The 60,948-nt window shown below is 34.4% G+C and overlaps 6 protein-coding genes across 6 annotated transcripts; 3 read left to right on the top strand and 3 right to left on the bottom strand.

Annotated features, from left to right (window-relative positions):
• Positions 1–369: 369 nt before the first annotated feature.
• LOC115454468 lies at positions 370–14,542 on the bottom strand. Its single transcript, XM_030183199.2, has 3 exons — positions 14,254–14,542; positions 3,675–3,884; positions 370–633 (listed from the first exon to the last, which is right to left on the bottom strand). Exons 1-3 carry the CDS (start codon positions 14,433–14,435, stop codon positions 423–425), a joined length of 603 nt encoding a protein of 200 aa, XP_030039059.1. The 5' UTR covers positions 14,436–14,542; the 3' UTR covers positions 370–422.
• A 1,291-nt stretch (positions 14,543–15,833) lies between these two features.
• LOC115454452 (PE-PGRS family protein PE_PGRS18-like) lies at positions 15,834–17,549 on the top strand. Its single transcript, XM_030183187.2, has one exon. The coding sequence runs from the start codon at positions 16,000–16,002 to the stop codon at positions 17,530–17,532; it is 1,533 nt and encodes a 510-aa protein (XP_030039047.1). The 5' UTR covers positions 15,834–15,999; the 3' UTR covers positions 17,533–17,549.
• Positions 17,550–27,892: 10,343 nt separating this feature from the next.
• Positions 27,893–33,469, top strand: LOC115454335 (G-protein coupled receptor 143). Its single transcript, XM_030183080.2, has 7 exons — positions 27,893–28,243; positions 28,504–28,603; positions 31,394–31,488; positions 31,568–31,746; positions 32,557–32,716; positions 32,931–33,098; positions 33,182–33,469. The coding sequence occupies exons 1-7, from the start codon at positions 28,091–28,093 to the stop codon at positions 33,389–33,391; spliced, it is 1,065 nt and encodes a 354-aa protein (XP_030038940.1). The 5' UTR covers positions 27,893–28,090; the 3' UTR covers positions 33,392–33,469.
• Positions 33,470–35,345: 1,876 nt separating this feature from the next.
• Positions 35,346–37,395, bottom strand: LOC115454326 (A-kinase anchor protein 10, mitochondrial). Its single transcript, XM_030183069.2, has 3 exons — positions 37,180–37,395; positions 37,002–37,103; positions 35,346–36,923 (listed from the first exon to the last, which is right to left on the bottom strand). The coding sequence occupies exons 1-3, from the start codon at positions 37,202–37,204 to the stop codon at positions 35,422–35,424; spliced, it is 1,629 nt and encodes a 542-aa protein (XP_030038929.1). The 5' UTR covers positions 37,205–37,395; the 3' UTR covers positions 35,346–35,421.
• Positions 37,396–41,336: 3,941 nt separating this feature from the next.
• LOC115454425 lies at positions 41,337–45,784 on the top strand. Its single transcript, XM_030183167.2, has 3 exons — positions 41,337–41,700; positions 43,962–44,386; positions 45,472–45,784. Exons 1-3 carry the CDS (start codon positions 41,542–41,544, stop codon positions 45,548–45,550), a joined length of 663 nt encoding a protein of 220 aa, XP_030039027.1. The 5' UTR covers positions 41,337–41,541; the 3' UTR covers positions 45,551–45,784.
• LOC115454416 (malectin-B) lies at positions 45,729–47,085 on the bottom strand. The gene has a single exon (XM_030183156.2). The coding sequence runs from the start codon at positions 46,878–46,880 to the stop codon at positions 46,077–46,079; it is 804 nt and encodes a 267-aa protein (XP_030039016.1). The 5' UTR covers positions 46,881–47,085; the 3' UTR covers positions 45,729–46,076.
• Positions 47,086–60,948: the final 13,863 nt, after the last annotated feature.

The raw sequence follows: 60,948 nt of genomic DNA, 5'->3' as shown, positions 1-60,948 counted from the left end.
AGAATCAATAATTACACTTATAGCATTAGGATCATTAATATCATATCAGCAATTGGCATTAGCATGCTAAGATATGAAAATTAGCATGCTAATGAAATTAATTCGAATTATCATTAATTCTCATCACTAATACATACATTCATACATCCATCCTCACAAAATTTCGCATTTATAATATTAGTAGGATTGATAACTTTTGGAGTGAAAATCTGGCCCTGATGTCCGATCTATAGACTATAACTAACTATAGTTAGGTAAAAGTAATAGGTATACGTACAAAGTTTAATGTCTTTGATATTTCAGCTGTCAAACTGCTTCAGGGCCGACATAGGTAGATATTATATTTTAGGGGTGAATGAAAAAGATAGATAAGCGATTATAATAATATTATATTTATTATTACGTTGATCAAATTTACACGTTTATACAACTTCACCAAAAATGGGACGGCAAAAACCTAAAGCGTCGGGCTTAAAACCCACAGGACAATGGTTTGGTATGTTTATAATATTTTTATTCAATGGTTCACCCAATAAATCGACAGCGTCAACCGACATTTCTTCGTCAATCTGCTTTTGTTCCTTTGGGACATCCAAATCGCTGACCATAAGCTTTTCTAATAGCACGGAGGGACTGTAAAAAATGAAACATTTTTGTTATTATTATAAAATCAGATGGGGAAAATTATACTTATCGCTACAGGCGACGCACATTTATTAACAATGTGTTTCGTTCCTATGCATATAATCTATTGACCTCGGTGATTTTATTATAACAAAGTACCTAGTATGTTATTTGTAGGTAAGTACCTAAGGAGCCGTTCAAGTATTACGTAACGCAATTTTTGAACACCCACCCCCTCCATGTAACGCGCCGTAACGTTTTCCTGTACAACCTAGATACGGAAAGCATAGAGCATTTTATATCTGTATAAATGCTCTTTGGAATATTATAAAACTACACGGGACGGATATAAATTATTATGATTGGGGTACTAGCATGAAATTAATTCAATAAAATATGAAAATTTGCGATCAATGTAAGCTTAGATAGGCAATAATTACAAAGTAAAATCTTCATCAACAAGTCGTTCTAAGAGCCCAGTTCTGAAAATAATTTATTCTAGGTGTTAGATCATAGATTAGTAGAATTATATGTAATGAAACTATTATAAAAAATAAATGTACTGACACTCTGGTCTGATATGTCGTGTATTGACAAGACGTATTTTATTTCGCATTACCTATATAAATTTCTGATTTCATCTATTTAAAGTAATATTTATCAGGTTATGGGCCATTATTACTCCGTAAAAGATTAAATCAGTTTTTTACCGAAATAGTCACGCGATTAAATGGGATAAAATTGATAGAGATTCACCGGTCAACCACGAGCGACATTTTGTTCTAGAATTTTTTCTGCGAACTGCAAAAATGAATTCACAAATATCCATTGGTACCATCGAGAAGTTAATTGGCAGAGAAAATTATCCAACGTGGAAATTCGCCGTAAAAAACTATTTGGAACATGAGGTGCTGTGAGACACTATTTAACCGGGTGCGGATTACAAACATGATGCCAAAAAGGATACAAAAGCAAGATCTAAACTAATATTACTAATTGATCCCATTAATTATGTCCACGTACAGGAGGCGACTACGGCGAAACAGGTATGGTCGAAATTAGAGCAAGTCTTTGATGACTCCGGGCTCAGCAGAAAAGTAGGTTTATTATATGTTGAGGATTATATTAATAAAGTGACGACAGCAGCACACAAGCTCAGAAATATAAACTTTGTAGTAGGAGACGAGTGGCTCGGTACATTGCTACTCGCTGACCTCCCTGAAGTCTACAAACCGATGATTATGGTAATAGAAAGCTCTGGTGTGCCCGTTAGTGCTGATTTTGTCAAAACGAAGATATTACAAGATGTCAAAGTGTCAGAATCCTCAGCCTATTATGTCAATGGGAAAGGAAATGAAACAGCAATTGAAAAGTAAATTTGAAATGAAAGAACTTGGTCCTGTGCATTATTTTATTGGTTGGAAAATTCAGCAAAACTTATCGAGAGATGAGATTTATATAGATCAGACTAATTATATAAAATTAATTTTAGAAAGATTCAAGATGAATGATTGTAATCCAGTTAATTTGCCATGTGAGTCTGGTGTTAAATTAATCAGTTCAGAAGATGAAAGAAATATTTTAACAAACATACCATATCAAGAGGCGATTGGAAGCTTGTTATATTTATCTCAGGGAACGAGGCCTGATATATGTTATATAGTTAATAAACTGAGCAGTTTCAATAATAAACCAGAACAGCAACACTGGCAAGCACTTAAAAGAGTATTACGCTATTTAAAAGGGACCATGGATTACAAGTTGATATTTAAACAAAATTAAGAAGAAAAATGTATATTTGGGTATTGTGATTCTGATTGGGCTGCAGACATTAATAGTCGGAGATCCTGCTCTGGCTACATTTTTTTGTTTCAGAGTGCTGCAATTTCATGGTGTTCGAGACGACAAAATACCGTTGCTTTATCAACCATGGAAGCAGAGTATATGTCACTCGCAACCGCCACTCAAGAAGCAATGTGGCTAAGAAATTTAGAACTTGAACTGCAGTCATGTCAACAACATGATGTCGGAATTTCGCCGTCCATTATTTATTGTGATAATCAAAGCACAATTAAATTTGCAGGTACAGAGTCGTACTGTGCCCGCAGCAAACATATTGACATAAGATATCATTTTCTGCGTGAAAAGGTTTCTAAAAAGGAAATAAAAATTATGTACATGGGTACCGAAAGAATGGTGGCTGACATACTTACTAAACCTACAACACGCATTAAATTCCAAGAATGTGTTCGAGAAATGGGACTACGTTTTGGGGAGGATGTTAGATCATAGATTAGTTCTTTTATATGTAATGTCACAATTATAAAAAATAAAATGTACTGACACTCTGGTCTGTTGTCTTGTATTGACAAGACGTATTTTATTTCGCATTACCTATATAAATTTCTGATTTCTTCTATTTAAAGTAATATTTATCACTAGGTACTTAAATCCATTTTTAATTATCAATTACTGAATAACATATTAGGTAGGTTCTTACTTAGTATAGGCATTTAATAAGTTTAATATGGTTCAACAATTAAAAAGTCTGATGCTCAAATGGGTAATCTATACTATTATAATATAAAGCTGAAGAGTTTGTTTGAACGCGCTAATCTCAGGAACTACCGGTTCAATTTGAAAAAATCTTTCAGTGTCGGATAGCCCATTTATCGAAGATGGCTACTTATAGGCTATATATCATCACGCTATAACCAATGGGCGCGGAACATCAATAAAAATGTTGCAAAAACAGGGGAAAATTATTCCTGTTGAGAGCTTCCGTAGCGTGCGCTGTAAACAGTTAAGTAACGAAAGAAATGCTGCATCTATATGCCTATCTGACGCGATTAACTCAAAAGCTACTCAACGAATTTCGATGGAAATTGGTATGAAGACAGTTTGAGACCCTGGAAAGAACATTGACAACTTTCTATACTGGGAAAATTTATAGCGTGACTTTTATAACAGAAAGCTTTAGCCCGGAAAAACTTTATCGCGCTGGCAGAGCCGCGGGCAAAAGCTTGTAAAAAATAAAATAGAACTTTTACCTTCTCCAGATTTCGCGGCATTCACCATTAACATATTCCTGTCCCTTTGGACAATTTGGCGGAACAGTAATAGTGTTCGAGGGCATTACACCGTTTTGCCTCCAAATGTCACGGCACTGTCCATTTACCCATTGCTGACCCGGTCTACAGTTGTTTGGCACTATTATCATATTATTAGGCTCCAAATCGTCATCATTTTCCTCGTCTTCACTAAAACATAAAAAAATAATTAAGTATTACAAAAAGAAAAATAAATACAATATACTATAATTAAACGATTAACATGAGGTTTCTAACATCATTTTACCCATATTTATAACTGTAGAGCTTTGTAACTTTAAAGTTCTGGAGAGTGTGCGATGTGAATGTTTTAACCCGTGATCTAATTGTACAAAAAACAGCAAAAGGCAGGACTTAGGTAAATGCCGACATTATCATAATATTGTCATAGGTCAAATTGATGTCGAAACTTTATTATTTATCCCCTCTGCTAAATTCCATATTCGTGTATGTGTAAACGATTCACATTATTATTACTCACTAGCTTCCGCCCGCAGCTTCGCCCGCGTGGATTTCGGACTTCAAAAATGCTATGCTGTCGTGGGATATTTTTTATATAATTTTAAGGAGAACATTTCCGACATACATGATTTCTGTGTAGCTTTAACCATTAAGGTTGCACACGCGACGGAAGCTTAAAAAATGGAGTAACTTCTCCCGTTTTCCCAACATTTCCCTTCACTGCTCTGCTCCTATTAATTGTAGCGTGATGAAAAGTATACTATAACCAGCTCAGGAGTATGAAAAATAATTGTACCAAGTTTCGTTAAAATCCGTCGAGTAGGGTTGTGTTTCTATAACGGTCATACAGACAGAAGACAAAAATTTTACCAATTGCATTTTTGGCATCAGTATCGATCCCTAATCACCCCCTGATAGTTATTTTGGAAATATATTTCATGTACAGAATTGACCTCTCTACAGATTTATTATACATACATACATAACATCACGCATTTATCCCCGAAGGGGTATGCTGAGGCGCAACTAGGGCACCCATTTTTCGCCAAGTATGTTCCGTCCCATGATGTGATAGGGGGCGAGCCTATCGCCATATCGGGCACAAATTCCAGACTCCGGGCTGATACTGAGTAGAAAAACCTAAATATCACTTTGCCCGACCTGGGATTCGAACCCAGGACCTCAGAGCGCTATTGTACCGGACATGCAATACAACTACGCCACCGAGGCAGTCAGATTTATTATAAGTATAGATATTTGCTGTCATGAATTGATATAACATGTAAATGTTTTATGACGTAATGTACTACATACCGTTCTAGTGTAGTTACGTATCTACCTACCACTGCGGGGATAAAAGGCGTGAGTATGGATGTATCTATATGAACTAAAAGTCTTAACTTTTCGTGGGCCGAGGCAGTGTATTCGTACCGGTAAGACATGTACTTGTAAGAGGTTATACTTCTTGGTAGTAATATCACATTGAGGCCCTTAGACGCCCACGTACACTTTCCCACACTATTCCCCTCTTCACGTCCTGGGAACCTTTCTTTCTTCCCATACCATTTTTTCCAATCCCCATTTCCTTTCCCGGGGCATGGCAGTCATAAAGCCGAAGGTGGCTTGTAAACCGTTACTAGGGTCGCTGGGTGAAATGGCAGCTGTTTAAAATGAAAACATAGCGCAATACCTTTATAATTTGCCTTTGATATTTAATCTCTTAACTTTTACGGACTTCATGTGGCTGTGATGATGATAATGATGATTTATATTATTATCTATTTAGTATATAAGCATGAAACTCTGTTGTGGAAATCGACTTGCACGAATTGTGCAAGTGCTTTGTTTATTATGTATGTACGTAATTTGTGATTTATAAACAATAATCTATTTAAATTTATTACGTATAGGTATCAAATCTATCATGATAATCTTTTGGGGTTAAACATTGCTAAGTCAATTAATTAGCACGCAATGCTGATACGTTTCTGAGGCCTCATGATTGCACTGATGCCAGATGGATGGCTTGCTTTCGCCATACCACACTCGCGAAAAAAAAACAAGATTGCTCCCATATTATCCACCCATTGCGGCGACGGTGTTTCCTAGCCATGAAGTAGATATATCACTAAGTTCTCTTAAAACAATCAGTTAGCCACCTGTTATTGCGAAATTTTAAATATTGCCGTGTAATTAAAAATATATATACTTATCTAAACTCTAATATCTCCATATGAACCTCGAAGCTGTACGGCGCAATGCACGTTATGCTAATGAGTAATGAGTATAATAATTTATTATGTACTTACCAATAATTAAATATTTTATCGGATTATTATATGATATTCAATCAGTTCAAGTTAATTTCTTATAATAATAATTAATATAAGATTATACTTTCGATTTAGATTTCTATCATTTTTGTGTTTAATACCCAAGCGCACAACGCATTTTGAACTAACTTATGCTTGTAGCGCTGAACTCGTTTACGACCATCCCTGGGATAAAAAGTAGCCGCTCTCAGGGAAATGTAGCTTCCTATTAGTGAAAGACTTTACAATATCGTATATATAATATTATCAATATTAGTTGATTTTAACTTTTTCCATTACAAATAAGTATACTCGAAAATCAATGTTTCCTCAATTTGATATTAGTTCAGACAAGCTGTCGCTACACGATAAACGTATACCATTTATATGCATTTTATATACGTCTGTGCGACGTAGTAGTTTAACAACTGTAAATGATGATTTTATCAATAAGAAAATTGGATCTTATCGATAAAACGGAACGGTTTTACGATATCTTGTTTGGATTCTATAAAAACATTTTAGTATTGAAATACTTCATATTTCGTTGAAAAGAAATTAGTCTATAATTAAATTTATATTTCTAAACTGCTTATTTTTATGTTAGTCTGCCCGTGTAATTACATCCAAATCTGCTAAGATGTTTCTGCGTTTACTCTAAACAAACAACTACACATTTTCACAAACTTTCACATTTATAATATGATATTATACTAGCTTTTGCTCGCGGCTCCGCCCGAGTGCCAGAGTTTTCCGGGATAAAAGTCTCGCTTTATATTTTTCCGGGATAGAAAGTAGCTTATGTCTTTTCCAGGGTCTCAAACTATCTCCATCTAAATATCATCCAAACTCAAAAACTTCCCAACGAAATCCGTTGGGAAGTTTTTGAGTTTTTTGCCTTCAGAAATGCAAACAGATGCAGCGGGGGACTTTGTTTTAAAATATATATTTTTTTTAATTTTAAAGGGGATTATTTCCGTCATACATGTTTGTCGAGTAACGTAAAGGAATCTTTAAAAAAGAATAATTGTTCCCCGTTTTTGCAACATTTTTTCTGAGGCTCCGTTCCTATTGGTCATAGCGTGATGTTATGCAGCTAGTAGCTTTTCTCGATAAATGGGCTATCTAATACTAAAAGATTTTTTTAATTGGGACCAGTAGTTCCTAAGATTAGCGCGTTCAAACAAAAAATACAGCTTTATATAATGGTATAGATTATATTATTATAATAACTGTATTGTAACAATAACTTTATTGCACAAAAAAAAATTATCAGAGATAATAACACTAGGAATGGGGAACTGGCCTATGTTTGATTGTGTTAATTATTCTATATGTAATGGTTAATAACACGAAAAAGAAGCACTCCTGCGAAAATTGCATAAAAATTGGTTAAAAAATGAGCTAGTAATTCATATTTCAAATATACTGATGACGTCAAATGTGGGTATTTTGTTTCTTTTCTGTTTCTTGTTAATTACTTCTTTCACCGACATACAAAGATTTATACCTTGTTGATTTTTTACCGAATTTTAATAATTCTTTTTGTGTTATAATTTATATAACGTAAATATTTGATAATAGTAAAGAACAAAAATGAGTGCGGTACCCTTTTGCTTAAACAATAATTGGCATATTTGAGTAAAGCATTTCAATATTGTCAGGGGTTCCCAAAATCTACCCTGCCTGTATCTTGGAATATCTGTAATGAGGGTGTCAAAAACTCATAAGCAGCCGACAAAGCAAAAAAAATTAACCGTCTTCAAAAACTGAAAAAAATAATTTTTGCTCTTTTAATATTATTCTTTGTTCACTTTACGAGGATATTATACGATTGTTTTGGCAGCGCATCGCTTGGCTTATAGCAAATTTTTGCGATAACTCCTAAAATATTAATCAAATTGTGTGGCGTAAAAGATAATTATAATGTCTAAGATGGCCTAAGATAATGAACGTATTACGAATAATATCGCATCCGTCTAACCGCTTTTTTCAATATAACATCCTAATCGCTTTTTTCGATCTATCGCACAAATGGATCAATCAACACGAAGTTTTTTTCGACATGCTTGCAAATTACCTATTTTGATTGGTTAATTTTAGGAATCAAATTGAACTTTGAAATTGGGAAAATATATTGCTATTTACAAATGGCTGTATAATTATATAGATTTACAATTACCTTGGCCCTGGAGTATATACTGATACAAATATAATATTGATATGTGATCATTTTTTTAAAAACAAAAATGGGTATAATAAATAAAATAAAATGGGTATAGTATTCTTAAGTCCTTAATAGATATACGCACACCACCACGGACTTTTCTGTCAATTTATAAAAGAGGAACAAAATTTTTCTCGTAATATTATTTTGAGTAACCGACAATATAGTAATCTTAGCGATGAACTCTTTTTTCCAGAAGCCGCCGCACAGGAAATGGACCTGGCTGAGTCCTGACGGTTCTACGAGAAACGAGATAGATTTCATCTTGTCGACGAATAGACGGATGTTCAGTGATGTCTCTGTGATCAACAGGGTGCAAACCGGCAGTGATCACCGAATGGTTAGAGGCTCATTGAATATCAACGTCCAATTAGAAAGGCGTCGCTTGATAAAGTCTACGCTCCGACCTACTCGCGTCCATGTCCAAAACCCCGAAAGCTTTCAACTTGAGCTGGCAAATCGCTTTGATTGCTTAAAAGAAAACCTTGCAGTGGACGAGCTAAACAGCGGTTTGTTAGAAGCTGTCCATACGGTGGGATCTAAGTATTTTAGACCTCGCCGTAGAGATAGACCACAAAAACTCTCGATCCACACTCTTGACCTCATGGCCGAACGTCGATCAATGGCGCTGCAGTCTTCCGATGACGCCGAATCATATCGGCGGCTCAATAGATGGATCTGGAAGTCCTTGCGACACGATGTCCGTGCTTACAATACTGTGAGCATTAAAGAGACAATTGAGCGGAACGGAGGCTCCAAAGTGTTTGCAAGAGACTTGTCTATTGGGCAAAGCCAGTTGTCTAGGTTGAAGACGGACGGCGGCCGCATGGTATCGACGAGGGCAGAGGTATTAAGGGAGATCGAGAGGTTCTACGGACAGCTTTACACCTCGGTTGCCAAACCGACTGCTAGCTCTGCTGAAGACCCGAGAGCCGAGTTGATCCGACACTTTAGCGATGATATCCCGGACATAAGCCTGTGTGAGATTGAGATGGCCCTGAAGCAACTTAAGAACAACAAGGCGCCGGGTGAGGACGGAATCACTTCAGAGCTTCTGAAAGCGAGCGGAACGCCAATACTGAAAGTCCTTCAGACGCTCTTCAATTCCGTTCTCCTCGAGGGTTCAACGCCAGAGGCATGGAGCAGGAGCGTGGTGGTACTGTTCTTCAAAAAAGGTGATAACACTTTGCTGAAGAATTACAGGCCTATCTCGCTCCTGAGCCATATCTATAAGTTGTTTTCGAGGGTCATCACAAATCGTCTCGAACACAGGTTTGATGACTTCCAGCCACCCGAACAAGCCGGTTTCCGAAAAGGCTTTAGTACTATAGACTACATTCATACGCTTCGGCAAGTCATACAAAAAACCGAGGAGTATAACTTGCCGCTTTGCTTAGCGTTTATGGACTATGAGAAAGCCTTTGATTCGATCGAGACCTGGGCTGTGCTACAGTCTCTCCAGCAGTGCCACATTGACTATCGGTACATCGAAGTGTTGAGATGTATATACAATAACGCCACCATGTCGGTCCGAGTACAAGATCAGAGCACGAAGGCTATTCCACTACAGAGAGGCGTGAGACAGGGAGATGTTATATCTCCGAAACTGTTCACTGCCGCGCTGGAAAACGCCTTCAAACTCTTTCAGTGGAAAGGATTCGGCATCAACATCAACGGCGAGTATATCACTCACCTTCGATTTGCCGACGATATTGTAGTCTTGGCAGAATCGCTGGAAGACCTTAGCACTATGCTCGAAGACCTTAATCGAGTCTCCCAACAGGTGGGTCTTAAAATGAACATGGACAAAACGAAGATCATGTCGAATGTCCATGTTGTGCCCACCCCCATCGAAGTTGGGGGCTCGACTCTCGAAGTTGTAGACGAATATGTCTATTTAGGACAAGTGGTCCGGCTAGGCAGGTCCAACTTCGAGAGAGAGGTCAATCGTCGAATCCAACTCGGTTGGGCAGCGTTCGGGAAACTTCGCAACGTCTTCTCGTCCAAAATACCTCAGTGCCTTAAATCGATAGTCTTCGATAGTTGTGTGTTACCAGTGATAACATACGGCACCGAGACGTGGCCTCTCACTGTGGGCCTCATTAGGAGGCTCAAGGTCACTCAACGAGCTATGGAGAGGGCTATGCTCGGTATTTCCCTACGAGATCGAATCAGAAATGAGGAGATCCGTAGGAGAACAAAGGTTACCGACATAGCCCATAGGATTAGCAAGTTGAAGTGGCAGTGGGCCGGACTCATAGCTCGAAGAACCGATGACCGTTGGAGTCGAAAGGTTCTAGAGTGGAGGCCACGTACAGGCAAACGAAAGGTCGGACGCCCGCCTACAAGGTGGACGGACGACCTGGCTAGGGTCGCAGGAAGTCGCTGGATGCAGGCCGCTTCCAACAGGTCGACGTGGAGATCCTTGGGGGAGGCCTATGTTCAGCAGTGGACTTCCTGTGGCTGATATGATGATGATGATGATGCTGAACCGACAATATAGGCAATATCCTGAAGCGTGCTTTTATAAAACTTATCAAGCCGCCCAACAAGATTAGACATATACCTGACGTGAAACATCGACGCTCTACGTCTGAAATTGCTGAACAGTCTGAAGAAGGCTCCAATCATTATCTGTGACTAACCAAGCCACAAATGCTTGTCAAAAAATATTGATTCCTGTCTAGGATGACACGCGAGATTGAATATGGTTGGAAACTTGCACAAGTATGGGCTCTACATTTAATTAAATCGGAGCCCAGAAGACCGGCTCCCATTCTGCGTAGATCGCAATAGCTAAAATAATTTATAATTTTGTATAATTGTAAAATTTGATTTTTCGGATGACCAATACCTAAGTCCCCATGAAAATTATAATATAAAAAACCGCAATAAAATCTGTAAAATTGTTTTATTTCAACAGCAAGAACCAAAAAAAAAACTCGAATTGAGAATCTCCTCCGTTTTTTGAAGTCTGTTGAAATCCGGTTAAAATGCAACAAGATTCAAACCTCCGAAATCCAATGGAAGAATTAGATATAAAAAACTAAATAAAGACGCGATAAAATCTTTGTGACGTCATAAGGAATATCGTTGCGCGCGAAAGAAAGATATGAAATGATTACCCCACTACGCGCCCATTTTTGCACATTGCAAAATCGAGTGTATAATATCACGCTATAACCATTAGGAGCGAAGCATCAATAAAAAATAGAAAAAACGGAGAATATTTATTCCTTTTGAAAGCTTCCGATGCGGGCGCTGAGTAAACGGTTAAAGTTACGAAGTCCTAAAAGAATATATAACAAAACTACCAACATATTTAATAAAATGAAATGATTTATTTTAATCCGTAAAATGTTATACGTTATTTAGTTTCGGTCAATATTAACTCTACCACCAGTACGGAAATCAGTTCTTATCAGAGAAGAACGGCCAAGAAACTCTGGTGTTGCTCTTTTCAAAATCAGTTAAGTTTCAGTTAAAGACTACAGTAAATGATAAAGAGAGGAGAAAAAAAAATACGATTGGTTTTATTATTGCTGTTTAGAGCAGTTCATTTATGTGCTCGTAAAATAAGAAATAAATTAATTAAAATTTTCATATGAGTGCAAAACCCTCTCAAGAATCATAGAATAGAAGTAGTAAACGAAATGGGCAGAACAGTCCACACAAGCAGCACCCGTTCACAAGTATGACGCATGTGCCAGCCATCGGCATCCTCAAACATATTGTAGGGAAGTGGCCGACTCGTCACAAGACGGCGCTACAGGTACAGACAGTTAGACAGTATTTGATACTCAAGCCGCTTACAGTTATATTATGAATAAAGAGAAAAAAAAATATCGATCGAGTGACATGATTCCAAAGAAAATCACACAAAAATGCCTAGTTCCAGGCATTTATATCCTCTAGGTATTCTGAGATCTTGTAATAAGCTTTATAACACAACTTCCGCTTAATAGTGCCTTGGAATTACGCAATATTTAAGGACTTGATCTCAGTGGGAACTTTATTATAAAAATGTATACAGTAACCCTTAAAAGACTTTTGTTGATCCTTTGGTGCGATTTATATAATTTAGATGAAATGTGATATGGAGATAGTTTGAGACCCTGGGAACAACATTGACAACTTTCTATCCCGGGAAATATATAGCGTGACTTTTATAACACAAAACTTTAGCCCGGAAAATCTTTATCATGCGGGTCGAGCCGCGCGCAAAAGCTAGTGTGAAATATGAATTGCTGCTGCATATTTTTTTATCAAATTTATTGTTGGTTTAAATAAACATAATTTTAACAAAAAATTAAACCGCCTTCAAACACCACTCAAAAACAAAAAATAATTTCACATAACAGATTCGAAAGAAATTTAGCTCATAGATGGACTATGCAACAAATATAGCTTAACTAGCAATTTTAATTAGGCACCGACTCCAAAATTGGTATCCAATATATACCTGTTATGTGAAATTATTTTTTGGTTTTGAGTGTTTTTGAAGGCGGTTTAATTTTTTGTTAAAATTATTTTTATTTTTTACTTTTTTGTGTTAGTAAAAATAGACCGTCTCGATGGCGTAGTTGTGTTTCGCTCACGATACGACTATCGCGCTGAGGAGTTATACGTCTGAGTACCACTAAAAAGGAGAAAAGTTGTGATGCTAAATATATGTATGTAAGAAGTAGATTCAAGCAAAACTAACGCAAAAACACAACTGATATATTTGGCTCACAGTACAACTATCGCACTGTGGTGTACAGCGGCGAAGGGTGAAGTTTTTCAAAACGTAACCCGAGGCAAAAAGAGTTTAGTCTTAGTTAACATATCGCGCCCAATTTAACAGACAACAAAAACTAAGTCATTCGGAAATAAACCTAAAAGGGAAGCCGGTAGGAATCGGGTTGTATTGACGCTTCGCCACTGGTGGTGTAACACCTCTGCCTACCCCTGAAAAGGGGAAAAGGTATGATGTTATATATACATATGTATGTATGTAAGAAGTAGAGTCAACTAAACCCAACGCAAAAACACAACTAATGTGTTTCGCTCGCAATACCACTATCGTGCTGAAATGTTACACCTCTGCCTACCCCTGAAAAGGGGAAAAGATGTGATGCTATATGTATGCATGTAAGAAGTAGAGTCAACTAAACCCAACCCAAAAACTCAACTAATATGTTTCACATACAGTACGACTATCGCGCTGAAATGTTACGCCTCTGCCTACCCCTGACACGGGGAAAAGATGTTATGTTATATGTATAAGTATGTGAGAAGTACACTCAACCAACCTCAATGCAAAAACATAACTAAAAACGTCATAGGAAAGCTAAATTCGTTTTCTTGGACGACATAATTATTCTAGATTTTTGGTTTTAAAACCAAACTACTGAAAAAAAATTTATTGGACCAATCTGGAGAGAAATTCTTTCGAATAAAAAAAGAATTTTCCAAATCGGTTCATAAATGAGCGAGTTCTGAGGTAAAAAACATACAAAAAAAAAAAAATTTATCGCGGGGAATAACGCGTTATCGCTACCGCCACTGGAGGGATGAGTGGACCGTTTATCATTTAGGTTTCACCGGTCTTCAGCTCAATGTCTGCTCTCGGGAGTATAGCATTGTCCGAGCGAGTATTGAGCTGAGTCCTTAACACTGTATTTATACCAGCATATCGATGAAAACCCGAAGTGGCCTTTGTCAAGTAGAAAATCTCAAGGTGTCATCAATACACAGAGCATACCCTTTGAAATCCTAACATGGATCAATGTGGGGTCAGCGTTGCATAGCTACCTACTTATTTAATTTTTTGACGTGCTACTTGCCTGACCTTAACCCTGTAGGGGATCAATGCCGGGAAAATCGTAAAAGCAAAACCAATACAAAGTGTCAACCGCCCGGGAATCGATCCTAAGGTGTTCCTGTCCACAGTCCATACACACAGGAAGGTGAAGAAGAAGGTGACAAAATTTCTTATAATTTTACCAATATAAGTCCTTAACATTAAATTACTTACGGGACGTGTTCCATGACTTCAAAAAATCTCCATATATCGCGGCATTCTCCGTTAACCCATTGCTGTCCGGGAGGGCAGTTTGGAGGAACGGTTATCACATTTTTAGGCCAATAATAATCTTCAACTGGTTGTGCAATGCCACACGCAATAAATATAGGCAGTAAAAGTATGAATTGTATCATTTTATAGCAATTTATGCAATGGAAATTTATTCTTTGTTGTAAGTTACAGTTAAAAATGTGAGCATTCAGATCACAAGGATTCTTAATAGAGTTCTGATTGCTTTAATCAGTTGATTCTTTATTTAATGAGAGATAAGCTTTGACGTATTGATACGTTATCTGCTGTTAAATGATTTACTATTGATTTACATGTTATTGTCTGTGTGTAAATCCTAGTATTAATTAAGTAGGTGTCCGCTTACCTTAAAATAATATACATAGCATTAAGTAGAATGCCTTAATCATCATCCCTCAATCACCAGTAGAAACGTTTATCCAATAAACAACATTTGTAGAATCAATTTATCAATTGACTTCTAAGATACGTATCCACATGTCTTCTGTAACGTGGCACTTAATACTGTATCAGACGAAGAAGAGATTAAAAACGTTGAATCTAAAGTGAAATATAGATCGTTTATTGTATCTAAAAGAGTTCAAATTCGGATGCATTTTCAAGAAAACTTGTTGAAAACATATTTACGAAATGGAGTCGCAGCGATCTTAATAGAATGATAAGAATTTCCGATCATGTATAATACTATAAGGTGGAATTCCAACATTATTATCTAGAAAAGAACGCTCTAGGACTTTACGAGGCAAGAATGCAAAATGTTTTTAGCAAAGACTAAATTGGGTAGGTAGATTATATTAATGATTTTATTTTATGTTTTACACAAAATTTTGTTTTTTGAACCTATATAAGCTTATTAAAATAATATATACATTAATACGGAACAATTCGATCAATTTTGTTGTTCCAGAAAAGTCGACGTGATGAGGCATAATTATTATAAGATTGGTTAGTGACACTGATTGTAACCCAACAAACTCGTCTTCCTATCCCCCCTATAATTTTTATACACTGCAGCAATGCGCATATAATATTATGGTCCCAGAATGACAAAGAGCTGACATTTTGGAATTATGCAGATACTAGATAGGGACAATTGTAATGACAAGGTGACGCTAAAGACAAGGAAATTATATAAAATTGAAAAATATATTATTTTTAATGACATTAAAGCAATATTATCCACCCACGATACATTTTTCTTAGAAATTAATAATTATCGTAGGAATAATCGAACTATCTGTTGTACTAACATTTTAATGGACGGATTTTTGGATAACTGTGTCATACGTTTAATGTAGAATAATTCTCACCAATCTTTCAAATTCAAACCGTTAGATGCATCGTAATATACATATTTATATTTCCTAAAATACATAGCCTGAAAGTCGGCATAAAATTATTGATCCTCCAAAGGTCGGTATTGTTTGCGTAAGTTCCATTTATAGCCTCTATCAAGGTAAGTATTTACGTGTAGCTGGTATTGTGTTGCGCAGTAGGGTGGGCGGCCAGCAATCGACCAAATTGTCGCACGACTCTACATTCTGGAATTATACATGGAACGGAGCAGTCACGTCAACAAGTTAGTTATCTTGTAGAGAGTTAATATTGCGCATTTGCATCTTCTATTAGATAGTTCTGTATTGATATACATGTAAAACGTCTATTAACATGAAGCTTTGTGTAGCAGCATTTTTGCTGTTGATAATAATAATATGTGTCGAAGCAAAGAAAATTTCTGGAAGTCGCAGTTCTTCCGGATCCAGTCGAGGTTCCAGTAGAAAGACGAGTTACAAACCACAACCAGCACCGACACCGTTTGGATATCCACAACCTTCGGCACCCAAACCCACATTATTTGGATGGCAAGAGTCTGCGAAAAAGACTCAAACATTATCGTCATGGCAACAAAAACCATCTTCTGGGCAAAAACATTCATACCCTTCGAGTCAAACTGGATTATCTGGCAGTAATCAACCAAGGCAGCCTCCAAAATATCAAGATAGTGTTCAGAAAAATAGTGCTCCACAAAACTCGCCTTCGCAACCATCACAAACACTAAATAACCGCCAACCAAGTCATTCGTATCCGCCAACAAACGGTCTTTCCGGAAATCCAGGTAACGGTTACCCTTCTCAAAGCGTGTCTGGACAAGTGCAAAGTCAACGACATAATTATCCACAACCGCAAGGAAATGGATATCCCCAACCACACGGAGGTACTTATCCCCAACAAGGATCTGGTCTCTCTGGTGCTGGAGGACCACCTCCTCCATATTCAGGTAATAATCCGGCTTATAATGGAGGATCATATCAAGCCAATAATTATGGGAATCAATATCATCATCCACAAGGCCCTCCACCACCGTATAATATTGGAACTAACAATGGAGGCTTTGGAGGACACGGAGGCTTTGGTGGACACGGAGGATATAATCCAGCATATACTCCTCAAATGCCTGGATACTTTGGAAATTATGGAAACGCAGGCAAAGGATTTAGTGGTGTAAGTCGTACGGGTAGTGCGCTTACTGGTATCGGGATAGCCGGAGCTGGAGTTGGAACTATTTTGACCGGATTGGCTCTCTGGAATTTAGCCCGTAGCACTGGTCAGCATCACCACACGGTTATATATGACAACAGAGGTCAGCCCGTTGCAGTAGCACCATCAAACGACACAGCGGCGCCGGCTCTTGATCCAATATTGGCTGACTTAGTAAATTGCACATTAACAATAAGTACGGATAGTGGAACTGAAGTGCTTGGGATACCTTGCGCAATTGCTACATCTTTTACTCCAGATGCTGATGTAAAAAATCTTGATAATAATGGTGATAATAAAGATAACACTAAATGTATTGTAGGAGTTGTAACAAAAAGTGGTAAAGAATACACGACTACTATTCCATGTTCAACTTTGCTGAACACAGCTGCAGAAAATAATGTGACTGAACCACCTATACTAGATAATGTGACGGAAACTGCTAATCTGACAATGGAATCGGCGCAAGATGTTATAATCTCTGGGCTACCTACAGCTGTAAAACGTACAGAATCAGGCAGTGAGGGGAATAAAAATAATAGCATTAGTTGTGAGTTGCAACCTGATGGTATTCCAGATCCAATTAATCCTTGCTATTCCGTTACTCATAATTTGACGGTTATTCCGTTACCTTCGACCACAACATCGAAGCTTGAAACGTAAAAGAAACCACATTGTTACCCCTAGTTTATTTTAAATATATGCCATTTTTAGTTTTATAAAAAAACTAGCGACCCGCCCCGGCTTCGCACGGGTGCAATGCTGATACTAAATACACTACAGAAAAACTGTGAACGTTGTATATAAAAACATAGCGGCCCGCTCTGGCTTCGCACGGGTATAACATAACAAAATAACAGTATTTCTCAACTATTTAATGGATGTTATTATATATATAAAACTTCCTCTTGAATCACACTATCTATTAAAAAAAACCGCATCAAAATCCGTTGCGTAGTTTTAAAGATTTAAGCGTACAAAGGGACATAGGGACAGAGAAAGCGACTTTGTTTTATACTATTTAGTGATTATGGCCTTCTGTCCCGAATCGTTAAAAATGCCCCCACAATAATTGCTTACCGTCCTCCAAAAGACACAAAATCAAATGATCTTACTGTAACATTTTGTCATTTAAAAGAAGTCCGGATATTTCTTATAGATACTTACATATTCTGCTTTACTTTATTGTTATCGGAAATCATTTGAAGTGGGACATAACTACTCTTTAAACAATATTTATGATATTGAAATAAAAAACAGCTTTTCATACAATAGCTAGGTACTTACTTTTCAATTAGTATTAAAATTAAAGCAAATTTTTTAATCCTTATAAAAAAAATTAGTAGCAATATGTATAAGGAGCACCTTTGGCGGAATGTAATCTATTACAATAAATAATAAAAGAAGTAAAAAAAAACATTCAATGCATTACAACACCAATTATAAAAATATCGAAAGCTTGACTGGTGGGCTGTGTTAGGAAAGTTAATGCATAATATGACCTGTAATATTATAATAATGTATACGTATACGTATGTAAAGTGTTTCCTCCCCCTTATATTGTTTCTATTTAAGAAAATAAACAAATAAAGCATAAAGAAGTATGAAAGAACTGGGTCAGGGCTTACTTATAATTTGTTGCTTTATTCATGATTATGACTACCTAGATTTAATGACTGTTACAGTATAGTGTAAAACAAGCCATGTCGCTGTTAAATTGAATAATTAAAAGGATATTTGAAAATTTTAAAGCTTTTCTATATACTTGATTTACTTAATTATTTGTACATATTTTTCATTACAAGTTAGAGTCATCGTGTTCTTTACCTTAGTGATTTGCTTGGTACGTTTGATATCTAACGGCGAAGTAATACTTAATCCAAAGGAGAAGAGGTTCATGCACAGTATACTTGTGACCATAAAAGCTAGAGTTTGAGATAGACTTTTAGGGTGGAAAGTATGTAGGGTAGTTAGAGATCACGAATATCTACAAACATTCAAAAATATTAGGGATTAAGAACTGAACTTATATTAGAATATCTACTGCATCAACGAATTAGGACGTGTATATTCGATGAAAATAGATTGGTTATAAGTAATTATTATAGCTCGGATGAAATTCAGAATTATAGGTAGTCATAATTGCCTTAACTAAACTGCATGAAAAAATTCAGTACTTAAGTGTTGGAGATTGTAAAGCTGTTCTCTGTAAAGACCACATACCCAAATATGTGGTCGAGTTTAATCTAGAATAATAAAAACCAAGCAAAATTATTTTTATGATGATAAGCAGAATATTAGTTTCTTGCGAAAATGTTGAAGCAGAGGTACTAAGTATTTACGGGCGGGTTTCTTTTATTTGCCCATAACATTTTACTGTTGAGAATGTCTTGAAAGATTTTTGACGGGATTATTTAATATTTATATGCAGATATTATTAAAATTTACTTGTGGTAAACTTAAACAATCGTATTGTATTCCAGTGGTTATTGTTCGCACCAACACACGATACAATAGTTAGCTTGTACATACATACATGATACAATATACTCGTACACTGTGATTTTATAGGCGTTTATTTGGAACAATTTGTAAGACCAAAAAAAAAATAGTGAATTAATTGTACTCTTGGTAATTTAAAAAAAACGTTTTTGATAATATTTTTCACTGTTTCGAGTTTGATAATGATAGTAACGTCGCGACCAGCTTTCATAGTTATGAACGGCACCGATCTTAGTGACCGTAGTAGTAAGTGAGATTTAGTTGCATTACCAGGGAATCTCATTTCTCAATTATTATTTGTAAACATTAATTTTAATGTTTATAAAAAAATATTTGTATTTATTGCATTGGTATAATTTTAAAACTCTATTATTAAAATTTTTGGTTCCAAAACGACTATAAAATCGAGGTGTACAATATATTAACAAGTCTTATACTCTTATATCACTGCATATTGAACTAAAGGCCGGCCCAACTACGTTATCTAATTAAGGAAGTAGAAAAATATAAAAATACTCAATTATAAATTTGGTTATAGCAATACAGTTAGGTGGACAAAGTGACATGAACTGTAGGGTAAATCGAATAAAATGCATGTTTCACAGAAGGTTCCTTAGCTTTTATTACCTATATTTGAGGCGACTAGTTTCAAAACTGGCAATCTGACTTTTTAAATTAATTTTGGTAATTAAAAAAAACATTCTATTTTCTTTATAGTATCCTTGTCATTAAAAATACTAATTTATATAGCATCTTAGATAAATAATACATCTAGTAAACTATTTTAGCATAATTTATTCTGCAAGAGTCACAAAATGAATTTTAATTTTACAGATTGCTTACCTTGATATAAAATTTTACAGAATGCTGTTTTTGAAACCAGTCGACTCATTTCTACCAATGAGCTAAGCGTTGTATGCTGTATCGCTTAAACAGGTCAAGTGAATAGGAATTCATGATATCAAATTTTTTTGGAAGGAAGTCATACAACAACTTAAATCTCATCACCAGTTGTGTCTCAGATTTGTCCTCCAGAATTTACAATAAAATAATTTATAAGCACGGGGTCATGTTTATCTTGAAGGGGCGTTAACAATATATATTTTCTGGACTAGTTCTTGAAAGTTAATCTCCCTATTTTATTTTGGGGTATCTTGAGTATTATTAGCGCAGGGAAGAGTAACTTGCTGAGAAATACAGTAAAAAGCGTTCAAAACATGTCGCATCTCTAGAAATACAATGACGTAAGTGCAAAAAAACATTAACTTGACTTTTTAATTAAGTAATCCACAACAATTGAAAAGTGACTAACTATCGAATGCAACATCGAATTTTTGTGTAAATACTAAATACCCGATGTAAGTATACTCCGAATATACCTACGAGATAAAATCTCCAGAATCACTGTGGTTGATTATGTTTTGAATTTGTAGTAAATTACTAAATTATTTTATTATACGGATTTGCGCGTTAAAATGAGTTTTTCGACTTGACCCTACATACTTAAGAATTGTCGATTTGCTCTTTATACCTTGGCGAAAAGGGAAGATAATATAAGGCGCGTTCTTTTTATAGTTTGTCGATGATATGTGTTAACATACGAGAATAATAATGACTTTCAAAAACACTCTTGGCAACACCGTCAAGTGTTCAGTGTACCTATAGCGGAGGTGTATAGTTCACTGACAAATCTTAATACTTTATCTGAAGATTATTTATATTTCATATTTGGAAATCATGCCATAAACTGTGAAAATTTATCTGTCCTTTCTTTTTATTCTTGTTATACGAGACATACCTAAAATATATATACATTATACATATTATACTGGGTCATTTTGACATCGCGTTACTAAATGAAACCACATACTTATCTACTTAGAAATAACACTTTACAGTAAGTTTTTTGAGCCCTAGATGTAAAATAAAAAAGTGTAAGTTTCGAACAAAATAAATATTGATTCAAAAGTAATTTTAATTTTATGCGCCATTAAGCCATTACTACTAATCTAAGAGAATTCGTTGCAGCGGCAACATTGTACTTTCATTCAGGAATACACCCACGCACACGCTATATTCGCATTAAACTACAAAATAATAAAAAAATCAGAAAACTAAAACTAGGGGTTTTCGCGAAAATATGAATAATTAATGAATGATTTTTGACACAACGTCAGTAAAGGTAAAGACGAGTATGTGGTTTCATTTAGTAACGCAATGTCAAAATTACCGTGTATATACAATATTATAGAAATATAAAAAAGTATAAGTATCAAAATCTTTTAGTTGAACTATAAAACAGTCGTGGCGGCGACACATTCTTGCATGTACTACAGAGCATAGACAAATAAACTAGAACAGAGTACAATCTGAGTCTCATGAGTACTACAGCTCAGAACAAGAACAAGCATAGAAGGAATCTAAATTACCCTCATATACTTATCCTATTTTTTCAAATAGGCCAAAACCGTTGAAAAGAACGAGACAAATATTATGTTGCTAAGGTCGGATTGCGTACACTTTAAAATTATCAAATTGTTACCTTTGGTCGTCTTTATGATGCCGAATTAAAAAGCAAATAAAATATCAAATGTTCCAACTTGCCAATCTCAAAACAATGTCAAAAACGCGCCCACACAATTTAGTTACGTTATACTTCAGCGCGTGCTTTTCAAAAGTGGCTACATGTTGTATAATATTTTTGTTGTTAATTTTAATAAATACACAGTTCCGTTTAAGTAAAATATAGCCCTAGGAACAAGCAATGGCCTGCGTTATTGTGGGGTGTAAATCTAATTCTTCTCGTAAAGAAAATGAAACTGTAATAATCAGCTTCCATCGGTGAGTAAACAAAAAACCTAATATATTTGCTTAAACCCTGTGCATAAGTGCAAAAAGTGTTATTAATTATACTTTATTATGCTGTAGTCATATTATAATCTGCTGTTGGCCATTCGACCCAGTCATTATTAAGTATTTTTCATTTTTACCAATTTACGTAGTCGTGTTCAATAGTGTTGTGCTGCATATTCTGTAGATAACATAAGTAGATGTTAGTATATTGTAGTTTACTATTTTGCATAAATTGCCTTTTACTTTCAATATACGGTGGTGTAGTGGTAAAAGCCACTTAGAAACCTTTCGCGAAGGCTGGGGTCGAGGAAACTATCTGATTTTCATAGTGTGTTTCATTGCAGATTCCCCACAGATGATGCTATGAGGCAAAAATGGATCGTTGCCATAGCTCGTCTCAATTGGCATTGGAAAAAACAGCACCGTGTTTGCTCTAAGCATTTCGACAAAGTTTTATTAACATTGAAATAAGTTATCAAACATTTGTGACATGAATGATACCGCTGTGTTTTAATTTTACTGTCCCATTTTAGTAGCTTCTCTCAAATCACACCTCTTGGGTATCTTTTAATCCTTAAGAAAGTCAGAAAAGAACAGAAGGCGTACTGGCTTTCTCCTAGACGAAATTCCGGCCGATTTCTTGTTTGTTACTTACAGCGGTTTTCATTCCTTCCGAAATTTCTAACATTTTCTTTATTTAATAATCTAAATGCTAAACCATTTTTGTGTGAATGACGTTTCGGAAGGCATGAAAACCGCTGTAAATAGCAAACGAAAATTGGATAAAATTTAGCTCGAAGAAATCCGGTAGTTCTATAGTTTATTGTAATTTAACAGCTTCTTAACGAGTGCTTTTTTTACCCAGACCTCATTTGGTATTTGAATACCAAATTAGGGTTTTGATATCTTTTTTTAACCTTTATCTAAAATAGGATTTTGCAACGGTTTGTAGTTGACTGACCCAAAAGGGTTTATTTTAGCAGGTCTGTGAATTTACAATAGCCGATAGACAAAGCATCTATCGATATCGATAAGACGTCAGAAGGGATCGCAACACAAAAAAAAATTCTTGCTGTCTAAGACAGAGTACACTCAAATGTCATAATGTTACTTGTATCTCAGAACAATGACAAGTATCTATACTTCTATACTATTATATAAAGCTGAAGAGTTTGTTTGTTTGTTTGTTTGAACGCGCTAATGTCAGGAACTACCGGCTCAAACTGAAAAATTCTTTTTGTGTTGGATAGCCCTTTGTTCGTGGAGTGCTATAGGCTATATATCATCACGCTATAACCAATAGGAGCCGAGCAGTAATGACTTATCTCAGGAACTACCGGTTCGAACTAAAAAAATCTTTTTGTGTTGGATAGCCCTCTGTTCGTGGAGTGCCATAGGCTATATATCATCACGCTATAACCAATAGGAGCGGAGCAGCAATGGCTTATCTCAGGAACTACCAGTTCGAATTGAAAAAATATTTTTGTGTTTAGTAGCCCTTTATTTGTAGAGTGCTATAGGCTATATATCATCACGCTATAACCAATAGGAGCGGAGCAGTAATGGCTTATCTCAAGAACTACCGGTTCGAATTGAAAAAATATTTTTGTGTTAAATAGCCCTTTATTTGTGGAGTGCTATAGGCTATATATCATCACGCTATGACCAATAGGAGCGGAGCAGTAATGGCTAATCTCAGGAACTATCGGTTCGAACAGAAATAATATTTTTCGTTGGATAGCCCTTTGTTCCTGAAGGGCTATAGGCTATATATCATCACGCTATGACCATTAGGAGCGGAGCAGTAATGAAACATGTTGCAAAAACGGGGAAAATTTATTAGTTTTGAGAGCTTCCGTTGCGTGCGCTACGTAAATGGTTAAAGTTATGCAACTATGATGTATGACGGGATTGTTCCTCTTAAAAAGTTCTACAAAAATATATTATAAAACAAAGTCCCCCGCTGCATCTGTCTGCCTGAACGTGTTAAATTCAAAAACTACCCAACGTATTTAGATGAAATTTTGTATGGAGACAGTTTGAGACCCTGGGAAGATTATAGGCTCCCGGGAAAACATATAGCGTGATTTTTATAACGGAAAACTTTAGCCCGAAAAACTTTATAACGCGGGCGGAGCCGCGGGCAAAAGCTAGTACAATATATATAATGACCTGCTAAAATAAACACTTTTCGGTCAGTCAACTACAAACCGTTGCAAATTGCTATTTTAGGTAAAGGCTAAAAAAAGATATCAAAACCCTGATTTGGTATTCATTCATTCATTCATTTGGTTGAAAAGCTGTTAAATTACAATAAACTATAAAACTACCGCCTTTCTTCGAACTAAATTTTGTCCAATTTTCATTTGCTATTTACAGCAGTTTTCATGCCTTCCGAAACGTCATTCACACAAAAATGGTTTAGCATTTAGATTATTAAATAAAGAAAATGTTAGAAATTTCGGAAGGAATGAAAACCGCTGTAAGTAACAAACAAGAAATCGGCCGGAATTTCGTCTAGGAGAAAGCCAGTACGCCTTCTGTTCTTTTTGACTTTCTTAAGGATTAAAAGATACCCAAGAGGTGTGATTTGAGAGAAGCTACTAAAATGGGACAGTAAAATTAAAACACAGCGGTATCATTCATGTCACAAATGTTTGATAACTTATTTCAATGTTAATAAAACTTTGTCGAAATGCTTAGAGCAAACACGGTGCTGTTTTTTCCAATGCCAATTGGGACGAGCTATGGCAACGATCCATTTTTGCCTCATAGCATCATCTGTGGGGAATCTGCAATGAAACACATTGTGTGAAACACACTATGAAAATCAGATAGTTTCCTCGACCCCAGCCTTCGCGCACGGTTTCTAAGTGGCTTTTACCACTACACCACCGTATATTGAAAGTAAAAGGCAATTTATGCAAAATAGTAAACTACAATATACTAACATCTACTTATGTTATCTACAGAATATGCAGCACAACACTATTGAACACGACTACGTAAATTGGTAAAAATGAAAAATACTTAATAATGACTGGATCGAATGGCCAACAGCAGATTATAATATGACAATGGCATAATAAAGTATAATTAATAACACTTTTTGCACTTATGTACAGGGTTTATGCAAATATATTAGGTTTTTTGTTTACTCACCGATGGAAGCTGATCATTTCAGTTTCATTTTCTTTACGAGAAGAATTAGATTTACACCCCACAATAACGCAGGCCATTGCTTGTTCCTAGGGCTATATTTTACTTAAACGGAACTGTGTATTTATTAAAATTAACAACAAAAATATTATACAACATGTAGCCACTTTTGAAAAGCACGCGCTGAAGTATAACGTAACTAAATTGTGTAGGCGCGTTTTTGACATTGTTTTGAGATTGGCAAGTTGGAACATTAGATATTTTATTTGCTTTTTAATTCGGAATCATAAAGATGACCAAAGGTAACCATTTGATTATTTTAAAGTGTATGCAAGCCGACCTTAGCAACATAATATTTGTCTCGTTCTTTTCGACGGTTTTGGTCTATTTGAAAAAATAGGATAAGTATATGAGGATAATTTAGATTCCTTCTATGCTTGTTCTTGTTCTGAGGGAACATTTGACATTTTTTTTTCTCTCTCTGGCAAGGCGCGGTTTATTTGACATTTAATTTGCTTTTTAATTCGGCATCATAAAGATGACCAAAGGTAACCATTTGATTATTTTAAAGTGTACGCAAGCCGACCTTAGCAACATAATATTTGTCTCGTTCTTTTCGACGGTTTTGGCCTATTTGAAAAAATAGGATAAGTATATGAGGGTAATTTAGATTCCTTCTATGCTTGTCATTGTTCTGAGTACTACAGATAGGAGTGTTGCCAGTATCCGATTTCAAAAATATACTAAAAAGTGCCATGTAAACACATTTAATCGACAGACTATATTTTGACGGTTGAAAGGCTAATTGACTTATCCAACATTTTTTGCGAAACTGCGTTTCATACATATAAGAACTTTTTTCTATGTTTTTTAAAGCTTATGTATGATGTGGAAGTATGGTTTTTATACTTTTGCGCCTTACATATGGAATCTAAAAAAAAAAATTTTTACGTGACAATATCGTCAATCAGGGGGCCTAGACAAAAGCCAAGCGTGACGTTAACCGTACTCGCTAATGCCTAATCGTAAAACGCTAACGCTTAAACGTCAACGTAACTAAATCGGTAGACAAAGTACACATTGTACGCTAGCCGCCCATTCCGCACGTTTACACGCTTAGTCGCGCCGAATTCTATTAGTTAGTCTATGGTATAGCGTGAGAGATTGTCAAATGCAATCGTCCATCTTTGTAATTTGCATTTTCGGCGCGAGATTGCCAGATTTGGAATCTCGAGTACCTATATACAAGCTATGCAAAATGTGGTTTTGTGGTATAAAGCTGTACTTTTATGAATATTGTTGTATACCTAAATATAAATAATAAAATAATAATAAATAAATTGAAAATATAAGCATAATAAAATTGTTACACTCTGTAGGTGGAAATGGTATTTTTTGTTGTTGTTTTGTAATGCTTTCTTATAAAGCATTTATGCACAGGTATTATAATACTTTTTCAAATGAGAACTTTCTTTTTATTATTATTATGTATGGAAGATCATCACATAGACGTCTTCAATCAGACGAAAACATTATTTACTTAATCGAAAACGATTGTTAAATTCCAATTCCTGTAAAATTACAATTTTCTCCATTTCGCAGCGATATATTCTTGTTCGTCTCTGACAATGATATTTCGTTATTAGCGGCCCATAATAGTTTTAAACTATGCATAATGATGTAAAAAAAGAATATTTCACTAATTTTCCAGTTGACGAATACCGTAGCGTGAGGTCTACAACTGTTGATAAATAAAACGTGAATCGGTGACGCTAAATAGCAGTTTCAGTTGTCAAAAATGACACTTGTCTACCATTTGTATGTTACATTTCTCTATGGACTGTTTATTAGTCACGCTAACGTTAACGTTTCTTTCCGAATGCCGAATTGAAAATTTTTGTCTACTAATTTTTGCAGCAGTCACGTGACTTCTCTTCAGCATATGTCATTGTCATACATTTTGAACTTTCCGTAAGCGTGAACGCTAACAGAAAAGGGTTTTTGTCTAGACCCCCAGGCTTGCTAATTTAAGGCTTTTAGCCCTAAATTTAGGGCTAAAATAATAAAATAAGTGTAGTGGGCTTTTTTCAGGGCCCAAAAAATTTTTGGGCTATTTTTAGAGCCATAAAAATGTTTTCATATATTACTATTTGACTGAACAAAAAACGATTAAAAGCGCAAAACGTTCAAATTTTTCTACAAAGCATAATCCAATAATTCCAAACACACCTCACTCACTATCCACGTTTACTCAGAACATTGCTTGTCATTGTTCTGAGACGCTGTATTATAATTCTCTTTGACCCTCACAACTATAGGCATGGTTTCGGCCTTTAAATTTTAATAAAACATGGAATTTATTTCAAGTATACTCTAAACAAACACATTGGGTATACACTACCATACAAAATAACATTGACAGTACAGGGCTTATCTTGAGGTTTTTGTATTTGCATTTAGGGCTATTTGGGGATATTTTATCGTGACTTTAGGGCTATTTTTTTGGAGTCGGTAACCCTGTCGTCAATAATTGTCAGTATAAAATGTAAACAAAATCAATGAGCGTTTCGTTTAGAACTATATGTACGTCTTATACATACTACGCAAATAAAAACAATCTCAATGCAGAATCACGATTCTGTCCATCTTAGAAGTATTAAATATTTAGTATTACAGTTTGTTTAAATCACAGTCCAAAAATAAAAATATGTCTGATCCTACAATTCAAACGTTTTGCTGTCATCATACTGGAAATAGGGCTGATTTGGCTGTGAGAATAATGGATGAATTTAATACAGATTCCTATAACATAGTCTGCTTAGTTTCTTCTACGGTTGGAATTTTAGGTGCATTATATCAGGTATTTACCAATTAATCTGATGATTTTGAATACAACATGGTACTTTATAAAAAAAAAACCTTAATTGAAAAATTTCTTCTACCTATTTTTCGGCAGTGTGAAATCATGCATAAGTGTGTTATTAATAAAATTATTCTTGTGTTATTTACTAATCTTTAGTATTCCATTTTTATAAAAACAATAATCTATTAAAATGCCAGTTACTTGTATTTTTGATATTAAGATTGAGTGGCATAAACTAATCTGCCCAATTATTTTAGATTTTTCCAGATCTAACTAATCAAGGCGGAGGCTCAACTACAAATCGTGGCCGTCATATCATTATGTGGTTAGCTGTGGCAGATTTGTTTGCTTCATCTGGTAATGTATACTATTCGTTTTCATTTGATAAGTTTTTCTGTAGCATAATATAGGGATTCAGAATGTCAATAAGTAAATATTTGCATTTTGCATTAAATTTTTTTTACTTCCTTTATGTAATAGCTGCATGAATGGTCGCATAACCAAGGAAATCTCAGTTTGAGAATCATTTTGATTTGTTGGGACTGGATCACATTGAGGGGATTGCTATCAGGTAAGAAGCCTGTATAAATGAATTTAAGTCCTTTTTGCAATACACACACACTTACAACTTTTTATCTCCAATGGAGTATAGGCAAAGATGCAACTTTTTATGCTATCCCGTGATATCATAAACGGTCAATCTGATGCCGTAATGGACTCTAAAAACTGACTAACTTCCTGTCTCCAACAAGCAACTGATTAATTTTTAAGAAGAAAAACCCAGTTGCAATTATTTTGCGTACCATGCACAATTACAGCTATGCCATGGAGGCAGTCAGAAGGACACAAGTAGTCATGTTGTAGAGTGGAATTGATAGTTTTGGGGAACTGCATCACAGTTAATGGGTTTTACCATGACAGATTATGTTAGAAGAATTGTCCAGGCATCTCACATCTGCTATTTTAGTAGTATTAGGTGGTGATCCAATCCACCAGCTTATCTTTATATCTTGTGTATGAAGCTCAGAATTTAACACTCATAAAAAGTGCTGTTTTGCCAGTACTTTATTATTACATATTTTTGTTGTTACTTTATTTATAATAGCCAGTACACAACTTAACACATTTGCATTGCTACCGCTGTATCAGTGATATGGGGCCCACAAGCTTTGGGCTCCCTGTTGGCTTATACTTACATTAAGGTAAGTGGGTGCCCAAAAGTTTGTACTGCCCTGAAGAGCCCCCAATAAATTTAGATATAGGTCCCTTTATGGCTAGCCACTCTACTGAGTTAACACTCTACATTGTGGTTAGTGATTTTGCACCTATTATACTGTTCTCATAAACGAAGTATTTAGCACTAATGTAAACTAAATACCACTTTGCATAAACAAACAACTCATTTGATTCATGAAGACCTAAATGTTGATTAAAATTTGGTTTTTAATTTATGCCAGTTTCACTTCCTGTTCTATTCATAAGATTACATTGACATTTAAATATTTATTTAAGTTGAGTAGTTGTGCTCCTATTATTATTATGTAAATATTTATGCTTATACCCACAATCCTTCCTTTTTTTCTAACATCCTTTTTCTCTAAGAATTTTCATAAGGCATTGATCAATTATTGCATTGACATTTTAAGCTTTGAAGAAAATAAATCTGTAATTTAATTTATTATTACTTTTAAATTTCTATATTATGCATATTACAAAGACTTGTCATGAATATTATGTGTTATAATTTTTTGATGATGATGCAATGTCGAGTAAGGGGCCGTTCAAGTATTAACGCAATTTGGGTGTAGGGGGTCTTGTAAAACGTTACATTGCGTTATAGGGGGGGGGGGGGGGGTGTCTCGTACAAAGCGTTTTGTTACATTGGTTTGTTTATTTTAAAACAATAACCGAAGTATTTAGTAATCTTCCGGTATTTTGCGTAAAATAATTGTGAATATTGCAAAAAAAATGTCACTTAACTTTTGGAGGGGGGGGGGCGTACAGGGTAACGTTGCGGCGTGCGCGCGCGGCGCGTTTACGTTGGGGTAAAAAATTGCGTTACGTAATATTTGAACGGCCCCTAATACAGTACCTTGCTTATCTATGTTTATTTTCTTCAAAAGATGTTATGTCATAAAGGGTATTCAACAAGAAATTATGTCACAGGTACATACAACGTAACACAGAAAGAATTACCAAAATCCAGTAATATTCAGTGAGTTAAAACTTTTGAAATTCGGCAGATGGGGTGTAAAGATCCGCCCTGTGGAATGGGGGCGTTTGGAGAATTCCACCACGGTATCCCCTGCCTGTCGTAAAAGGCGACTAATAGGGGCCATCGGGGGGTCGTCGGCGGGCGGCTGGGGCCGTCCGCCCTTAGTGTACGTTGTGCACATCTCGCACATTGTGATGACCCCGAGATGGACGGCAGCGTGGAAGGTAGGCCTCATGCTGCCGTTGACGCCGAGAGCGTCTCTTGGTTACGCGGGGGCTTCTGAGCCCCCATAGGAGACGGGCCGCAACAGGGCAGGCACCGCGCAGGGACGACTGCGGACGAAAACTTAAACATTTCAGTCAGAGGAAGCCCACAGTCGTCCCTAATGCGCCGAAGACGGCCACCGCGGAGTTTTAGTTGGTATGCCGTGCGTGTATATAGGTTAGGGACTCGGCCCGGCGGTCACCCGAAGGTCAAGATCAAATCCGGGGGGCTCAACGCCGGGCCGTAAGGCACGGTGACCCCAACATAACCGCTCAGTCGCCCCCCATGAAGGCTGGGCGGTAGTCATAAGGCACTTTCTCCGCGACAACAAAAAAAAAAAAAAAAAAAAAAAAAAAAAGATATACTTAGATAAAAGCGCATGAGTAAATTAAATAAAAAAGTGTATTTGTTAGTCCTTTAAATATGTTACCCTCATTGTTTAATTCACTTTTTAGCCACGGCGTTTTGCTCTTGAGAATCGTTTTGACTCTCAGATCTTGTACATGGGAGAAATCGAAATGCTTTAAAAAAAGATACAACTTCATTTTCTATATGTGTATGCTAGTAACTGGACTGGGCCGCTAGCCGGGGCCTAGGGAGCCTTTGGGTAACGTGGCCATTGACTGTAACAAGGTTTATATTTTCCTAACATCATGTATTTGTTGCAGGTGTTTTGGTACGCTCATCATTATGGTTAAGATATAAAAGTATAATGCCTATGCCGGATGATGACGTCAGTGTCCTATTTTGTAGTATTATATCTGTAAGTTCCAATTGCATTGAACCAGTAAATTTGTCGTTATCTTATCTCCTAGATCTACAAAAATGTTGAATTCTTTTAGGCTTGGACACAATACTTCTACACAGCAACTTGGTTGTGGACTTTGTTTTACGCAATAGACACTTGGCTCACTATCAAAAGACGGGACTCCCACCCGATTTTATACCATTCTTTTGCCTGGGTATTGCCAGTAGCCACCACAGGCATTGGTCTTTCAATATTATACATTCCAAATGCTACGTTAGTATTCTTATAATTTATGTGTTAAGTATTAGATAATCAGAGCTTTCTAATGTAAATTTAGTTAAGTATTTGTATTCACAGAGAAATAATTACTATAATGTTAAAGATTAGTGATTGTTTACGCGAATATGTCATATCTTTTACTTTCTATTTCTTTACGTAATCTATACGACATATTCGCCAGTACGCGTCGCCGTTTAATTGCCGACCTAACCTTCCTACAGTCATGGGAATAACGAATACGATATTTGTAGTAGACTGTCTATAATGTTTAAAGATATTTTAATTTATTTATTTATTTCAGGGTCAGAAAGCATGTATAAAAATTCATTTAATTTATATAAAATTAAATTACAATGACATAAGATAAGCATAATAGGAAGTAACATACCATTTTTATACAAAAAATATACAGTAATAAAATTGCAATACCAAATCTTTTTTTAGAAGCATTAAGACTATCGGTTCATCTGTAGTCAGCTGTTAAAGTACCTAGTACACCTCCCTTCTTAGTGATTAGAAAACAAAACGTTGTTTCTTTGTGTATATTAAGTACTAATACTGTTATATAGATATGTAAGTAGGTACTTATATCTTTCCCGCAGTTTTTAATAATTACTTATTGTAAAAAAATTAAAATAATAATAAATATACTTCCTACCTACCTACCTATTTATCTATTCTTTTTTAATGTATAGTAGTGTACAAAAATGTAAATGTATTGTCAAAATAGCTAAATTGTGAAAGTCAAGTTGTGTCAAGAGTGCGTAATATGTGTAACATGCAAAAAATCATTTAAAATTTCAGGTGTCATAACTTGCCATCGGTTACCAGTGCTCTGTACAAAATTCTACCAAACTACTGCGCTACATATGTGCCAATCGGGATTGTCATGATAGTAAATCCTTGTATGTACGTTCTTTCTAGTAGAAATGTAGAAATGGCAGTTGCGCTACCACACGCCCAGGTAACAATTTTGATAATGCGATAATACCAGCTCAGTTATATACAGTCCCGCTCCTGAGCACCGGCCTCCTTTACTTCTCAGAGGGTTTAGGCCCTAGTATGGCCATAACAGCTATGCGCCACAATTAACGTATTTGGCAGTAACCTGTACAAAGTTACGTCAAAAAAACTTTATTTATGTAGGTACATATAATATTGCCATTTTGTATTTCCAGTTTACAAGCAAGGAAAGGCGAGTTGTGGATGCATTAAGACTGAAATTTTTCTTTATAAACATGGTTTTTTACATGTGCTGGTTACCAAATCTTATAAATGGTTTATTGTTATGGACCATGTGGTTTAATATGCCAGTAAAAGTTATTATTAGCATTTGGTACATAATGGTCAGTATCGAAAAATCCAGTATATTTTTTTTTACTTTTGTGCAAGTTTTTCATGTAGGAAATGCATTTTATTTTTGTTTCAGGCCCTAATGAATCCTATGCAAGCTTTACTTAATGCTTTAGTTTATAGGAAATGGAATTCAACAAGGTATAGATTTATTACTACATACACCAAGGAAGATCAAAAAGAATTTCATTTTTATGATGAACAATCACCTTTGTTAGGTTCAGAGCCTCCAAGACTGCAGCTATCACCAACACCAACTGGCATAAATAATTATGCAACTTTGTAATAACTTATTTACCCGATGTTATAATGTATCCTTTGAATGTACCTTTTTTATTAAATATATTATTCTTATATACAATTATATTTTATATTTATTCTTAGTACTTTGCCTGGTAGTTTTCAAAGGCAAATCTCTGGATCAATGGATCCATAGCATGTCCCGTAAATCTATTTCTATGAGGAACCTACAGGAACCCTAACTATTATGTATTGTGTTTGTTTTATTACTTTGGCGGTTTATGACCTAAAAGTAACTAGTTTAGTTTTATGAAACTCAAATTCGTATTCATATCGTCTATTTTTCAATAAGATTATTTTAATAGAATGCCCACAAGGTTTTTGAATTCATCGCTGAATTAATAACGTTTATGTATGTATTTTTTAAACATAAGTAATGCTACAATTTATGGCAACAACATGTTTACATGTCTGCTATCTGTTAATTAAATTTCTTCATGTCACTTAGACTACCGAATATCATGTGTCTTGTATTAAACAACAAGAAGAATTTTAATAATCCGACCACCTCCCGACACAAAAATAACATGACATATCTTAAACATATAAAATTTGTTTGCTTTTCCTTTAATTTCAGTAGTTTCATTGGTAGCAATTTATTAATTGCTTTGGTAGCAATTTACATTAGGCATCACCATCAAAATTAAATTACGGATTTCATTTTATATTTAAAGGCCGTATAATTTTCCTATAATATTAGCCTTATTATTTTTTTTATGGTTTTTGAAGGCGGTTTTATTCACGTTGGTACATAGGCACCTACTTATGTTAAAAGTTTTTATTCTTTGCTTTTTGATCAGAAATAATGGGTTTATAGAATACAATACAAATAAATATTTCAAGCCTGTAGGATTTTGAGGAGTGCCCTTCCGCGATTTCGAATTTTAAGATTTTGAGATTCGAGTCCCATACCAATCAAAACTATAATAGTACAAATACAAATGAAATTAAAATGCAACCAATTCGAAACTATACTTACGTACTTACTTCAACGCAAAAAGTTTTTTTAAAATCATTCACAATTTACGGGGAAATTGGTGAAAATAAATAAAAAAAAAACTGGACAAGTGCGAGTAGGACTCGCGCACAGACCGGTTCCGTACAAACTACCTTATTTGCTTATTATTAAATTTATATTAACGATTGTAGGTTTTCCTTTCCATTTGCTGTTAGACATTGTTCCTTGCTAAATTTCATGATTCAAGCTCAGCGGGAAGTACCCTATAGATTTTTCATATGGGCATGGCATAGTGGGCCACTATGCCATGCCCATATGAAAAATCTATAGGGTGCAGTGGGGCCACTATTAGTGGCCCCACTGCACCCGATGATAAGTGGAGTGGGGTCCGATAGACTGTCGCCTGACGAGAGATGATTACCCCTTGGCCGTCGAAACAATGATGCCGGCCTGTAAAAACCGAATATACACACGCTGATTCCGGAACGCGATACACTTATGTCGGCCATTAAGGCGGGTATTAACAGCTTGTGTGCGGTGGTCGCTAACCGGGCGGATATAAAATATATTATGCAACACTTAGATGCAACACATATCTGTTGACCGCGTTGACTTATAAGTTTCTTTTTTCACAGCTGACAGAGACTTTATATTTTCAACTCTAAACCTCTATGGGTTCCTGCGATAAAGGGTCTTGATATACAAACTGGTACATAAACATAAAAGTGATTCTATGAAAGATCTTTTAGAGGTACAGAATCTAAAAAAATGACATATAGTCAAATATAGAACCTCCTTCTTTTTTGAAGTCGATCAATAAATACGTTTACATGTCTTGATTAAGACTATAATTCTGGAACAACTTCCAATTTTCAGGTCACCAACCTAAGCAACCTTAGCTACAAGTTTACAGTTCTCTTCTATGTAGAGATTTACTTACTTAACACACTCCAGGAAGATGGGTTAAAGCAAAGTACTCAACTTATTTTCAACTTGTATTTAAACTATAGGTTAATTTACAAAATATATGTGTATATCTGTTAAGCTATTAACTTAATTTATAAATCATCATGGTCATTGTCCGGTGGGGCCATGGTTAAATCTGTCACATCTTTCACTATCATATGTGCAACTTGCCAAGCCATTTCTTCCTCTACTTTTGATGTGTTAGTTGGCACAAAGCGACTTACCATCTTTTTGAATATAGATTCCTTTCTGTCTGGGTCTGGCTCCAGTTTAGACTCAAACCTTCCAAGGCTATTCACTCGTCCCAGGCTCAATCCATCGTGTCTTTGCCTTTGCCACAATGAGTCCGCATTATAAAGCTGATTAGAGTCTATTGTCATGTCAGGTACAGAGTGATTTCTTTTCTTTTTTCTAAACACAGGATCACCCATTGCAAGTAGTGTATTTTGTGTGCTAATGCTATATTCACTACTACAATCTGATTGTGACCTTTGATTTGTAGACCATCTTTGGTCAACTGAATGAATCATTTCTGAGAGATACTTATAGTATAACTCAGATTCTAGAAATGTTTTAACGTATTGTGTTAATGTTTTAAAGATAAATTGGAATGGTATATCAAAACATGTATTAAGAGGTCCCCCTTCTCTACATATCTCACTTTCTATTTGAAGTCTAGTCTCCGCTGGAAAACTAATAGGACTTGTTGCTTGAAGGGAAAAATACTTATCATAAATAACAATAGCATCCGCCTGCATTTGGTCAGGATTTAATGCATTATCATTAATTGAATTATCTCTAAAATGTATAACAGCCATTAGAAACTCCAACAATACTCTACAAGATTCTTGCTCCAAATATTCAGTAAAGTAAAACAGTATTGTCTCATTATATAAAATATCTTTGAGATTTAGAGATCCACTGGTTAGTATGTCAATTTGTGCTTGAATATAGAGAGGACTGCCTACAAAGTCATTAAAATAATTATCCTGAATATGGCTATATAATTTTTCTTGAACAGGTTTAAAACAATCTTCTCTAATCAGACCCTCAGGATTACATATATTTGATATAACTAATTTCCTTATGCTATCTGGTAAGTCAAGCTGACATGGTGCTTCTAATGCAACATATTTTTTAAATAATTTCACTGATTCTTCTGATAAATCACTTCTGTTAACATTTTCACAAGACCTGTAAGCCTGTGAGTTTACACAATCAACTAAATTTTCACATGAACTTGTTGAACATTCCACTATCTTATTTGCATTATCTATATTATACATATTAGTATTTAGTGTCAAGTTTAAACTCTGGGTTGTGACCCTATTGTTTTGTTTGTCTGGTTTACATTTACAGTGTAAATCAAAGCTCTGAGTCCTGTTTAATTGTGAATGGTTGTTAATATCATTATTTGTGCCACTGTTTTTTACTAATGTTTCGAAGTTCTCCATGTCTTGCCAAGCTCTGACAAGTAATTGTTGTCCAATGGTCTGCATGAATTGGATAAAATATTTCAATGCCTTTTTTCCAACAAGTATGTCATGTAAACTTAAAGACAATTTAGATTTCTTCTCAAACATATTCAATGTCTCTGAAAGAATAATGAATTAAATAAAAAAAAATATCTAGGCCTAGATGATATCACAGTCGTATTGACAAAATTACAAACCTCCATTTTCATCCACTGATTGTGCATCCAGACTTCTTATTTCTGTATTGACAGGAGGATTTAATTCTGGAGGGCGCACAGGACAACCTGATTTGCCCTTTGCTGAAAATAATTACCAATTTAGTAATGCATAATACTCGTAGTAGTTGAATGAAAACAAATTATGACTAAAGTTTACCTGCACTTTTCCAAAACTTAATCATTTCTTTATAATTTGCAAATTTAGCGTTAGGAAAATATCAAATGTGCAAAGTAAAAGGTCGCCTATGCAAAATTACCGCATTGACCTTTAATCGTCATAATCGTAAACAATAATAACAATTTTTAAGAATTGTTTATGTATTTTGTTGCGTTTACGTTTACAATGAAACGTCAATGAAATGTCATATTTGACACTTGTGGCTAAAGTTATAGGTCATACTGCCAGGTTATAAAGTAAAATTACACAAATATTTTAACTACAGAAGTATGATACAAAATTACGATTTAAAGCAACGGGGATCCCCACGAAGACGGCCAATCACGTTTATGTTTTATAAAGCAATCAAAACTTTTTTTTAGAAATCTGTATTATTTTAAAATTATTTAATGCACAGATATGAAAAATCATGAAGATGTTAGTAATAGGTAGGACTGAGATCATTTGCTTATAGGTAGGGTAGTTACCCTATCTATGAGCTAAAAAGTGGAGCATCAGTTGGTGAAAAGAGAATTTTAACATAAGTTGGTGTATAGATGATCCACTTTTTAAATAGAGCTGTGCCGGTAAATGAAAATGAGCAAAAAAATATACTTATTATTATACCTAACACAGAGGATAGTTACCTACGGTAGAGCATAGTTCCTCATGTGCTTTTTTGGTGTATAAAATGTGTGTGCATTAGATGTGCTTACAAATTTTAAAATTTGATCTCTATAATATGTAGGTAAGTAATTTTATGTTATTAAAAAATTGTGCTTGTAATAAATGAAAAAAAATGGTCGCTTATTACTTTTGTAACAATGCTAATAAACAAAAAGCACTGACTGTACTAACTTTTTATAAATATTATATGAATGATATGTATAAAATTTGCAAAAAGATAGACCAAATTGGCGCCATGAATCGCTAGTGATTTACGGATTATTGTAGCGGGAAAGGCTTTTACACAGGCGAAGCCACGAGCAACGCTTAGTAGAAAATAGAAACATACCAGCTTAATAAAATTTTAGGGATCCGCAGTTCGTTTTCAACATTTACGAGATTTTCTATCCTTGAATTTCCAGCATCTCATTTTTTTGCTGGTATCATGTACCGATACCGGGCGCCTACTAGTTACTACCTACTATTCTTATGTGGCGTTAGACTTTTTGTTGTGTGTTATCTATAAGCACTATTATTTAGATACCTAAAGCTGAATAGTTCGTTAGTTTGAACGCGCTAATCTCAGAAACTACTTGTTCGACTGAAAAAAAATTTAGTGTTACATAGCCCTTTCATCGTGGAAGGCTATAAGGCTATATATCATCACGCTATGACCAATAGGACCGGAGCAGTAATGAAAATGTTGCAAAAACGGGGAAAATGTATTACTTTTGAGCCTTCGGAGCCGCGGGCAAGAGCTAATTAAAATAGACGTTAATAAGTCATGATCGTGGCGTGTATAGATTCCTATATGTATGTATGGATGGATTATACATCTTGCTTCGTGGGACCTTATATATTCTCTTTAGAAAATCGGTAATCTCCCGATTTCCAAAAGTAAGTATATAAGTACATTTTGGAATATCGCTAGGGCGGGACAGTATTTGAATAACTTGAAATTAAAATACATAATTGAAATACAAAACGCTATTATTTATTTATTAAATGACACACCAACAGTTAATGGACATGCTTAATTTAAATTACAACCTATATGGATGAGTCTACTCACTAATCACAGGTGTGAAACAGCATTTGTATAAGAATAACAACTATAAAATTAAAAGAATTTGAACAAAATTAAATCCAAATAAAAAAATCAATTAAGGATAACACACATAAACAACGAAACCATTGAAAAAATACTGAGATCTACAATAAAAAGAATATAAAAAAAACTACTTAAAACACATACGACACATCCAGCTTCAGTCACAAAGTTTCAGATAGGAATGATTGCATCATTTGTCTTTTGAAATAAAAAGTGGAACCCGGAAAGATATCCACGGATGAAGAACTCTGGATGTTATGGAAGGAACTTTGGATTCTATGAAGCGATGAGAAACGTTCCCTACCTTGGATCTTTGCCGGCGCGTACGGACGGTATACCTTACTATCAATGCAACTTGATCTGCAGTTAAGTTTAGGGATAAGTATTGAAATTTAGCTCGCCCAAAATAACATGTTTAATATTTGTATTTTCATCACTTCCTAAAAATTTAATTTGTAAATTAGTGTCCGAAATACCTTCCGCTGAGCTTTTTTATAGCAGATAGTAGTTATGGCTTCAAATGAAATTTTATTACTTAATGGGTGCGTTCTGTAGAAAATTATAATTATTAATTCCCCAACAAGGGGCGTTTGTGGGACAATATCTATATTTAAAATCATTTTATGAAAGGATATTTTTCTTTTACTGATTAATGTGCTGGACTGAATTACTTATTATTAATCTACTTACATTATCTAACATTTAACTGGATACCTATTGTAACTTGGATTATATATAAGTAGGTACATGTAAAAAATATTGGTTTTTAACCGACTTCAAAAAAAGGAAGAGGTTATCAATTCGACGTGAATATTTTTTTTTGTATGTCTGTTACCTCAGAACTGGCTCATTTATGAACCGATTTGCAAATTTTTTTATTCGTAAGTATTTCTCTCCAGATTGGTCCCATAAATTTTTTTTCAACATCGCTTCGGTAGTTTGGTTTTAAAATGAAAAAAACCAAAATAATTATGTCGTCCAAGAAAATCGAATCGCGAATTTAGCTTTCCTGTGACGTATTTAGTTATGTTTTTGTATTGAGTTTGGTTGACTGTACTTCTTACATACTTATACATATAGCATAACACCTTTCCCCTTTTCAGGGGTAGGCAGAGGTGTTACTTACATCACAGCGCGATAGTTGTACTGTGAGCCAAATATATCAGTTGTGTTTTTGCGTTAGGTATCCTTGAATCTTCTTCATATATATATATATATATATATATATATATATATATATATATATATATATATTATTATAATTATTTTTTAGTTTTGAGTGGTTTTTGAAGGCGGTTTAATTTTTTGTTGAAATTATTTCTATTTTTTTGCTTGCTTTAATTAGGCGCCGACTCCAAAATTGGTATCCAATATATACTTGTTATGTGAAATTATTTTTTGGTTTTGAAGGCGGTTTAATTTTTTTTTAAAATTATTTTTGTGTTTTATATTTCAAATAGACGAATAAAAAATATTTTGTAACTTGTTTATGTAATTAAAGCAATACAATATGTATTTTGCTCAGCACTGAATATCGTTTCGATATCAATCAAGTCTCAATCTGCACTCTACATAGATACATAACTTATAATACTAATCAATAAACAAATGTTTGTATTTTTATTTTCATAAAAAAATGCGTTATATTTATTTAAGTAAGTATATACACATAAGTAGGTATGTAGAGGCTGCGTAACGGCCCTTCCTACAATTAGCTATGTAAAACATTTTTTTGCAGTAATACTTCAATAGAACAATACTTAGTGACCTGGGGACTTATGTTAATACTACTTTTTATACTTAACGCTTTTCTGATTTAGTTACTTTATTTTGATATAGATTTTTTACCTATTAAGTAATAAGTAACCTAAATAATTCAATACTCAAAAGAAAAAAAATCTTTAATTGTTAGGGTTTAGTTAGGTACCTACTTATCTAGGTACGAAACAACTGTTTTTTTATTTAGATTCTGTAGACGAATAATAATTTTTTCAAAAATAGTTTTCGAGTCGGTTTGTACATGTGAACATCTCAATGAGGTACTGTTTTGTTTCAACCCATAAGTTCTATTCAGCTCGATTTACGTATCAACAAACACAAAGTAAGTTCTTTTACTGATCGTCGCAGCAATGAATTATATTAACTTGTAAACCAATAGGCAGTACTTTATTTTTGTAATTGTCTCTATCTGTATTTATACCTATTCACAAATTAAAGCAAAGTACTCAACTTTAATATACATAGTTCAAATATATTAAGTATAGATTTACTTAACTAATAATGTTCTTCCTGGTATGTATTAGATTGAACTACCCGATTTGTATCATGATTTTTTAAATCTACATAGCAGTGTTTCTTAACATTATTCCTTACTCATGCTGAGAACGTAGTGCATCGACAGAGGCTATCGACCTTCCCACAGTTACTTGAAATAACTGTTAAGCTGTTGAAAATAACTTCGTTCAAGCAAACAGCTCACAGGGCACCCGGTTCTTCGACTCGATCGCACATATTCGCTGGACTATATCGCAAAATTCAAATAACTATTTTGTGTTTTATAAAATAAAGAAATAAAATACTTCAATATGTACGTGCTAATATTATTAGCTCAATGTCTTCTTTGGGAATTAACATGTAGTTATACTACTTACGATCAGAGGCAAGACGGACCCTGGAATTTGGAAATTGACGTAAAAAATGTGAACATATTTGCTTTAATGAAGGGAAATAAAGAGGAATATGTGGTAAGTAGAACAACTTCATGCGAGGTGTTAATTTTGAACAAGTGTAGTGTTTAGTGAAAAAAAACCTCTATGTATGAAATATGACTGACACTTAACATAATAATGTTTAAAGAAGCGTTTACAATTTTGTTTTAGTGCTAGTGAACAGTATTATGATGATTTAAATAAGTTTTACGCAAAATTATATTAGGTAGGGAACAATGCTCTACAGTTGATAACTTTAAAAATAATTTGCATTCAATTTCGTTATAATTTGTCCAAGTGTTTTATTGATTTTGAAAGGGAATTCGTAACCTTGAAACAGCAAAAACGTACCTACATTTATTTAATTTTTCAAAGATAAAATTTAATTATTACATCAGTTCACGGCGGTCACTGCTCCAGGCCCCAGGCTCGTATCGCAGCAATACAGGCTTAGGGATGAATTTATTTGATGTTGTTTGTTCTCTTTTTATTGTATGGCCCACGTAATTGTCAATAATGCATTATGAATAACTAAAATAACTAAATAATGCAATAATTGAATTATGGATGGCGTACCCAATTGTATAATGTATTGCGTGGAGGCTTCGACTACCGCACTGAGGTTTTGGGTTAGAATTAAGGTTTAAGTTCGAGGATTCTGCTTTAAGGTTATAGCTTAAGGTCCATTTTTCATACATTTTGTTTCACCTTTAATCTGGGTAACTAAACAAGTATTGACAAGTAAAGAATTTAAATTCACGTCTAGTTAGTGATTAGTTCTCGCAGTTGAAAGAAAAACGTAAAAATAATTAATATGCATGGATATTTCGGCCTTTAAAATTTAATACGACGAAATTTTAAAGGCCTAAATAAGTATCCATGCATATTAATTATTTTTACGTTTTTCTTTCAACTGCGAGAACTAATCACTAACTAGACGTGAATTTAAATTCTTTACTTGTCAATACTTGTTTAGTTACCCAGATTAAAGGTGAAACAAAATGTATGAAAAATGGACCTTAAGCTATAACCTTAAGTTAAGACGGGAAAATATCCAAAAGATTCGGGAACTCGAGTAATCCGGTCAAAGGACCCCTGAACTGAAGTAACACGCATATTGACGCATATTATGTCAAGGAAAGTAATTTGCGCTTTTTCTGAGAATTTGCGGGCGACGTGCTGTCCGTATCATTAAATAATAATAATAGTTACTTCCCACTTATATTTTATCTTATTTTAAGAAATACTTTTATGTTACTTCTACAACACACTGTTTTAGTTTTATTATACATTGATATCTACGAGCTCGGCTTACATACTTACCTATTAACTTTTTTTTTATTATTATTTTTCATTACTTTTGAGGTGTAATTACTTTGTTAGTTAATACTGTACTAAGTACAGTACATAAGTAGTACCTTATTATGACTTCATTTGTTTCGACAGAATTTTGTTATTTCGACGGAGCATTTTTTAATTAAACTCTTTTATGATATTAAAAAGTGCGTTATTTTAATTTAATATGCAGATATGTAGATAAATTTACTTTTGTTTAAAAATTGAATCCTTTATATACTAGGTTTTACTGAAGCTTTCGCCCGCGTGAATTGTATAAAATAAGCATGTGCTAATAATCTGTGCTTTCCAAAATACTTAATTATTACTATTTACAGGGCATATCTAATTGTATGCTAAATATTCAAAACCGTTCCGCGGTCTAGGAGATTACTCCTAGTAGGTAGCTATTCAAACATATTCACTAGATTTCACATGTATAGTGTTAGGAATATCACAAAGTTTTTAAAAATTGTTTCTAATACTCGCATATGCTAGTTACTCGACTATTTGTTTATATTTACCATAGCAGAATTATATAAGGAACTAGCTTTGTGATGAAGTTTTCCGGGATAAAGGTCCCGCTATATATTTTCCCGGGATAGAAAGTAGCCTATAACCTTCCCAGGGTCTTACACTATCTCCATACCAAATTTTATCCGTTCAGTAGATTTTAAGAAAATTTATAACATACAGGCAGACAGCAACGGGGACTTTGTTTTATAATATGTACAGATACGTAAGTTTCGTTACATTTTAAAATTTCTCTGAAACCTTAGTTGTTATCTTAGGTTTTAGACAGGAATCTAATTTCTACCCTATAGGCTCGCTCCCTGTCACACCATTCGCATCATGGGACGGCATACGTATGGGGAATAGTTTTAGTACTAGTTGCGCCCACTACCACACCCATTTTTCGCTATTAAGCCGTGTATGTGTATGTGTTTATATGATAATTGCAGGAATACGATTACGCTTATGATTATTCGGAGATGACAATTAAGCCACCAAATGGCACGAAACCGAAACCAACAAATTCTACGACTACATCAACGGAAATTCCATCTGTAAATACGACAAATATGACGACTGAAAACTTTATTGATGTAAAAAAAAATAATACAGTTGTAGATGCTGAAGTGATAATGACAACTTTGCCTCTAAAAAATTACACACTAACCGGTGTGGATGTATCTCTTGAGGCAAATAGCACTACCGCTGTTCCTACAACTTTAGCTTTAAAAAATGATACTATAACCAGTGTGGACGCACCTTTCCAGGCAAATAAAACTGCCGCTGTTACTACTTCAATAACGAATTGCAAAAAAGGTTTCGTGCAAAATAGCAATGGAAACTGTGAGCTTGAAATGCAAGGTACCTCAAATGCGTGAGTACATTTTTTTTCACCCTAGCTATCGAAATTGTATTTTTTTTTATAAATAAGTACTTATACATTTTCTTGAGATTTGCGTTACATAATATCTTTAACGGATTATTTAATAAATGGTTGCTTAGCCCTCTAGTATATAATTTTTTTTTTTTAATAAGTATCGCCGACTAATACGCAGAGTGGTTCATTATCTTTAAAACACATCGTGTGACTTTCAGAGGAGGAAACCTCTGAAAAATTACGGAACCGCGCCTTCTTTAGCCAAGAGCTAAATTTTGCAACTGTCCCTGTACCACATGTGTGTATGAACTTGTAATTCCAGTAGATATTGCCAGTTAGGTGGAAAGGGTGGTGGCGTTTCTAGGCAAGCGTACGCCATGGAAATGATAATATCAAGGGGGCTTGTTAGAAAGACTAAGCTAAATGAATTCCAAGTTGTAGACGGAACTTTCACAGACTGTGTTAAATTGGGCTAAGGACAAAATAAAAAATGTTGCTTTGGGAAGGCACTTTTTGTTTTTTTTTAAAGCTTTTGTTTAACTTTGATTTTAAAGTTATCCTAGCTTAAAGTCACAAGACATTAGCTTAATATTTTACCACAACATGGTGAGGTTATTTTCTTGGTCAGGCTATAATTAATTTCTCGAATGTACTGCTTATATATAATCTATACTATGAGTGTTTAAAATTTTCCATTATTATGGAACTCATGAATTGAATTCTATCATCTCTCTCTCATATGTAGTCTACTATTTACTTACAAACAGTACTATTTGAAAAAGTAAATGGCTTTCATTAATAATCATACTGTTTGCAGGATTATGTTATTATAATTGCTTATAATTGTGCTGTTTGTAGGAACAGAAATGTAACAATTATAAACTTAATGTAGTTGGATATGTTGGTTGACAGTGTTTGCGATTACTGGTGCCTGAATTTTAATAACAAATTCTACATGTCCCACAATTTAAAACCTATGTTCACAAAAGTTTATTCATCAACAACATTCATGGATTATACACTTTTAAAATATAAAATAAACTATTTATTTAATATTAAAATGTGAATATGTATATTTTCAGGTTACGCAAACTGGTTAAACTATCACAAAAATTAAAATGGAGAAGAGCTAATCATCACACTAAAGAAGAATCTACATAATCTGTATACAATTACTATCATTGTTTATAGCTATTCATTAAAGATAATAAAACAAATTAAGACTTATGCTGATATAGAGATGGTTATGTAATAAAAAACATGAGTTTTAAATCTGTAAGGAATAATATAACTCTAAATAGGATCACTATTTATTAATAGTTAATAAAACAGTTTAATATTTATGGTTTATTAACATTTGATTTATTGTGGTTTATTAAACCAATTGACTTAGAACATTGAATTTATTTTAGTAAGTAAATTAAGCAAACTAAAAATGTATAATATCTAAACACATTTTCTATTTACAATAATCAAATACTTATTTTATGTGCAAAAATCTAAAAATCTTAACTTATTAAAGGTTTTTTTATGGAATGAGCAGTATTTTTTTTCTGCTGTTAAATTGAGACTGATATCACAATTTTCTATTTAAAGAATTGAAATAATTAAATATATTCATGATAATTAAAATATATTATAATACACATACAACAAAAATATGGAAGATGGTATAAAATAAATTGACTTAAAGTTTACAGAGGCAAAATAATAAAGGTACAAAAGCACCTATAGTGATGAACACTGGTATTAGGACAGAGCTTTCATCCATAGAATAAGGGTCAGGTTGTTTGGGCCCACTGGCACGTCTTGGTTTTGAGCTTTTTTCTTCTATTTCTTCTTTTGGTTCCTCTGTTTCATTTTCAGGCCACACTAAGGGAGGTAGTTTTGGGACTTCATCTATAGTACCTCTCATTACATACAAGGCGTTAATTTTAGGATTATCTCTGTAACCCTTAATAAACTCTACTTTAATTTTACCTCCCCGTATATCTGATTCCTCTTCATTGTAATACAATTTGCCGTTTTTAATTGAGTAAGGTATGTACTCATCATGTGCTACACCTCTGCCCACTTTGTCAAAAATATCTAGATCAGCCACAATAGTGTGGTCCCCATTCAAAACTACATCAAACACTTTCATGTTGGGAGCATTAAAATAAACTTCACTGAATTTCAAAACTAAGACATAATCGCCATCCTTATTTGCAGGTATATCGTACCCAAATGTGCTGTGGTGGTATCTCTCCGTCTGGTATAGTATTTCATCTTTAGGGTTAACTCGACCGATCATAACCAATTGTTTACCGTAATCTGAAGCGGTGCCGACTCTTCCTTGCAGAGAATCTTTTTCATAATGAATTCCGTATATGTCAGTGTGAGCAGGTCCACCAGCATTGATAGCATAAATAATTTCACCTAAACCAGTAGCTGTTTTTATGGTATAAAGTATGAAAATAAAAGTGTGAAGTGTTAGCCGCAACATCGTCATGGTTAATGTCACTAGTTAATTGTATATTATATTTTTTCACTTTAAATATCAACGCACCAACTAACAATTTTACTAGCACACACCGATACTGTCAAGGTTTCTCTTCGAAAATTAACTTGGATATTACCGGCATTACAAATCATAGCAGACTTTCAAAATGCCATAGAATGCCATGCCAACTAGTGACGTAGCGACAAAGAGAATTATTTCGCGTAGCGATGTGAATAAATTAATGTTACCGATTACAATAAAACTATAATGAAATCTGAAAAATTATCGATATACAAACATCGTTATTTGCAGTAAAAAAGAGTAATTTCTCTAAAAAAAATACGTATTGATATCATAGTTAATTTAAAATTATGTTCGAAGTATAATAAGGAGATATGGTTGAACGGATTAGATTTTAATTAAGTTTAGCACACCCATATTATATTATTTAACTTGCTCTAAGCAAATAGTATGTGATAGAGTTTTTTTTTATAAATAGCAACTCCAGCGATAGATTTAGACGATTTTTAATTTTCAGCGCCATCTATTTGATTCTCTTGCATATTTTTATGTGTTTAACATCAAAGATGGAATTATTATGTACTTTTTTCTTCCTCCATGACGCGTAGTCATACTAGAAATAAAAGATGCAATAGAAGACTCAAAAGAGAATATAAGCGGGTTGATTTTGTCACCATGTCGCGAGGGTATGAAGGGACATAACTTTTCATTATCATGTTTTTAAAAAATGACATGCTCACCGCTTTGGTTTACATTTGTTGATTACTAGATGACGCTGCTCGTAATATGTTAAACTGTTCTTCAAATATTATCATAAACTATTATTACTCTTATCTAATATACTTACACATAATAATATAAATTCAAAAGTTCCTAAGTCTGCCTGTATTTATTTTTTATTGTTTTGAATGACGAGACGAGCTTGCTGTTCGCCTGATGGTAAGCGTTACGCCCATAAACAGTAGAGACACCATCCAACATATTGAATTACATACTTACTTACAAAGTTTTTTTGGTGTTTCACTGTGCTCGCCATTCTAAGACATGAGTTGCTTGACCTTGACTTGTACCGACAAGATTGGCTACATCCTGAAGCGTGCTTCAATAAAACCTATTTCAAGCCACCTAAGAAGATTAAGTAGTCAATTTTTACCCCCTGTCAAGTGCCATATACCTCTGCAAGAACCGGTTGTATAAAAGATAGACTGCAACTGTGGCCTCTCTTGTATAGGACAAACAAAAAGAAATATAGGGATATTACCCGCGTAAAAGAACATACAGCTGACGTGAAACACCGACGCTCTACGAAGTCTGCAGTCGCTGAACATTCTGAAGGAGGCCCCAATCATTATTTGCGATTAGACAAGCCACAAATCCGTGCCAAAGAACACCGATTCCTGACTAGGATGATTCGCGAGGCTATTGAAATTAAAAAACACCCAAATTTCAATAGGGAAGATGGCTGGAAGCTTGCACAAGCCTGGGATCCTGTTCTACATTTAATTAAATCGGATCCTAAAAGACCGGCTGCCAGACCTCAAGACACTGTGAGCTCATTCTGCGTAGATCGGACCGTCAACAGCTAAAATTTAAAAAAGTTGTATACTTGAAAAATGTAGGTAGATATTGTAACTTTGACTTTACGGATGAACAACACCTCAGTCCCCCCGCATGAAGGCTGCAAGTCTTCGAAACGTCGGGAGAAAATAATAATATAAAAAACCGCGATAAAATCCGTGAAATAGTTTTTATTTCAATGTCTAACATTCGCGTAAACATAAGAAATCATTAGTATAGTCACTGTTGTGTTCCAGTTTAAATATTTTGTAATTCAAGGTGTTGGATGGTGTTTCTATTGTTAAAGGGTTAGGTATACAGGGAATATAAGTAAAGATTATGAATGAATCCCTCCTAGCCGAATCTCGCCCACGGCGACTAATCTCAACGGAGATCATGCGCAATACATAGGTGCATTGCTCAGTTCCTTCACTCTCATAGCGCGGTAGGAAGGCAATCCAACATGCCTGAGACAGCTTTTGGTGATGTGCCTGAGAATGATCAGGCGCAGGACTGTGCTTTCCGAGTCACGGGGATATCACACCGCCGAATTTCCGATTATGAGCTGCGACATAGTTATTTTTAAGATGTAAAAACCCAGTCACAATTATTTTTGGCCCTAGCCGATATTTGAACCCGGGACTTTAGTGCGGTAGACGTACTAGTACAGCGTACGCGTAGTTGTACGCCTACAAGATGTATGCCATGTTGTGATAACGTTGTAGTCTAAATATCTTCATTTGCGATTTAAACCGCACCGTTTTGTATTATAGTAATGGCTACTTACGATTAATACCTCAGGGTACAACCAAGACACGATAAGCAAACAATGGATGGCGAGACTAAACATTTCTATCTTTCATTAGGAACAATAGCATTTTGGCGAGTCATTAAACTGAGAAATCAAATGTTAGAATATAATAATATTATGATTAGCTGTGGTTCAGTAATGAAAATTTTATAAAGGAACTTCAACTATATTTAGAATTAGCCTTTTCCCGCAGCACTACCCACGTGATAAAGTTTTTTCGGGATTAATATTTTCCGCCACCGAGGCATAATAAAATTTATACACAGTGGTGGAAGTACCCAAATAAAAGGTACGTAAATGTGAATATTGTACATTCAGTTTTAACATTATAGGGCTTTATGGACAGTCCGTAGATTAATATCTAAAAAAAAACGTAATACATTGTCTTATATAAGTATGTACATGTTATATGCTAATATGAATTTGTGCCGTTTGAACGTTTCGGCTATATTTGGCTGTCTTTTTTCTTTTCTTATGTGCCAGTGTTGGCAGACGAGTTAGCGCCCGCCTGATGGTAAGCGGCCACCGCTGCTCATGACTCGGCGATGCCAGGGACACAGACAAGCCGCTGCCTACCGTAAGCACTATACTGTTTTTAAGCCTCGTTTGAAAAATGACAAACTTGCTTTCCATTAATACGCAATGATACGGCGCTTAAACGCGGAACACCTGAAGGACTTACTATCCTTTTTTTAAAAAAAACATCGAACTCGCCTCGTTGGTTTTGAGCAGAATAGGTATCACACGATGATCAAACTCTATTATTTCTTTCGCGTCGTTTGTTTTGCTCAGCTTACGCTTCATTGTTTGATTTATTTACTAAGATATTCAATATTTTTTATATCACTGTTCGTGTCACGTTTTGTATAGGAATATTTCTTATAAAATATGTTAATGAGATTACCAAACTATACTTTATGAAATCACAAGAATTGAATTGTACGAAATAGCGAAGCTTAAAGTGTGATTGAGGTCACCGCGTTGGGAGATTGACGAGGACCGTTACAGAATGTACCCTACGGAAAATTAATATTTCGTACTTTATTAACTTTTTTGTTTCTATAATTCAATGCAATTCAGTAAACCGTAAGTGTGGAATTGTATATGTTATATACTTACTAATCTTAAGAACCAAACTCATGAGTAATCTAAAATTTGTTGTACATTTCGATTTTAAACACTAAAAAAAATACTCAGAAATATTTTGTTAGGTTACGGAAGTCGATATGAAAGCCTCGTAAATCACTTATAATCGTAAAATATCATGTACCTGATCGGCCGGAGGACACGGTGGAGCATACGGTGGAGGTGTGCCCAGCTTGGGCTGAGCACCGCCGTGTTCTCACAACGGCCATCGGTGGCGGAGACCTCTCGCGTCGGGGCCTGGTAGAAGCCATGCTCCGGGGCGAGAGAGTGGGGACGCAGTCACCTCCTTCTGCGAGGACGTGATGCTCGCAAAGGAGGTGGCGGAACGGATACGGCGCCAAAGCGCCCAACGTCCCATCCGCCACGGCAGACGCACAAGACGCGGGCGTCGAACGTCCGCTGAGGATCGTCGGCCTCCGTAGGCGCGGACCGTCGGGTGACGAGCATTGGGTAGCTCGTCGCCCGAAACACCCCAACGGCTTCCGTGTGTACGGCGCGTAGTGTTCCACGCGCGCCTCGAAGAGCAGTGTCAGTGTGGATTTGCGGGGCCCTTTAGGGCCGGTGCCTGCCTAGGTCTCAATGCCACCGGATCTTGGACCTAGGCACATAGGCAAAGGATGGGAACACCGTAGGTTTTTAGTCAGTAAAAGTCTGACACGCCCTCCCGCCCATCCCAAGGCGGGAGATAGTCAACTGATGATTTAGCTACGTAAAAAAAAAAAAAAAAAAAAAAAATATATCATGTACCTATCTAATGGTTCACGAGGTCAACGTAAAAAATTGCAGTTTTTTTAATTATCTGGTATTGCGATTCTAAGGTACAATTATCGTTTAGAACAGTCGAAGTTACACAACCTTAATGTGTGGGTACAAACGTATTATAATTTGGGTGGTTGATGTTACAGATTAATAGAGATTGTACTTTTTTCTATCACTAATTTCTTTTAAACTTTAAATAAATCGAGGTTATTCAGTTTTATTATTAGGTATATATTATGCTGCTAAAGTTGTTTACTTGTCATAATAATTAATTATTATGACAAACATCATGTTATGTGTACAAGTATTACGTAGTAAGGATATTCGTTAACAATACCAAATACCTAAAACTGTGCATTGAACTAACCGTTAATTAACGGTTGCATTAAAGAAGGTATTTATTTCCAAGCGATTGCGTGTGTTTAAACTACACGGGACGGCGCCTATCCCATAGGAACATTCTGCTTGAAGTTATGAATGGTAACACTGAAACAGTCAGTCTAAGCGCGGCCGAGGGGTAGCACGCGATCTTATACCGCTTGCCTTTTTAATTTCGCGCGTAAATTACAATTGACGTAAAAGTATTAGAGACTGGGTAATTTTTTTTTTCTTATATTCAGCTTGAAATAATTTATCACAATAATTCTTGAAATAATCGAACACACAAAAAAGTTTTTTCGCGTGATATTATTTATTGCATTGATAAATTTTAAGTGAATAATAAAAATAAAATATTACATTGATTTTAGTGTCGTGAAAAAGTTAGTTCAAGTGTTAATGATTACATGATCAGATCTTCACGCGCAGATAGCTGCACATGGTAAATGATTAATAATTACTTAATTATGCATTAGTATATAATTTTAGTTAAATGAGATGTGGGTTTTGCTCTTATACAATTGTTTTGCTAACACAATTTAATCTTAGTTAATATCACATCGTACTTCAAATATTTTTAACAATAGGTAATATAAATATTAAAAGAAATTAATATTGTTATTTTTTATTAAGTTGGTAATAGATATCACTGTTTAGATTTTATTTTATTAGATTTAATACAGATTTAATATAGATTATTTTTAATAAGTATACATATATTTGAAATTGGTTCAATAGAATACATATTATAATCGACTTGTTAATAGGTAGATACATTTTAAAATTATTAGCAGCAAACATGAGCAATCAATCGCGGATTATAATTATAAGGTTCGAATCCTAGGTCAGATAGTTTTTTTAGTGGAGTTTCAACACGATGTATCTAATTATATGGGCCGTTCATATAATACATTGTATCTCTATACCAAGCAGACGCCTTACTCTAAAAGTGGTGTTAATTCTTATTTAAAACATTTTTGAACTGCATTGTACTTCAAATTAGGTCGGTTCGGTAACGTTAAATAAAATTTTCAAAGTCAGAGGGATATAGCACTAATTTAAAATGTCTATTCATATCATTCACAGGAAGCAGTTATGTCCACCCTAGTTCAATACCAGCTACCCTCTTCTCAGCTTCATACTTTCTTAAGCTATTATTTTTGCTTGCAACTCCTTTATCATAGAAATTTAATGTATATATTCTAGAATTTGTATCATACGTCCTTCTCATTTCGCGTCTTTACTCAAATTTTATTAAAGTTATAGTTATTTAGTCGTAATGGAGAACTGACATGCTAATTTGTATTATTTAGTGTCTTTTCTTGTTTAGGTCGTTTGACTTTGGGGCTTATTTACCCTAGGACTGGTTGTAGTAGTACTTATGAAAAACCATAAATACTACTTCAACTACGACCATAGATTGAAACAGCCGTAAGATTGTTGACATTAATCTATCTGGAGAATGTAACATTTTGGCTAAGCACCCGCAGTCCGATTGCTAATAATTGAAACATCGACAAATACTCTTTTTTGTTTGATCGCTAGACTCGGAGAAAATTAGGTACACTTGAAATGTGTAATCTGAGTATTGATTTTGATCAGAAAATATGTGGTAATCTTGATCCATGACATGATGAAATTGTGACTTCTCTAATTTAAAAATCTATCATGACAAAATAATAACAAATGTATGCATATATAGACATAGAGTACTTAGTATCAACCTAAGTTATTGAAAGGAGGGACCAAGAAAAACTCAGAACGTAGTTCTTTCAATTAATTACATACAAGTAACCGCTTTCAAATTTCAACTTTTATATGTTAGACTTCTAAGTATTTTTGGTAAAGCCGAACAAAATCGCTTTTGTTTATTACAAACAGGGTCATTTTGACAATTCTTTACTAAATGAAATCACATAATTATCTTGTTTAAAATAACATTTTACAGTAAGTTACTGGAACTGTAGGGGTAAAATAAAAAAGTGCAAGTTTAAAAAAAAAAAAATATGATTAAAAAGTAATTTTAGCGCGCTGTAATACCATTACTACTCCTCTAAGGGAATTCGTTGTAGCAACAATACGACACTTTTGGTTAGAAATACCTTTACCTCACGCCACGCGATATTCACACTAAACTAAAAAATGAAAAAAAAAATAAAAAAGAAACATCTGGGATTTATTGTTGAAATATTCGTTATTTATAGATGATTTCTGGTACAATGGTAGCAAGGGAAAAAATGAGTATGTGGTTTCATTTATAAACGCGATGTAAAAATTAACCTGTATACATAAGTATTAAAATTAAACTATTTTTTGGATTTTATCGCGGTTTTAATATTTTACTTTTCTCCCGACGCGTTTCGAAGACTTTGCAGCCTTCATGGTCACGGAGGGGACTGAGGTATTGGTTATCCGCAAAGTCAAAGTTACAATATCTACTTACATTCTACAATTATACTTTTCAAATTTTACTTTTGGTGGTCCGATCTACGCAGAATGAGCTCACAGCGTCTTGAAGTCTGGCAGCTGGTCTTTTGGGTTCTTTTTGGGAACTGGATTCTAGGTTTGTGCAAGCTTCCAACCATCTTCCCTATTAAAATTAGGATGTTTTTTAATTTCATTAGCCTCACAGATCATTCTAGGCAGGTCTTCTTTGGCAATCGGTGTTCTTTGGCAAGGATTTATGGCTTGTCTAGTCGCAGATAATGATTGGAGCCTCCTTCAGAGTGTTCAGCGACTGCAGATTTCGTAGAGCGTCGTTGTTTCACGTCAGCTATATGAGAGTCTTCGAAACGTCGGGAGAAAAGTAAGATATTAAAACCGCGATAAAATCCGAAAAATTGTTTAATATTAATGTTTAACATTCGTGTAAACATAAAAAATCTGTATAAGTATTACCTAATTTTTAAAATTAGATTTGCTCACATATATACAAAGAATATTTAGCGTGTACATTTAATATTTATAACATATTACATTACGATTGGAAAATATTTCTGTACCATTGATCGCGTTGCGAAAAACGATTTGTTGAGTAATGTATGTAATGGATTACATTGTCGAAAACTATTTTAAAAGCATTACATTATTTTGTTTAAATACATCTTTCACATTTTTGTTTAGGATTTTAGTTGTAATGTTCTTAGGACTTTGAAATGCGGAAATAGGTTGGGCGGGAAGTGCGAGTTTTTTGACGCGTGAGTATTTTCGAATTGGAAATTGTAGCAGATAATATGACACTTGCGTCTATACGAATACATGAGGAATACATTATAGTTTAGAGATGACAAGCCTAAACCGCTGGTGCAGTGATTAAAAGTACATTTGTTCTACTATATTAAATACTATCCAAGTTATGTGTTCCTGTAAATTGTAATTTTACGAAATTTACTGAACTTACGTCAACTTGCGCTAAATTAGCGTTAATTATATGATTAGGTAACGCCAACCTACGTATATTAGTAGCACCTATGTAATATTATTAAGCAGTAGAACTAAGCGTGTGTAACTGGTATGTTCGAGTTTAAAATAAAAATGTTTAGAAACATCTCGATATTTCGAGAATATCTCGAGTTTAACGCCAAAATGTTTCCTTTAGGTAATCTCTCTTAATTTTTCTCTTTTAATTTCCTATACGATTTTTTTTTGTATTATTAATATTCTCTTTATTGTACCATAATTATTAATATTCTCTACAAGAGGTGCGAACCTTCAAAGACAAGTCATACTTCTCAATGTGTGTATTCCTGCGTTAAAACGTTGCATGTCTCTTACCTTACAATGAAGTTGGAATTCTTTTTGTAGTCTTTTTTGCGTGAAGCGGAATAAAATACTCGAATACTTCCAACTGTCTTTTGTAAAAGTATCCGCTTTTACAGACTAAGTACTATTTGGTTGAGCTGACGATTACAAGTAAGTATTGCGTATTGTTAACTTTATAAAAGAAAAGGCAATTGTTTTGATCCAAAGACAAAGTTTTATACAGTTCAGTAAGTAGTATTTGAGCTGAATATCGGTCTCTTAAGTACCCATTTTATTTTAATTTTTTATCAAAAATGCGACCATATCGCATACAATATGCACGAGTATACGTTAGTTAATTTCTTAGGGTTTTGTGACCCTAAGTTCAGGCACATAAAACAGATTTGAATGTCCCGACGAATTTAAGCTATAATTAAATTGCTCGGTCTGAAGTATTTACTCAACAGTTACATTGGGGTGCCAAGTAACTCTACCGAAATAGAATTTCAAAAGCTGAATAGCCAAGTCCAAGTGCAATTAATGTTATAATTAAACATATTGACGCTTACCAATAAACATTTTTGTTTAATGACTAGTATAAAATTGAATTATTTTTTTTACATTAAGGATGAAAGTGACAGAATGGATTAGAAAAATTATAAACAAAATAAGTAAGTGTCTAAAACACGTAACGTACAAGTGATGTAACGAATAAAGTAATTGTGGTGTAGATGGCTCACTTTTTTAATTCGAGCTGTGATCTGAAAACTAGTAATGTTACCAAAAGGATTTTAGTGATTACTGACAGGTATATTAACTGGTAAATGAAAAAACATTTTTCTTATGTACATGAAAATGAGCTTAATAAAATAAAATAAAATAAAATGCTTTATTCATCACGTAGGCGAACATAGTTGCACTTATGATAAGTCAAGGTACATGAGAATATTTAATTATTACTTAATTAAATAAGCTTATGTAAATAAAGACAATTTATATTCAAAATAAAATAAATGAAAAATGTACTTAGTAAACAAAGAAGTCAGCTCGGGGTGGCAGGGAAATATATGCCAACTCTAATAAGGGGGATAGACGCCTACAGTCTAGTTGTTTTTGGTATGTGGAACAGTATTTTTGATCACATATGGTGTAGTTTTATTCCAATTTTAATATTTCAACCGTAAAATATTTATTATTATTAAGTACTAGTTTTTGCGTGGCTCCGCCCCCGTAAAAAAGCTTTTCCGGGATAAAAATCCCGCTATAAATATAGCTGCCTTTATATTCCTGCGGTAGACTGTAACCTGTAAATTTTGGTATAGTATAGTTATATAGTTTATGGCGTTCAGACATGCAGACAGATATTACGGCTCAATGCGGAGGCTCATAGTATTATTTATCACAATATGGCGGTATACTTAACGATGCGTGCCTCTAAATATCTTAGATAATGATCGGGGCATCTATCCTCCTGGAGCGTCTATACCACAATTCCTATTTTAGGTATTTATTATTGGCGAATTCAAGTCTCAGTTACAACACCGGTAGGGAAATATTATATTTAGGGAGGGAGAAAAAAATATTATATACAAAGAGTAGTTACCATCTATAATATGGTTTCTACGATTTTTTTTATGTTCAAACAAAAATCATTTCTTCCTAAGAAACCAAAAGGCAGATAAAGCGAAAAATAGAATAACCAACATACTTATTATGGACGTTGGGCCTGCACACGAAAATGTCCGAGTTAAAAGAGACCGAAACCTAATAGAAATTTAAGGTTACATTTACTCACATAATAGGTACCTATAATTCGTATATTGAGTTTGTAGCTAGTATGAACGGACTTTAGGGGCTTTTTGGTCTTTGTATGTGTTTTATCATTTGTTTTCCGGACAGTGCTCTAGGAAATATTTATTTAGTTAAGAAGCAAACCAGAGTACAATCTTTATAATTTTATATAAAATATAGATTTAAACTAGATTTTACTCCAAAGATGCTCCCATATATAGATTAATTACAGAGAGCGCTGGTTCTAAAATCTACCGGTGTTTTACCTGGAATAGACAAGAGCTGATTCGTAACGCGCGGAAACTAACGCTTCTCGTTCAGTGGTAGCTCTGTGTTTAACGACAGACTAAAACCTGTCCTTTAAAAAGGCTAAAAAATGTTACTTTCATGACGGACAGCGGATTGTTTGCTTCTGGACGTCTGAATCGCAGCGTTAACATTTTAGGGTAACTTGTACCTCTTGATCAACTCTCCTATATTCTCATCTCGGTTTGAACTGGAAGAACTGAGCTTAAATATAATCACTCATACTTATAAAAGAGTTAGTTACATATTTGCCATAAATCTGCTTGTTTCAATACTTAAATCATTATTCCTTTTTTCCAGTTACCTAAGGTATATAAACTTTTCCGAGACGCAATTACAGAGGGTAAATTTATCGACATAATAACCGATTTACCAAACAATAATCGTCTAATCCGTCTTGCTTGTATGACGTGATAAGCTAAAAAATTAATTTAAACTTCGGCATAACAATATGTGTGGGTTTGAGCGAAAGAAATTTATAAAAGAAACGAAATAGTTGGCGATATCAAAGATATGTAAACGAGAAAAACTTCTCAGCGATGAATGTTTTGTGTGGCCGAAATTTTTTATGCAAAGTAAAACATTATATATTTATTATAAAAAAAAAATTACACAACATCGATTCGAGTCGAATGGGCCATTTGCCTGCTGGTACCTAAATGATAAACACAATGCCATGCTAATCCCATAAAAAAAGCAGTAATAGGTATCTACTATCTAGTATCCTTTATCCATAGATAATAATAACGCGATGCTACCCAGGACTTTTTACTATTAAGCACTTCATTGGAGTAAATTTAGTTAATAATTTTAATAAATAACACAATATATTAATTCTATCTCTGCACAACATGATAGTACAGTTTATTTTCATTGATGACGTGGTTGGATGTGACAGTCCCTACAATAATTTTAAAATCTTCCATTGATAAAAAATGCTTAACTATAATCATTTTACTAACGTTAACTCGGCATAAATAATTAAATTGTTCAAGTTTCATTTTCCAACTCATTTGTAATTTATTATCATTCTCTATAAAAAAACCTTGACATAAGACAAATTATTAAGTGCCATATTCTCTTAACGATGTTTTTGCGGTAAGTTTGCGTTTACATTTTGTTGAAACCTAATCACTTGAAGTTTTATGAGAAAAAAACTTGATTGTAAAAAAATACCGTTTAAATGGAAATGGAGGACATCAATAGGAGCTGAAGGATACCCGTACATAATAAAAATAAATTGGAACGTCTTGTTTGAAATTGGTTGTAGGCTCTTAGCAATAAGCTTTTAGGACCGGTAGCTAAAATATTATAACATTTTAATATATATTTGAAAAAAGAAAATCGATGGCTAGTTACATCTAAACGGTACCTAATATAAAATATATTGTCCAAAAACAAAAATAGCGCATTAGTTACGAAATAAAATTAGTTTTATTCTATTGCTGTCAGACAGTTATATAAACACAATTCTGGTAAAGTTATTAATTTCTGTTGCAGTTCTAAAACGGGTGAATAGATTCTTATTGTTCAATTTTGCATACACTAAAACAGTTATATAAAGGTATGTTTCGAGTAGAACTTTACAGGGAATATACACTGACGGACTCATAAACTGCATCAAAATTTAAGATTACTTGCGAATTGATATTTTTGATAAGTATGCTAACTTTTGAGATTAAATTAAATGAAAATGTCGAGACTATCCATTAATAATAAAAAAAACAATAATTCAAAATAAAACTGTAGTAAAACATAAAATTATAGCCGTGAAAGTAAAATGTATGCATTTTCTCAAATTCGTTTATATTTAGAGTAGTGTGAAATTAATTCTTTTTTATTTTTTTTTCATTTGCGATTTAAATGGTTGTTACCATTAGTATTGATTATTAGTCTTTAAACTTAACTAAAGTTTCGTAACCATAAATATGGATACTTCGTCCGAACAAGCTGCTCAAATGGTGGCATTGGTGCGGGAAAGCTTGCATCAACAAACGATTGCTACAAATTTAAATTTTATCTAATCTCCGTAGACTAGATTAAATTTAAATTTATAGTCCCCGAGTTTTTTCTGGGGACACCGGGACAGATTACCGAAAACAGGAACGGTGCCGTTCAAAACGGGACGTCTGGTCACGTTAGTAATAAGTGTACGTAGAGGCAATACACCTTATTAAATGTAAAAAAAACTTGTGCTTCAACTGTTTTCTTATTTGTAAAAAATCAATTTTTCAATAAACCAACCAAAACCAATTTTTGTTACATTTATCGTTTTTGTTCAAAAAAACTTAATGGCCTTTTCCAGTATACAAACATACACTTAAGGATCTGATACTAGGCTGTTATGAAGCTAACGAACCAAACTATAGGTTTTAATTTAAATTTGTATAAAAAGTTTGAATACTCAATTAAAATGTTTATTTCAAAGGCGTCTTGAACATTGATGTAGTTTATAAGTCCGTCAGTGTATATAGTGGAAATGTACCCAAGGGTGGAACCAGCTTTCAAATTGGGGTTGGGGAGAGGAGGGTTATATAGTCGTGGTATAGTCAGGGGAGACCCCAACTCGAATACAATGATAAATCTAATTACAAAAGAAATGGTATTTTATTGTAAAATATTGTTTATTAAATAATGAAATTAATATTCTTCTTAATGTAAATAAAATAACAGCATGAAGTGCTATATGCGTGTGTTTGCTATCATAAAAAAAGTTAAACATATAATTGAGAGAAAAAAAATACCAGTAGTCATGGAGATTAAGCTGGGGGAGAGGTGGGCAGACCTCAACGACCTAATCCTGGATGTTCCCTTGAATGCACCGTTCATTGTTTTGTTAAGTTATAGCCTATAGAAACTTTAGAGTTAATAACTAAATTTCGATTTTGGAATTCAAATATTTACTTGCTTCAAATACATTAATATTTTATATTTACTTACAATAGATATGTACATTTGGTAGCCATCAACGTTGTAATACTTTTTATTTTATTAATGTTATTCTATTTTTCATATTTATTACAGTTTTAACAGTTATTTAGTCTGAAATTAATAAAATTGTCGTGTCATATATGGGATATTATACAAGTTCACGCGTGCGAGAACCCAACTTCGAAGTAAAGCACTTTGGTTTTACTTTGTGAATAACTTTAGGAAATTTCTGGTAAATATTCTGTGATACAATAACCAGGCTAGCTAATTAATTGTAAATTGAATGTCTACTCGTCAAGAGTACGCGAGGAATCATGCAACCTACTATTATAATTTCCCTTAAACTGTTAACTCGTGAGTTATGTAATTAGTAACATAAATATTGATGTGGAATTCCTACTGAATTCACGTCGTTAATGGCTCCATATGAATTCCCGGTCCGGTCCCTTTTGAGTTCAGTCTCTGGGTTATCGGTGCGTTGCTCCTCAATGCGAACCACCTATTTTTGAACCTGCTAATTATGACTGGCGGAAATGGGCTAACAACTGTGTTAGGCCAAACATGAAACCTTGCATTAAGATGTTGAGAATTGGTGACACATTCTAAACTCAACTATGAGTTAAAGGGGCTTCGTAT

Source organism: Manduca sexta, chromosome 17 (assembly GCF_014839805.1).
Source record: "Manduca sexta isolate Smith_Timp_Sample1 chromosome 17, JHU_Msex_v1.0, whole genome shotgun sequence".
NCBI lineage: Eukaryota > Metazoa > Arthropoda > Insecta > Lepidoptera > Sphingidae > Manduca > Manduca sexta.
This window is presented reverse-complemented; position numbering and strand designations above follow the sequence as displayed.

What these genes read in the sequence shown, in the direction of transcription:
- LOC115454326 (XM_030183069.2), bottom strand. Translation starts at nt 37,204, where the DNA reads ATGATTAAGTTTTGGAAAAGTGCAG. An exon ending in TAAGTTTTGGAAAAGTGCAG is followed by an intron (nt 37,104 to 37,179) that starts GTAAACTTTAGT and finishes AATTATTTTCAG; the next exon opens with CAAAGGGCAAATCAGGTTGT. An exon ending in ATCAGTGGATGAAAATGGAG is followed by an intron (nt 36,924 to 37,001) that starts GTTTGTAATTTT and finishes TTATTCTTTCAG; the next exon opens with AGACATTGAATATGTTTGAG.
- LOC115454416 (XM_030183156.2), bottom strand. Translation starts at nt 46,880, where the DNA reads ATGACGATGTTGCGGCTAACACTTCACACTTTTATTTTCATACTTTAT.
- LOC115454452 (XM_030183187.2), top strand. Translation starts at nt 16,000, where the DNA reads ATGAAGCTTTGTGTAGCAGCATTTTTGCTGTTGATAATAATAATATGT.
- LOC115454335 (XM_030183080.2), top strand. Translation starts at nt 28,091, where the DNA reads ATGTCTGATCCTACAATTCAAACGTTTTGCTGTCATCATACTGGAAAT. An exon ending in AGATTTGTTTGCTTCATCTG is followed by an intron (nt 28,604 to 31,393) that starts GTAATGTATACT and finishes TATTTGTTGCAG; the next exon opens with GTGTTTTGGTACGCTCATCA. An exon ending in TTATACATTCCAAATGCTAC is followed by an intron (nt 31,747 to 32,556) that starts GTTAGTATTCTT and finishes TTAAAATTTCAG; the next exon opens with GTGTCATAACTTGCCATCGG.
- LOC115454425 (XM_030183167.2), top strand. Translation starts at nt 41,542, where the DNA reads ATGTACGTGCTAATATTATTAGCTCAATGTCTTCTTTGGGAATTAACA. An exon ending in GAAATAAAGAGGAATATGTG is followed by an intron (nt 41,701 to 43,961) that starts GTAAGTAGAACA and finishes TGATAATTGCAG; the next exon opens with GAATACGATTACGCTTATGA. An exon ending in ATGCAAGGTACCTCAAATGC is followed by an intron (nt 44,387 to 45,471) that starts GTGAGTACATTT and finishes GTATATTTTCAG; the next exon opens with GTTACGCAAACTGGTTAAAC.
- LOC115454468 (XM_030183199.2), bottom strand. Translation starts at nt 14,435, where the DNA reads ATGATACAATTCATACTTTTACTGCCTATATTTATTGCGTGTGGCATT. An exon ending in GAAGTCATGGAACACGTCCC is followed by an intron (nt 3,885 to 14,253) that starts GTAAGTAATTTA and finishes TTTATGTTTTAG; the next exon opens with TGAAGACGAGGAAAATGATG. An exon ending in TGCCGCGAAATCTGGAGAAG is followed by an intron (nt 634 to 3,674) that starts GTAAAAGTTCTA and finishes CATTTTTTACAG; the next exon opens with TCCCTCCGTGCTATTAGAAA.